The 72089-nt window shown below is 35.0% G+C and overlaps 3 protein-coding genes and 1 long non-coding RNA gene across 8 annotated transcripts in view; all 4 read right to left on the bottom strand.

Annotated features, from left to right (window-relative positions):
- LOC125669708 (chitotriosidase-1-like) overlaps window positions 1-9151 on the bottom strand; it is a 20472-nt gene extending 11321 nt beyond the window's left edge. Inside the window, exons 1-5 of one of the 2 annotated variants that reach the window (XM_056161954.1) lie at window positions 9111-9151; window positions 6376-6491; window positions 1220-1394; window positions 637-889; window positions 17-141 (exon numbers count right to left, since the gene is read on the bottom strand). In XM_056161954.1, the coding sequence (XP_056017929.1) occupies window positions 17-141; window positions 637-889; window positions 1220-1394; window positions 6376-6427 (605 nt within the window). In that variant the 5' untranslated portion in view covers window positions 6428-6491; window positions 9111-9151. Of the gene's footprint in view, window positions 1-16; window positions 142-636; window positions 890-1219; window positions 1395-6375; window positions 6661-9110 lie in introns of those variants that run through there. The other variant, XM_056161953.1, reaches the window with a different exon arrangement.
- Window positions 9152-14648: 5497 nt separating this feature from the next.
- On the bottom strand, window positions 14649-29839 carry LOC125672377 (chitotriosidase-1-like). Of its 4 annotated transcripts, XM_048908620.2 has the most exons (14): window positions 29288-29839; window positions 24886-24961; window positions 24548-24691; window positions 24389-24406; window positions 23703-23877; window positions 23290-23542; window positions 23021-23145; window positions 20291-20414; window positions 19691-19879; window positions 19350-19472; window positions 18531-19245; window positions 18373-18429; window positions 15256-15456; window positions 14649-14725 (listed from the first exon to the last, which is right to left on the bottom strand). In XM_048908620.2, the coding sequence occupies exons 1-13, from the start codon at window positions 29288-29290 to the stop codon at window positions 15269-15271; spliced, it is 2190 nt and encodes a 729-aa protein (XP_048764577.2). In that variant the 5' UTR covers window positions 29291-29839; the 3' UTR covers window positions 14649-14725; window positions 15256-15268. The 4 variants fall into 4 exon arrangements, with proteins under 4 accessions (XP_048764577.2, XP_048764580.2, XP_048764579.2 ...); XM_048908623.2 differs by lacking the exon at window positions 18373-18429 and having other exon boundaries at window positions 29288-29546; XM_048908622.2 differs by lacking the exon at window positions 24389-24406 and having other exon boundaries at window positions 29288-29546.
- Window positions 29840-40818: 10979 nt separating this feature from the next.
- Window positions 40819-44994, bottom strand: LOC125672413 (uncharacterized). The gene is made up of 2 exons (XR_008802221.1): window positions 43883-44994; window positions 40819-42975 (listed from the first exon to the last, which is right to left on the bottom strand). It is a non-coding gene; the product is annotated as an uncharacterized LOC125672413 (long non-coding RNA).
- A 7277-nt stretch (window positions 44995-52271) lies between these two features.
- Window positions 52272-59387, bottom strand: LOC125672388 (transmembrane protein 26-like). The gene is made up of 3 exons (XM_048908633.2): window positions 58697-59387; window positions 56277-56421; window positions 52272-54049 (listed from the first exon to the last, which is right to left on the bottom strand). Exons 1-3 carry the CDS (start codon window positions 58957-58959, stop codon window positions 53279-53281), a joined length of 1179 nt encoding a protein of 392 aa, XP_048764590.1. The 5' UTR covers window positions 58960-59387; the 3' UTR covers window positions 52272-53278.
- Between the last annotated feature and the right edge of the window lie 12702 nt (window positions 59388-72089).

Genomic DNA, 72089 nt, shown 5'->3' with positions numbered 1-72089 from the left:
AGTCGCGAGGTCTTACTTGGACATTTCCTGCACGTTATAAGCAGAGTCCGCCACGGCTTTCCCAATACCGACTGCTGCCGTCAATAAAAGTCGGCTTTTATTGCTTGTTTTTGCTTCTTCTTTAAACGCCTCTAAGAGTTCCTGGATCGAAAAAAATTATGCATTATATATTCGATGTTATGTATTAAATAAAGAATCGAACTTGTTTAAATTTTAATCAAGGTAATGATATTTGCCTAGTGGACTGTTAATATATTTGATGTTACATATTCCCAATAAAATACTTTTTCGTAAATTTTGACCAAGGTAACATATGATACTTGCTATATGTCAACTGTTGACGGCATTATACTACTACTACTATACTATATTATGTAGTCATCGTTTTGTTGGACCACAATACATGGGTATGACCTAGTGTTCATATCTTTGAACGGAAAAAAATCAGTAATAACTATATATTTCATTTAAATATATTATGACAAACATGTTGAATTTCACTTCAGTGTATGAATTATTAAATCAAATCTGCTTAGAATGGTAAATAATTTGAATATGTTTAATAGCGCCTGTACAGCGGTAAATGATATAATTAGAGTGAATAAACTAAATATTCTCTTTCCTTCATTTTCCTACCAGCAATAAAGTGGGGAAGTTTTGGTAATCCTCCCGGTGACCTCCACGATTGGCGGGATACTCCCAGTCCATATCAAGACCATCAAAATCGAACTTCCTCAGCCAAGCAATGGCAGAGTTTATGAAAGTACGTCTGCTGGCAGAGGAGAGGGCCATGTCTGAGTAAGGTTTACTTCCGGCTGTCCACCCACCCAAGGCTAGAAGAGTCTTCAGTTCCGGGTTCGTTTTCTTGAAAGCATTTACCTCTGCATACCTGTGAAAGGGTGAAAAGCAAGGATGTGAGAACAAAGCAGAAAGAATGTCCTCTTCATATATATATATATATATATATATATATATATATATCGGGTGTTGTTGGAACTTAGTGCTTTTATATATATATATAAAGGTCTCACATGAAAAAAAAAAAATGCTTGAGTTGTTATCGATTTACCAAGTAAGAAAAATCATATAAACGATTGCATGAAATTGAATAAATGGAAGAAAAAAAATTCAAATTAGAATTTAAAAGAAAACAAAAACTAAAAAACTTATGTGATAACTAGGGTTATTTGTAAGTTTGTCGTCAGAAAAGATATTCTACCTTACGTCGTCGTTCCACTCAAAATTGGTGATACTGTTATTCTCAAGTTTTCCAAAGGCATAAATGATATGCGTGCACAAGTGAGGGTCGATGTCACTAGGCTCAAATTTAGCATTGCCATTTCTATATTGTGCCCAATTAGTGTAATAACACACTCTTCTGTATTTCCCGTTAGCTGAAATATGAATATTAATTATGATTGATAAGAAAATATAAATGATTCTTCTAATAAACATTATGATTATGCCATTTTTGATACAAGATCCGATAAGGAGCTGCACTATGACGCATAAGAGGAGATTGAAAAAGTTATTTTCTGGTGATTTTACACTGACTATTCATGGTAGAAAAGTGTGAAACCACTAACAGGTTGGACATGAAAATCACAAAATGAGCAAAACATGTTCAAGAGTTCATTATGCACTTTTCTTTCAAAATATTGCGCTAATATATTCCTGTTTTAAAACAGAAAGGGTCATGGGGGACATAGGCCTACAGAGTAATATTCCGATTAAATCGCAGTTTCAACATAGAACTTATATTAATTAGTGAATATTGACAATCATTAAGTTGAAAACTTCGCTCACAAGTTTGCGAATTTTTCAAACCTGATTGTGAATGAAGCAAAAATAAAGGTGGCTTCATAGCGAATTGTTGTGCTGAATTAGGGAAACACTATCTTCTCATTTGTTATTTACTGATTTGACGGTCGCAAACTGAGTTTTACCGACGACGCAATAGCCGGAAAATGAATGTCTGCGAAATTCCGACTGTTAAATCAGCATTAAGTCGCAAATAACAAATGAGAATGTAGTTATTCCTATTCTATATTTTGCTAGCTGTTTACGTCTTATTCTGTGAATATTATCTTTTTGTTACATGAAATACGTTACGAAATGCTTACGTTTTAATGCTCGTTGAATCAATAGAGTCAACATCAATGCATTAACCAATCAAAATGCAAATTAGAATATGGTCTTTTAGTAATGTCAAAACATTTACAAAGAGTTTTACAAAGTTTTATAATAATTCTTTTGGAGCATCCTATATATGTTCTTTATGTTCTTAAAAGCAAACCATAATTTAAAAATTGTTGCGTATGTTTTCCGGTGGGTTTTTTTTTTTTTTTTTTTTTTTTTTTGGTTTTTTTTTTTATTATTATTTTTTTCGGAGCGGTGTTGTCTATTTTTCCCCTTCGCATTGCTTTTTTATTTTTTTTAACGACACAAGGTGTATACTTTTTGTTACTGTCGTAAATTATAAAATTAAAAACAGTGCCAGCAAGTATGAAATAATGGTACTTTATAGATAAACCATGATATCCGGATGTGTCATTTTGACTAGTCCTTAAAGGGAAAGGCAACTCTAACCACATAGTTGCTTTTATGAATAAAGTATCACTTACTGATATCGTAATTGACAGTCTTTAACTACAAAAATCCTTGCTTAACAATTAAATCAATATCAATCTATTATGTATTTTAAATTACCCGCCGCTAAGAGAGTGGCCATTGGAGTTTAATTTATGACGTCACACCGTCTATTCCGGTTTATTTCATCAGCAGCACTGTCAGGGTTTGACACTAAGGCACGTCCGACCGACCGAGTCTACTAAATGATAGGTCCGGTCGGGTAAAATGTCGATTTACTAGTCCGACTGGTCGTGTTAAATAATAAACAAGAAACTACCAATCTTGAACCGTGTGGTGGAATAATCTCTATTTTTAGTTCTAATAAATAAGTCGCAGTCGGCAGTGATATTTTACGACATCTACTCGATGTTCATTTTAAACAGTTTATTTGAATTGACTATAATAAAGTATTTATCAAGTTAATAAATTACGTCGTAAACGTTTGTCATTTACATGAAGTATTTATTTCTGGAAAGTTGGTCAGGGCTAGTGGATATAAAGTCAGGTCTAGTAAAAATCATTTGAAGTAGCCCGACTGGTCTAGTGCTGAAAAAAGTAAATGTCAAACCCTGAGCACTGTATATATGACAAGTCACGAACAGTCAAGTTTGGAACCGTATAGATTTGAGCCCGTTCTTTTGCAAGAAGAAATTGAGAAAAGAAGACGATCAGTCGAGTCGCAGACCAGGCAGACGGTACACGTTCTTCATACAAATGTCTGGAGTCTCAACTTGTCATTACACAAATGATGGATCCACAGTTTACGTAGTCTTTTCTTTTCAAATGACTTGGTTGAGTCGGGAATTTCGAAAAATAACCTTTTTTCACATCTCTCTTTCGCATTAGTGTAATTAACTGTTTGCCAGGAAGGCATCAACCTATTTATTCGTAAGATCTACCACATGCACATCTTTGATGATCTCACAGGTGCTTGCAGGGATTTTCCACCCTGTTGTACGGGGCCGAAATTCGGCCCCATTCCCAATGCAAAATAGTAGTATTTTTTCCCAATTTGTCTACGAAATTTCCCAATTCAAGTCAAATAAAAAATTGTCTTGTTTTGCAATATTGTCATGGGGAAAGTGGAATGATTCAATATAATTCAGCAGCACTACCATCATAGTTCATTTTATAAAACACTCCAGAAATATCGGCAACTGTTCGATAAATCCGAATTTCCTCCATTTTTTTCTTTGATTAATACGTGCTATATTGTTGCTTCACTTATTGTACCCACTTCCTTAACCTATCTGAGAGTTATTAGGTAAATATCATATATATTTAAAATGTATTTTCAGTGTACTTTGTGTGAAAATAATTGTTTTAATCTTTGAAGCAGCACACTTCGTTTGGAGAGTCTAATCACCAGAAATTGTGATATTGTATGCTGCATTGTATAAAGCAGCATTAGTTCAAATTTCGCTTACTTTTATCATTAATATTAACATATGTACATTTAGAGATATATTTACTTTACAAAATGATTTCATTGGATATGAAAATATAACTTCCCAAGCCTGGTGCTTTTCCTACTGATTGAACAAGTATATTGGCATAGATAGTATCACAGAGAGTTTCATGATGAACTAGATCATGATTTGAAAAATAATTCATATATGGTTAGGCTGTTTATGTCAAATTTCAAAGCAATACAATATGTAATTGAAACTCCATGATTAAATCTAAATTTAATTCAACTGTAATTGAAAAAAAAAATCCATCTAGTATTCAAAAGTATAAATACACAATATTATTAGCCATGAATTGCAAGTAAAATGGGGGAAATGCTGTCTATTTTCTCTTCCTGACATTTTTGAAGAACCATCTGAGAACTAGAAGCTACATGTAGGGTCACTTGGAAATTTGAAAGCTGGTGTTCCGTCAGTCCATGCATCATTGAAAAATAGGTTTAAGTGTCATTTAACCCTGATTGCAATGAAAAACAGAATGTTATGATAAGAAAAACTTCTATGAATGAAGAGAAAATGTTCATCTTTTTATTGGAAAAAAAAGCGTATTTTAAGAAATATGTTGTAAAACTGTGAATTTCTAAAATTCCCAATTTGGACAAAATGGCGTTAAAATTCCCAATTCTAAAGGCCCAGGCCCCATTCCCAAAATGATGTGGAAAATCCCTGGCTTGGGTTCAGCCCCCCCCCCCTCCCCCTTCCGAATAAGCTATGAGTTGATTTAATTAATTTTTTGTTGAAAATTTTTCTAATGCATGCCAACAACGTCTTGCATACCCATAAAGTCCAAAATAAGTCATGTAAGACGTTGTTGACATGCATTAGAACTATTTTCAAGAAAAAAATAATTAAATCAACTCATGTAGCTTATTCGGAGGGGGGGGGGGGGCTGAACCCAAGCACCTGTGGATGATCTTAGAATCTCATCTCATCTAAACCGGAACAGACGGTGTGATATCAAAATTATTGATTTTTGTGGTCTTGAATACAAAAGAATTACACATCATGGCAGCCTCTATAGATCGCGGGAATTTCAATTTTTGACGTTTTCAAATTAGTACTGAAGCATATCTAGGCCATATATCAACAAAATTGTATGACAAATCTTTATCATATTATTAATCCTATCATTTATCATGTAAAAATCTTTTGGGTTGCCTTTCCCTTTAAAGCCTACCCTTTAAAGCCTAAAACATTTCGATATTTTACAAGTTTTAGACAAAATTTTAAGAAACTAGTAAAACTAACAATATACAATGTATAACCCCATCTTGTTTTAAAGTTAAACACGGCTTTCTTCTTTGTACTGAATATTTATAAATGTTACCACATCGACGATACACGACTATAAAGGAAATCCGAGATTGTACCCAGGTAATTATATAGCACCCTTTCTTGCGTTTCGCGATACGTTAAGTGCATCACTTCGAACCAGAGATTTACACATAAATAGAAGCTCTCGAGTGAAAATATGTCAGTACTTTGCGGTTATGAACACATCCTGTCATTGTTTGCAATTTACTAGGTGACAGGTCCTTATTGTAAAAACATGATTACGGAGAAGATCGGACAAGATTAGCAGTGTATCGACTGAAGTGGGTTGTTTTTTGGGGAGGTGGGGGTTGTTTGTTTGTTTATTTTTAATTTTTTTTTTGTATCTGAAAACCGAACAAAACGCCTAATTTTTTTTTTTATTTTTTTTTTTTCCACTTTAGTCATACATATATTTTCATTATATTTGAGGAAACTAGCGTCATGATATTTAATAGTGCATCATAGCGATGTTTAAAGAATACGTCGTAGGAGGCCTTAAGTAGGGGAAGTGATTAATGTCAGTGTGAGGACGGGGGAGTTAAATGACTTTAAGACAGCCCCACCCTACTCTGATAGGGAAACATACCATATTTACTCCGGTAGACAATGTAAATATCGAAAATTTCAAATTGACATAACTCTAATGTGAGTCATCATGATCATTCATCAACCCATAAAGTAAGTGTAACATTTAAGATTATATATTTCTTTCATGTATGTTTGTTATATTTTCTTTTGAAATAGGAATAGTGTATAATATCACTCCAGTTATAAAAGTTTCACATATAATAGATGTACATGTGCATTTTAAAGACAGGACATTTCTAGATCATGTTTAGTTGACATTTTCTGCATCTGTTTCTCTTACAATTTTTTTTAGTAAACCTTTAATTTATTACGACACCTAGGTCTATATAATACATTATCCTTGTAGCATGGTTTGCCTGCTTATGTGACTTACCTGCTGAAAAGATGTAGGTCAGGTAAATCGCTGTAAATAAAAGACGCGACATTCCTTGAGCTGTGACGTTGACCAGTGGATTCACACCGAAGTTTTCAGATAGATTGTAACACACCCTGTAAAAACATGCCAATTCCACATTGTATATTTATTATGTTTTGTGCTTCCTGATAGTTTAAAATCCAATCAATCTATGCAAGAGAAACAAAATCACGTGGTTTCACATCCATATGCGCCTGGCTATGTCCAGATGTAAGTGGGTTGTTAGTCGTTACACTTACAATGTTTATGAATTTTATATCCCGTGCGGTGTTCTGTTTAAACAAGACGATCATTGTAATATCTCTATCATTTTAATAAGGATAAAAAGTAAACATTCAATAGTATATCAATTTCATAAAAATGTGTGTGAATCATGCAATATGAGAGAGAGAAATAGAGAGAGAGAGAGAGAGAGGGGGGGGGTAGATTTTTTTACTCAAAAGTACAATCTAGTGATCAATAACTACAGTCATGAAAGCAAAACTATCATATTATATACATATCAACTATTATAGCACCTATTTGTACGTGCCACTGTGCAGTACTACCAACAATATGACTTTTCTATACAATCCTATTATAAAAATCTCTTCTCATAATCAATGCAGGCCCGTGGCAACAGGGGGGGGGGGGGGGGAGGGGAGGGGGGGGGGGGTCCGTCCCCGATCCATTTTTGACAGCATATTTTTTCCCGTTACCTTTTAGTCCGATCCATTGGCTGACCAACCCCCTCCCCGTTATACAATGTAGTAGTAGATTATGGTAATGGAAAATCAAAGATCCGTGTACATACTAAACAAGATGTACTGTGAGCAATGCTCACTAAGAATACCCCCCGCTTATCCCAATCTCCCAAAGGGTGTTGTTAATAGGTATAAATTACCTCTTTCCTGAGTGTAAAAATATGGTATGAATTTGTAGAAGAAAATGGAAGATATAGTCCGAACACAAATCCATGGCATAAACCTATAATTTTGACCTTGAGATCAAAGGTCAAGGTCATAAAGAGGTCATGAATGTACATGACACATCGTCTCATGGTGATACACTCATGTGTCAAATATGGTATGCCTATGTCAAAGAACAAAGAAGTTATGGCCCGGACACAAATCCATTGTAAAAAACCTTTAATTTTGACCTTGAGGTCAAGGATCAAGGTCATATAGAGGTCATGAAGGTACTTGACACATCGTCTCATGGTGATACACTCATGTGTCAAATATGGTATGCCTATGTCAAAGAACAAAGAAGTTATGGCCCGGACACGAATCCATTGTAAAAACCTTTACTTTTGACCTTGAGGTCAAGGTCATATGGAGGTCATGAAGGTACATGAAACATCGTCTCATGGTGATACACTCATGTGTCAAATATGGTATGCCTATGTCAAAGAACAAAGAAGTTATGGCCCGGACACGAATCCATTGTAAAAACCTTTACTTTTGACCTTGAGGTCAAGGTCATATGGAGGTCATGAAGGTACATGACACATCGTCTCATGGTGATACACTCATGTGTCAAATATGGTATGCCTATGTCAAAGAACAAAGAAGTTATGGCCCGGACACAAATCCATTGTAAAAAACCTTGAATTTTGACCTTGAGGTCAAGGGTCAAGGTCATATAGAGGTCATGAAGGTACTTGACACATCGTCTCATGGTGATCTACCTGTGTGCCAAATATGGTATGCCTAAGTCAAAGAACAAAGAAGTTATGGCCCGGACACGAATCTGCACAGACAGACGGACGGACGGACAGACGGACGGACGGACAGACAGACAGACAGACAGAGTGATTCCTATATACCCCCCCCCCCCAGAACTTCGTTCGGGGGGGGGGGGGGTATAATAATCACACACACACACCCTCTTTTAGAATTTCAAGGTTTGAGCAGAACTATCCCTTTTGTGTGCATATCTTTATGGACTTCTTCATATTTGGTCTCTTTTCATTATTTTTATTTTGACTATACAATAATTTTAAACATACATTACAATATCAAAACCGCTAAGACTATCTGTATTTTATATTCTAAAGGGTAGCTAAGGAATACACGTATCAACAATTCGCGCAAGTTACGCCCCTTGTCCGTCATCTCCCCGATAAAAATCTTATTTCCCTACGTTGACCTTTGTAATTTTCCCATCTGTAGCTTTGACATGTTATTTTTCCATCAGTTGCAGTCAACTACAATAATTCCCCAGATTGGGGCAACCCATTAACTTATGAAAACTTGGTAACTGGCTAAAATTCAAAGTAATAACATCTTACATTTGTTAAGGTAAAGAAGGAAAACTTGGTTTTTCACCGATTGACCTTTGGCTGACCCCGCAAAGGGACGTAACTCGCGGCAAAGTGTTGATAGGTGTATTTGACAATGAAAGGTCATGAAATTCTTACCTTTCCAACCATTTTAAACATGATACTTCGATCGATTCGTATACACTGTACAACGTGGCATCCAAATTATTAGTCATTAATTTATGTGCGACAGAAACACAGTTATACCTAACACATACATGTACATAACAACAATATTTTTAGTTTTATGGAGTTGGGTCCCTTAATAAGTAAAATCATGGAATTTAGTCTTAATCTCATACAGTAAAATGAAACTCTAATAGGCGGATACCGTAAACGATAAACTGTATCCAGGTTATCAAAAGACAATGAATAAGATTTACCTACGTACCTTTGATTGGTGCTTATCTACAAATCTGTCATTGTTGGCTATCCTGCTGTAAGAAAATGAAATTAACAGTTGATCGTTTAAGTCAGACGTCATTGACGGCATATAGCGACGTAATTTATTGTGACGTCTGTATGACGTTCTCTTGAAGGAATGCTGTATTTTACGGTAAAATTAGCAACACTCGTGCTAAGTACCTTAGTGCACTTCACACTTTATGACGTCACAATGAAAAGTACGTCACGACATACAGGTTTAAAATAAAATTTTATATAATAAGAGTGATAATATTGACCTGTACGTATATTTTCCCTTGACAAATGTTTCTCAAATTATCATTTATTAATATTCTTTGATATTATATAATTCTGCAATTTTATGCATTAGTAATTTCGATACTATGCACTTGTGTATGGCACGCCAAATTCACAAAAATGAGCTAAACATAGTTTCACAGTTGATAAACTAGGTTTATCGACTGTAAAATATAGTTTACGAACTGTTTTCATCCGTAAAACTATATTTAACGGTTGTAAACTATAGTTTACAAATGCTAATCCAAGTTTATCTGTCTTTATATAAACGTTATCAACTGTGAAACTATGTTTAGCTCATTTTTGTGAATTTGGCGTGCCATACTTGTGAGCTTGATCGGTATGGATATTTCAAATAAAATACATATAGATCTAATTCCAATGTTATTTATTACAATTGTTTTGATTGGACAGAAATTATAGCTGAACAAGAGTTTACACATCAATAAATCCGAAAACGCGATGTATTCATACATGCCTGAAAACAAATAACATAGTGCGGGGAAACTATTCAAATTTTTGCAATTGTTAATAAAGTGAATGAATTCCATTTGCTGATATTTCGTGTGAAACCATCAGAGGAAACATTTTGCTTGGTGAAGTAAATTTATTATGGTACTGTTATAATCGATCTTTGTTATTGAATAGTATCCTCAAACTTGACAAGGTCCAACATTTTGAGTAAAACATTAACGATCGATCAATGCTTTGAAATTTAATGACATTTCCAAGTATTTTTCAAATAAACCTGACTACGGTTTATCTCTCTAATTACTCTAATTACTAATATATTCCAATGCTATATGGCGTCTTCTACTTGTGCCAAAGCGATTTTGAAAATTACATGAACTTTGAAATGTAGAAATATCGAGTCATGCAACTGATGCGATCACGTAACAAAAAAGCACAGGGGCTAAGCCCGTTTTGGGCCCGAACTCTGTGATACCATTATGGTATCACAGAGTTCGGGCCCAAAACGGGCTTAGTCCCTGTGCAAAAAAGGGGGGACTTCTCTAGCATTTTTTAAAAATAAGCCTATTTTTTATTTTGTCTAAGGTACACTTACATAACGGCATGGGTTTTATCGATATGAAAACAGATTTGTTAAACTACGGTCTTGTATGCAGCTAAGGTCGGGTCGATTTGTTATGTTAGTAATTCTGGGAACTGATGTACAGAGATTTAATCACTAAAACAAAGTGCACCGAATTTGAAATTCAAAAGATAATTCAAATGATCTTGTTGTCTTTCACATAGGAAATCGGTTTATTACTAAAAATTAGTATATAAGTCTAATACTACGTCTGATGAAAGTCCTACCTTTACGTTACTTGTGTATATACGAACTCCTGCTCCAGACGTGACGTAAATTGTGCACAAAACTGATGACGTAGTGTCTGCATAACAAGCAAAGGGACATAACTTGTCTATTTTGCTTCGCTTGACATAAACATTGCTTCTATTACGATGTTTTCGTTCGTGGTGAAATTTCCGCGGTCATCATATATAATAATGACCAGTCAATATAATGCACGCGGAGTTATCCGGAGGTTGTTATTGCAGTAAATTGCATTTTGGAGTCATTGTTGAATTCGAAAGACTACTAATCAGAACAGTAAATTGCATTTTGGACTCATTGTTGAATTCGAAAAACTGCTAATCAGAACACTTTAATACATAACTATATATCATGTATTTATTTTTGTGAATACTATAAATAAGCTGTCGCGAACACTTAGGGGATTGCCAGTCTGATCGACTTGGCTCAGGCACCGTCCCTTGGTACCCTATGTGTTTGTGACAACATTTTATAATATTGTTTTACTTTACTTCCCATATAGCACACTTATTGTACAGTACATTTCCAATCAGTATTGTGATGAGAATTCAATACCTATGTCAATGTGGAAACCCTTAACATGTGTATATGGTACACATATGTAAATTGTATCATGTAGTTATAATATTTAATTCTTAAAATTGTATATGCGCCCTGATTGGTATATTTGCACATATGCACTCATTATAAACATGACATGTTGACCTAGTACCAATGCACCGTCCCGTGGTATCTTTTGCATTACAGTGGAGTATTAATCATATGTACTTACACTACCTTTACTATTATTACATGTAGTGTTGTTATGTACATGTATATATTTTTTTATTTTATTTTTTCTGTGTGTATTTCTGACTGTTTTGCATTAAGATACACGGTGGTACTTACATGTAATACAAATAAGTATTATCATGTTCAAAATGTCTCATGTATGAACATTGCTCATACTAATAGTACATATTTTGCTCTTGTTTTGTTCTTTTCTTTTTATCATCATTTTTTAAATAAACATTGCACATTGAAATGTTAATAATCGTGTATGCTGTATGCCCGAGAGAGGGCCCTAATTTGGAAATAAATCATATTCTATTCTATTCTATATATAGAAATATATGTGTGCATATTTCAAATGAATGAATTCTGCGCTGACTAAATATTGTGTTACAACATATATTTGTTACAACGGCATCAAGTAACAACACCCCACCCCACCCCATCCAGTTGGTGTTTCTACAGTATGCTAGGCCTAGTACCTGTATATATAAATTTATTACATGGCCTATACATGTATAAACGCCGGAATAGGTCCAATAAATAAAGCAGTGGCGTAGCTTTCTATGAAGCACGGAAGCATGTGCTTCCACATTGTTGCGGTAAAAAAATGAAAAAATTTAAAGTCAAGTTAAAATGAATATTAGATTTTAAATAATATAAAAACAGAAATAAATGTTTGGTCGAAAATGCTGAATGATTTCATCTTTATCTGTTTCGGGCTCGGACTCCGGGTCTTTAAAAATGACGTGATATCTATAACATGATGTAATCCGAAACAAAAACAATATAGCCTATATATTCGTTCCAAAATACAGAGGGACATTGAGTCCTTACCCCATGTGCCTGTGTTTAAAATTAAAGATAATGTGTATTGTCTAAAATGCACCAGCTTTCGGGGGCTTCGCCCCCTGGGCCCCCACCAGGGCTTTGCCCTGGACCCCCAAACCTCTGCCCTTTCTGCTTTTATATTTATCTTCCCCAAGCTACGCCGCTGTAAAGTATAGCCAACTAACTTTGGGGGAACTGGGCAGCCCTATAACTTTTTTGACAAAATTCATTACTCGCTATTTTTACATGCAAAGTTATGTTTGAAATTTAGAATGGAAAGTTAAATATCTTTAACATGCAAAGTGGGTTGTATAAGCTGAAGTCGAGAGGCATAGCCTTCTGAAGGCTATGCCTCTCGACTTCTCTAAAGAGAATATCGCTACATATGTGGAGCGATAGTAGATGAGCGGATCATAGGATCTAATTTTAATTAGATTGATTTAGATAGGATATTCTATTTTGAATTCATCAACTTCTAGAATCTGATATTTTATTCTGAACATTTTTGGTTTATTAACAAAGAAATGATAAAACAAAGAGACCACAACGCTCACCTGGGTTAACTTGACCATGCTGTTTCTCATTAGAAAGATTGTTACCCTCTTTAATTGATCCCATGACAATTTGACCAAAATTATGACTCCAACCAAGTCCGATGGGGTTGTGATTTAACTTGAACTCACACAACATGGGGATGCTTTAATATCAATATGACTTACATGGTCGTGTTGTTTCGGAGAAGAATACTTAAAAGACTTTTTTTTCCCATATACAAGTATTATGTAAAATTTCATCCCCAATTTTAGCCCCACTCTAATCCCAAGGTCCATGAATAAAAATTGAATTCACACAACTTGGGAATGTTTGCATTGACATGATTTAAGGCGGCCCTTCTATTCGTGAAAAGATTTTTTTCTTCAAATTTTCGATATACATGTATATTAATTCTTATGTAAACTTTGAATCCCTATTTAAATTCAACCACAGTAGAAATGGTTTTGATAAAAAAAAAATGCGTCTACATTGGCTTGTTTGCATACTGAGATGACTAAATAATAAATCATTACCCCTTCTGAAGTCCCGTCCTACATGTACCACCCAGGTCATGATTTGAACAAACTTGAATCTGCTCTACCTGTGGATGCTTAGGCCCACATATTGAAAGGATAAATCATAGCAATGTTGTTCTCGAAGAAAATATTTTTCACGTGGGTTTTTTTTCAAATACAATCCCATATGCAACTTTGTTCCCATTTTATGGTCTCATCCTACCCCGGGCGGCCGGAGGGGGGGGGGGCATAATTTGAACAAACTTGAATGCATACTACATGGAGATGCTTGCATATTGATATGACTTAGACATAGCCCGGTTGTTCTTGAGGGGAAGATTTTCCTACATACACCAATGTAATTAAACCCCTATTGTGGACTCACCCAACCCTGGGTCTATACTTTGAACAAATCTGAATCTGCACTACTGGAAGATGCTTGCAAATTAAATACTTATCATGGTCTTCTTATTCTAGAGAAGATTTTAAAAAAATGTTTCCCTATTTCCCCTCTTGTGATCCCACCTACCCCATATTTGCTAGCCAAGGGTTTTCGGTCTACTCTGCTCCGTTTGTGGGGAGCAGAGTGGACCGAAAATCCTTGGCTAGTGAAGATGACCCATGGACCATGATTTGCACTAATTGATATAATGCTTTCAAATACATGTAAATTAAAGTTAGTATAATCTATTTGGATTTTTAAATGAACCCACTTAATTTTCACTATTTCTTAATTATCTCCCCTTTAAAGAGGGCGTGGCTTTTCCTTGAAACAAAATTGAATACTCTTCTCCCTAGGGTGCGTTATGGGAAGTTTGGTTGAAGATGACCTATTGGTTCTGGAGAAACAGTCGAAAGTGTTTAAAGTTTACAGACGCTCGACAAAATGTCATCCGAAAAGTTTACTCGAGTTTTCAGCTCAGTTGAGCTAGAAGACACTGTTATTCCCTCACTAGTGTTTCACAAACACATCCTGTGTGTTAATAAATATAAAATTTTAAACCGTGTCGTCTCTTCAAGAAATATATGCATAAAAGACTGCACTAAAGCAGGATTGTGTTTGGTTGTTATGCCATGTAGATGCTATACTTCTTTTCCAAACTAAATTATCTCAAATTCCTCCAAAATATGTAAAGCATCAGCTAGCTGACTTATATCAGGAGCACACGAACATGTACAAAGATAATGGTATTCATGCACAGAGTATTCCTGATTCCTTCCATAAAAAAAGAAAATCTCGAGTGTGTAACAAGTTTTATTCTCAAAGATAGTGTAAAACCAATATGGTGTCCCCTTCATACATGTACCTTCAATCTGAAATCAAAGTAAACTAACAATTTACTGAATAACTTGTTACGGTTGTACTTCCTGAGGCGTGTTCGGTTAGACGTGAATATAATTTCCTTCAGTAAGATTTACAAAGTTCCTCTTTCGATTGAAGGGATTCATTACAAAAGGAAAATATACGGGATTATAAAACTTTTGTAAATTGGAAATATACAGGGAAAATGATAAGGAAATTAAAAATTATAACATGCGTATCAAAATCTACGAAAACTCAAGAGAGAAAAATATTTGTCGTTTATGTTGGATTCCAATAAAAAAAAAATATATATACCAAATTAGGAAACGTATATATATTAATCAAATGTGGATCACGTGTAACGGATAGTTTTGCAAAAAAGAATTAACAACTTAAAAACTTTATCGAAATGAATTTGGCATCCATATCTTCTTCTAAAAAATACTACATTAAAAGGGGTAATCTTAGTAATTGCAGTGTAATTTTCTGAGTACTCTATATTACTCATGATTCGAGTGCTATCCTTCATGGGGAAACTTACTTCTTTCCCACGACTATTTCCTTGGTGGGCTTAAACATTTCACCTCTGTGATCCAGTCACATATTTGTTTCAGTGGATTGTAGTACAAGTCTTTTGGACACTTGTAATGAAATGTTCTTCGGTTTTGACACACATAGTATTTAGAACAATCATTCACATCTGTGTAATAGCCATTTGGTCGTCTGTGACAGCTGAAATAGCCTGTAAAGAATCATTTATTTCAAGTCATGTTAGATTAGTTGCAAAAACTGCGATCATCATCAGATTAAAGGAAAAAATAAAGAGCATTCGTCACGTTGACTTCGTACTAAATATTACTTATTAACAGAAAAGTATTTAAACGGGTCTCATGAACAAAAGTTTCCTTATTAAAGATATGTAAATCAACACTAACCTAAAACTACCTTCTTTCAACGCAGTCATATTCCATAAATTTTAAGTTCAAGTTTTATTTGGGAAGTAGTATAACAAGAGGCCCATGGGCCACATCGCTCACCTGAGTCACCTTGGCCCATATCTGAAGACTTTCCATATATATTTGCATGTAAAACCTTAGTCCCTATTATGGCCCAAACTACCCTTTGCAAACTTGAATCTACACTATGTCAGAAAGCTTTCATGTAAATGTCAACTTCTTTGGCCCAATGGTTCTTGAGAAGAAGATATTTAAAGCTTTTTCCTATATTTGTATGTAAAACTTTGATACACCCCCCCCCCACTTGTGGCCCCATCCTACCCCCCGGGGCCATGATTTTAACAAACTTGAATCTGCACTATGTCAGAAAGTTTTCTTGTAAATATCAGCTTTTCTGACTCAGTGGTTATAGAGAAAAAGATTTTTCCTATATATTTGTATGTAAAACTTTGATCCCCCTTGTGGCCCCATCTTATCCCCGGGGGCCATGATTTGAACAAACTTGAATCTGCACTATGTCAAAAAGTTTTCATGTAAAAATCAGCTTTTCTGGCTCAGTGGTTCTTGAGAAGAAGATTTTTAAAGATTTTTCCTATATATTTGTATGTAAAACTTTGATCCCCTATTGTGGCCCCATCCAACCCCCGGGGCCCATGATTTGAACAAACTTGAATCTGCATTATGTCAGGAAGCTTTCATGTAAATCTCAGCTTTTCTGGCCTAGTGGTTCTTGAGAAGATTTTTAAAGTTTTTCCCTATATATTTTGTGCAAAACTTTGATCCCCCCTTGGAAAACTTTGATCCCCCCTTGGGGCCCCATCCTATCCCCGGGGGCCATGATTTGAACAAATTTGAATCTGCACTATGTCAGAAAGTTTTCATGTAAAAATCAGCTTTCTGACTCAGTGGTTCTTGAGAAGAAGATTTTTAAAGATTTTTCCTATATATTTGTATGTAAAACTTTGATCCCCTATTGTGGCCCCATCCAACCCCAGGAGCCCATGATTTGAACAAACTTGAATCTGCATTATGTCAGGAAGGTTTCATGTAAATCTCAGCTTTTCTGGCTTAGTGGTTCTTGGGAAGAAGATTTTTAAAGTTTTTCCCTATATATTTGTATGTAAAATTTTGATCCCCCCTTGTGGCCCCATCCTACTACCGGGGGCCATGATTTGAACAAACCCGAATCTGCAATATGTCAGGAAGCCTTCAGGTAAATTTCAGCTCTTCTGGCCCAGTGGTTCTTGAGAAGAAGATTTTTAAATGACCCCACCCTATTTTTGCATTTTTGTGATTATCTCCCCTTTGAAAGCGACATGGCCCTTCATTTGAACAAACTTGAAAGCCCTTTACCCAAGGATGCTTTTGGCCATGTTTGGTTGAAATTGCCCCAGTGGTTCTGGAGAAGAAGTCGAAAATGTGAAAAGTTTAACAGACAGACGGACAGACAGACAGACGACGGACAAAAAGCGATCAGAAAAGCTCACTTGAACCTTCGGTTCAGGTGAGCTAAAAATTGGACGATCAATTTCAATATTATTGAATGTAGCAGACTCTGTATAAACGCTGATTTTTTTCTAAAACAAAACTTTCAAAGTTGAGGGCACAAAGCTAAGTTATAACTGTAAACAAATTTCATTGCTTTTGTCACATGAAATATTACTTAAATTGAGATTTCATAGTATAATAACAACGGTTTAATGTTAAACTGATAAAGAATTGATAAATAGTCCCAAACCATTCATCACCCCCCAGAAACTGAGTGACCGATGTGATATTAATAATAGGGTGCACAATATATGTTCCAAAACTTAAAGCAGCCAGTAAATGTTTTAATGCAGCTATGACAATGTTACTCCTATAACATTCCTCTGACTTTGATCAAAATATTTTGTTGTTAATCAGTGGAATTGGCAAGTGAGAGTTATGCCCCTCATAACAGTAAATCTCATGAAAAAGAAATAAACACCTAAAAAATCACACCTTCCCTTTCTCATACTACGGTTGACTATTTAACTACACATAAATCCTCTTATTCTTTCAATCACGTGCAAGTTTTAATTTGCATATTGATTTAACTATTAACTGATTGAACATCAAATTGCAAAATGTTTGCAACGAAACGTAACAATCTAAATATATATATATATATATATATATATATATATATATATATATATATGTCTAAGAATCATGAAACAAATTTTATAAATATTAATGTAATGAAATATATCGATTTATATCATTTGAGACGCAATTAGCAAAGTTTGTAAGGATAGAATTGCTGTGAATTTACCTGCCAAAAACAAATATACACTATCAAATCTAAAAGGAATGTATTGTTTTAGCAAGAAGCTTGCAGCTGTGCTGAGGTAGTGGTGTTGTATTTACAGCATGTGGATAAATTGAGCAATTGCTTGACCTTGGAATATTATGATTATCATATACATATAAACATCTGAAGCATTTATATCATCCTTGCAGCACTTATCGCTCATGCTATCAATTTTAAATCAATAATATTTCGACAGCATTTACTTTCATTTTATCCACTCAAATGCCGATAGAAAGCATGACATAATCTCCTTTGAAAAGTGTGCGTTTATGCGCGAGTTCGTGCAAATTTGTCTTCTGAGTATCAGAATACAGTGTTCGTTTCCAAATTCATGCTCTTCCAACCCGATATAATCATTCCAACTTACTATAATGCGGTGGATAAAATTTCCGTTCAGTTATATGTAACCAAAGAGGCGTTTGCTCTGCAAGATATAGACTATCATACACATCTTGTCTCAAGTGAACATCCCGCGATGAAATCAGATGACCAATACTAGCACTGAACTATGAAACAACCACTTACTTAAAAACCCCGTGCGCCTCATGATCAGATTGATCTGTTCCAGCCCTTGTGGCACTGGACTCTCAGTCGTTGTAGTTGTGGATGGAAAAAATGTTCTCCATCTTGGTGGTTTTCTGGTTGTCGTTGATGTTGTAATGGATAGCGGTGACCTTGTTGAGAACGTTACCTCCCTTACTGTGGTCCGACGAGCCTTAGGCGTTTCTTGTGTAGTGGAGTTTGGTGGAGGAATGCGAGTCACGAAGACAGTAACTTTCGTGTGCTTAATATCTGTACTATTTGTAGTATATTTCACTGTAGCTGTTTCCGGTGTTTGCCTGGGAATAACAATGGTGATACCGTTATTGGTGTGAGGTGAAGCTGATGATACGAAGATACTTGGGGGTGTCACATTTGGGGGTTGCACTTCTTTGGTTATAATCGGCGGTAATGTCGACGGTTCCTCTGTGGTTGTTCTTTCTGTTGTCGCTGGTATTGTTGTCGCTGTTGTTGTTGTTGTTGTTGTCGCTGGTGTTGTTGTTGATGTTGTTGTACTCGTAATTTCTCTGGTTGCCTCTGTAGTTGGAAACTTCGAGGAACGATCTGACAGTAATGTTTCAGAAATAACAGAAGTCAATGGATACGTTCGAGAAGACGTTGAACACATTTTGTTGAAGTCATCAAGTGACAGCGACCATACCATGCTTCCTCCATAACCTTCTTGAAGAACCCATTTTGCCTTTCAAAAAACTCAGAATAATAATAGTCGAAGGTAGAGAAAAAGCAAAACAAAATGCGTTCTCTGCTCATGGAAACAGAAATAGATATTATCCAATGACTTACTTTATTTTTAACGCTGTAGACGTCATCATACCCGACCCACGTATTCCCCGTGACGTAATAGGGCACGCTCTGCTCCTCGTCTCTATATATTTTACCGTTTCTTCTATCTTGCATTTGACAAACCTTAAAACATAATGGATTGTGAATGAAACAGAATTCAAGAAAGGAAAATGCCTAATTTCTTGCTTGTATCATCAGAGGCACAATTCTACCAGAATTTCCACATATCTGCTGTGCTAAATGTATAAAAGTCAATATGGTTTAACTTCAGACTGATAATATACTTTCAGATCTATATGGATATGTTATATGCTATAAAATTTATAACCAACTACATGTACCTCATAATAAGACAAAAATCCAGTCTCTCTTGTGTATTGACCTGGGCGTCCCGGGGCTACAGCTGCAGCGCCGATCTGACGGTCCTTCTGAGAATCGGCCAGTGAGAACGTCCGTCCATATGTGGCGATTCCTATGTTCAGTTTGTCTTTGGGGACGCCATTCTGTGCCCAATATTGGGCGGCCCAATTCTAGATAAATAGAAATAACTTAATTTTTTATGTTGAATATTTGGCAATGTGTTCAGGATTACATACTTTTACACCATCCATATTACAGCGTTTGCCTTGTTAAACAATATTCATATTTTAAATAAATTTTATTTTAGCAAAATAGGTGAAGATAACGAACAGTGATCAAGCTCAAAACTCCTATACGGTATACAAAATTAAGAGTTGGGTAAACACAGACCTCTAGTATACCAGAAGTGGGATCAGGTGCCAAGGATTATATAACACTTTGATGCTAATTCTCTCTAAAATAACCATATGCCGATACAATATCATTTGTTACCACTAAATAAATAAGTAACTGTCCTATCTCTAAAGGTAACAATTACATATAGGATTTTTCTCAGCAGGAAATGGTAAATTATGACTTACTGTGTTCATTGTCCGTTGGGTTTCAGTTTCTGACCGTCGGCTGTAAAGGGGACTGTTATGACCCACACTGCTCTCCCAGCCGCCATGGAAATCATACGTCATCAAGTTTATAAAGTCAAGATGTCTAAATATAAAAAAAAAAAAAAATACTTGTTCTTTTCTTTTAAAACTTACAATACTTAATGGTATGTTATATGTACAGTGTATATTAAACGTTGCAATATTTGTATATTTTTTCAGTTGTATAGTATATATTTTCTTTTGTATTCCACATTTTCCATTCGTGTAATTTTTCATTTGTATAGTTTATTTTCCATTTGTATACCATATTTTTCATTTGTATTGTGTAATTTTTCATTTGTATCTAAAATTAATATTTCCTTTGTGTTGTATAATTTTCATTTGCACTGTATAATTTTTTCATTTGTATTTCCCATTTTCCATTTATCTGCATAATTTTTTTTATTTGTATTGTAAATATTTCGTTTGTATGTGTAATTTTCATTTGTATTGCATAATTTTTCTTCATTTGTATTGTATACAAGGGTACTATTAATCTTGGTTTGTTACAAAGGATTTCATTGGTTTAAATTATCAATCTATAGGACATATCTTTTTCATAATTACTATACATGTACCTACATTGTATATGAAGATTCTACTGAAATTTCCCTCGTTAATGGCCCTGTCACACTACATCACGACCTCACTACGTTCTATAATTTTTTTAGATCGTGGTGAGATCGTAGTGCGAACGGCATGAATTTGTAATTTTGTCTGTCTTCACGATGTTACGGCGTCCTCACTACGCTCTTATCACGACTCCACTACGATTAAACTACGGCCTTGTTACGATCCAACACGTTCTCACTACGTTCATCAAGTTCTTACTACGCTCCCACTACGTCCATCACGTTCTAACTACGCTCTCACCACGACTCCCACGACTGCAACACGAGTTTCCTACGCTTCTGCCACGATTGTACCACGATCTTACTACGATTCTACCACGATCTTACTATGGTTCTACCACGTTTCCGCGCCGATGTCGCCACGCTTTGCAGCAGCTGAATCAGATCCAGATTCAGTATAAATACCAGGGCCGTAAATTACATGGAGGCGGAGGAGGCAGCTGCCTCCTTCAACTTCTGAGCCAAAAAAAATTAAAATTTAAAGTTCATTAGAATTTATGTTGTTTCCAATAACTAAGAACATGATACCTCCCTTAAAAAGCATTCCAAATCTTTCTTTTAGAATGAATTAGTCAAGTAACATCTTAGAAGGCCCTAGAATCAAGGATTTTACACGAAACGTGTTCAGTGTACACAAAATGTGCTCAGCGTCTGGGGGCCTGGGCGGCCCTCAGACCCCCGCCTAATTTCCTGCCTCCTCCAAATTGAAGGTTAATTTACGGCCCTGAATACAGCTCAGAACCTTCAGGACTGTTGATCCTCCATCCTCAATTCATTCATCAGTTGATCATAATGGCCAAACTGAAGTCTTTTTCAACAGAAAGCCAAGGTCGTACCCAGCAAGATCTACGCTGCCTTACGATTCTCCTCCTTCGCCTAAGTAACAATATAGCAGCTTGGTCGTTAAGTGCCATATACTGAATATGCATCAACATCTCCATCAATATTTCTTGGTCTGGCCTTTCCATGATTCCAAAGAAGCAATGGTCATATGCAACTTTTGTTCAGTTTTTATACCAGTGTGTGGGGGAGAACAGAACGTGATTCGGCCGTGGCTTGCGCGCAGTGAAATCGTAGTGAGGACGTATTAAGGACGGGATGATCTTGGTAGAAACTTACTACAGTCTTCAACAACATAGTATGGACGTGCCGTGATCGTAGCGGAAGCGTGAAGAAAACGTAGTGCAAACGGGATGATCGTAATGAGAACGTAGTGAAAACGGGATGGTCGTATAGAGAGTGTAGTGGAATCGCAGTGCAGTCGGTTTCTTCTGCATCACAATCCCATTACGATGCTACTACGACCATGCCGATCTAAATACGACCTTAGTACGTCCTTACTATGCTTCCACTACGATCAAATTTGACCACGACCGCACTACGTTTGTTTTGAGCATGTTCAAAGTTGCTCCACGACCATAAAGACCTTACTACGTTCTTACTACGACCTTACTACGACGTACCCGATCGCACTACGATCATCAATTTTTACATGGTCGTAGTGCGAACGTGGCCTAGTGTGATGGGGGTATTATCAACCTTCGTGTTTAATTAGTTCGGCAAAAAATAAGGGACCGGTTTATCTTGCGGTTGGGCTTTCGGAACACCTTAATCGTTTTCAACACGACACAGGCTAAAACTTGACCAATGAAATTGTTCATGACAAAACAATCTCTCGGATACGATGCAAATGAAAACATTTACGATACAAATGAAAACTTTTACATACAAAATGGAAAATATACCAAAAAAATCAAAAAGATTAAATATTGCAACGTTTGACATGCCATACATACTAGTAGGAAATAATTTATAATTCTTTAGTGTAAATATATACAGAGATATATATATGTACTTTAAAACTCATTAATAATTTCAAGCATTGACCTTTCTAGTATTTTGATGTTAATACATGTAGCTCATTTAGATCGCTTGTTCCAGTGTTGAATGATTTGATAAGATAACTGCTGTACCATATCAACTTTTTTTTTATCATATTGTGTACTGTAAAATATTCGTTGACATCACGAATACATACTTAGCTAATGTGGTTATGTCGTAAGCCTGGTCCACGAGATCTTTGCTGGTGGGTACAGCGGCTGACAACAGGAGGCGGGGTTTTCCTGACCGAAGAGCCTCACGATCAAAAGCCTCCCGTAGCAACTTCAAAAGACAAAGGAAACTTGTAGGTACATATATACCAATGACGAAATTAACATTAGAAATAAAGTTTATATTCTTGTTAAATTTTGTCTTGTGTTGGATATCTATAATGTATTTATGTGCAAAGTGTACATTTTTTTTTACCTGAACCAACTTTGCGAAATTCTCTTTATCCTCGGGCCTTCCTCCTCGTCTCGTAGGGTACTCCCAATCTAAGTCTAAGCCATCGAATTTATATTTTCGGAGAAAATCAATGGCTGAATTCATAAAAAGCAATCTATTCTCAATAGTTCCAGCCATAGGGGAAAATGCTCGGCTGCCGGCGTTCCACCCTCCCACTGCTAATAACGTTTTAAGTTCTCTGTTCCTATTTTTCAGATCATTGAATCTTTCATACCTTTATAGTAAAAGGACAATTACTGAAAAGTTACATGTAAACATGCAAATAAACCGAGACAAGCTTAAGATTGCAACTAGAAAGTTAGATGTTACACTTCCTATATTTACTTCACATTAAATTCTAATCTTTATAAATGTGAGTTACTATTTCCCCTTACATTTGTGGATCGTTCCATTCACTTGTCTCAAGCTGCGAACCTTCCAATTTGGCGAAGGCGTATATCAAGTGGGTGCATAACTCGGGCTTAATGTCCTCGGGTGTGAATCTGGCGGGGGCCTCTCGATACTGAGCCCAGTTTGTGTAGTAACACACCCTTCGATGTTTCTTTGTTGCTGGAATTTAATTTTGAATACAGTCAGAGATAGTTTTCACGAAGTACAGTTATATGTGGCATCTTTAGTACCGTACATCCATTTCCCATCGTTTATCAGATATAACTTTTTTCTGGATGATATATGTATGAATGTCATGCAAAATATGTGTATTTCAAAATGATCAAATGCATATCATTTAGTAGTATTCGAGCAAAAAGAATCTCGGGGGGGGGGGGGGATGCTTCCTCCTATAATCGCAACACTTCCATAAAAGCAAGAAAATGGAGAGGATTAGTGTTCCTACTAAATGCAAATCAAAAATTGGACATGTACAAGTTGACGAAAATGGCGGTCAACTTTTGAAATAATGAGGGGTGGTGGTGGTGGTGGTTAATGATGACAAACTGTGAGTTGTGGTCAACATATTACAAAAGGTTATACATAGACTTCTACATTCTCCACTGAAACCGTGATCAACACTATGCATGCAAATTGCAGTACAAGCAAAACGTGGTAAGAAATGGTTTACCTTCCACTGAACTTCCATCTAGTAATACCAACAAATTATGTTCATTGTACATCGTTTATCAAAAACTTAACTTGGACATTGACATTATATGTTGTCTGTAAAAGTCGTCGCAATAAACAAAAATGGTGATTTTGGCTGTATTTGAACAGTCGATCATACCACAAAGAGAAGGAGATTCGTCTGATCCTCCAAGGCAGTTCAGGTCCTTGTCGCACGTCCATTCCTCTGGGATACATGTCCCGTTACCGCAGTGGAATTCATTTGATCTACATAACGTTTCTCGTCCAGCATTAAAGCTAAAAACTAGAGCACAATTTCAAAGTCTTAATGATCAGTAAATTGCAGGTTTAACATATACATGTATTTAAGTTCCCACAGGATTGCCTGTTTGAGAAGAAGAAACTTTTGATAATATTTTCAGTTTAACAGTTATTAACATTTGTTAGCATGAAAACTATGTAATTTTAAAAAAAAAAGTTAATTGAAATAATCCTCACCTGCAGGTTGCCCCAAAGCGAGAAATAGTTCACAGGCAATCACAAAAAATATGTTGAAGGATCTAAAAAGAAGTTCCTGCAATATTAAAAAAATAAAAATGACATTAAACGAAAGTGGGTAGCTGTTTCATATATCACATAGATTATATTGCATGTAAATATTCTCCATGGCTTTAACGTCCGGAATTAGCCAAATGACAGCCAATGGAGACAGAAAGATGGAATAATACAGAAAAAAGAGCGTATTAATTTTATTAAACACAATACATGTGGTACATTTTTTAACAATGAAAGACTGTTTATTTATATCCAATCATAAGATTATGCCTTGGGTCAAGCTGGTTAATGAAAAGGGGGAATAAGTCCAAACTTTGTTGCAAAATTTAGTTTCTTAATATGAATAACATATTTATCAGGCATTGGTTCCGAGGTATACAGAGGGTAATTTGTGGTAGATTGGGGGGGGGGGGGATAATTGATGATATAATTGTAACAGGTCTGATAAACCTAGTATAATATTGTTCCTGGTTATTTAGAGAGAAAGATCGTTCCTAATTTACTATCTAGCGTACTTGTATTGAACAATGACATAAGAAATGTAGATGAATATATTCCAAATTGTCTATCACACAAGGTATCTTTTTTTCCTTCAGTAACAGGGGAAATTTCAGGGTTTGATGTCAGATGTTGTAAAGTGTATTCTGTCACGTACTACCGAGCGTTATGATATTCTACCTATCGGCCGTGGCACGAGCGGGGTTCAAACTCACAACCTCTCAGTTACAAAGCGAACATTTTAACACCGCAACCAGAATATTATTAAGATGGATATTGTATGACTGAATAAAACCTAAAGAAGACAGTTAAACAATGTTCGATAACTCCACTCGCATAAACGTACTTTTGTTCATTTAATTTCCTTCTATTGTGTTCCTGTAAATTTTTACCATCATTTTATAATGTTTACGCGATTTAGAATAATTTTAATCATAATTAGTGCTATTTGAATGTTGTTTTATAATAATAAAAAACATTTCTAAGAAAAGCATGTTCTGCGTATATATTTTTTTAAAATCGAGGTAGACTACTGAAAAATGAGTTAATATTACAAGGGTTTCAGCAGTCTTGTTTAAAGACAATACTTCGCAAAATCTATTGATGATCTAATTTGCAAATACAAACTCTCATTGGGTCCAATGCTGTCTTGTCTGTTCTATACCAATTGTTAGGCCGTCCTTTATACATTGATTTTGACTACGGATTACTCCGTTAACCTGATCCAGATATAGGGTTTACGGTGGGTGTGAGTAGTCAACAGAGGATGGTTACTCCTCCTTGGCACCTGATCCCACCTCTAGTATTTCCTGCGGTACATGTTTGCTACACTCTCAAATTGTATGTTATTCATGGGATTGATCACTCTTCATTATCTTCACTTCTTCACTTATACGCATAATCTTCGACAAAGGAAAATTTACAAATCCAAGGCTCTCTTCTTTTTTTGGAAAAGTTCTTTACACAACTGTGGCTTGAAAAATCGTGTAACTTTAACGCCATGTAGATTAAAACTACTGTAAATCAAAGATTAAGAGATTAAAAAAATATATATATCCAGAATGATGATTTAGCATTCATATTTCCCCTTACATTTAAACTTATAGTAATTTTTCTTCTTTTATCAATTTTCTTGTCTTATGACAGTTGTTCAATATAGTCTTCTTTATCTAACAGTCTGATAGCATTATAATCGTAATCTTTTACTAGCTATAGTGTATTTGTAAAAATGAATCGCACACAGGAACGAAAATCGTTTCATCAGCCAAATGTGAATTTCGTGGTTTCAACGTCATGATGGCTGTTTAACCCTAACACCTTCTAATTTAGTTTGCGGATCACCTGTCACTGAGTTACACACCTCGTACATCTTACCTCGGGTCACCAGGTACGTATCTACTATCACCAGGTATTGTCGTCAGTCTCAGCTCTAATGTTTTCTTGTTGTCACACTAGAATACTTCTTACATTACCGGTTTGTATTGTTCTGGGGTTTTTGCAACTTTTATTATTTTTTTTTATTTTGGTTGTTTTTCAAGGCTGCGAATAAATTGTGCGAATTTTGTGTACGAGATCAACATTGCAATGTAGAAAATGAGCATCTTTTCTCCTTGATATATTATCTACTAGAAAACAGTCTGGGTTTGAACACGTTTATTGTCATTAATAAAAAAAAAAATTGGGAGTAGACACAAGTTCCATGACTTGGGATGTCATATTTCTACTTTTGTATAACGGGGGAAGTAGTTTTATATTACAGGCACCGTGGAAGGCCAATGATTAACAGAATTTTACAACAGAGTTTAAGTAATGCTTTCAGATGAATTAGTATAATAAACAATGAAATGTTGATAGAATGATTATGTAATCAATATGAGCAGAAAATACATCTCCTGAAATAGAATAAAGACGTGTTTGACTTTTTAAACATTTCTAGCCAACAATTCTGACATTAAGGCAAGGATTTGCTATTCTTCGTCTAGTGTTCATGAAAATTTACTTGTGTATAGTTTTATAGAACTAAATTTGAATAACCACTTTCTAGAAAATCTGTTAAAGCTATTTAAGATCGTGTTCTGATTACAATCAATGTTTGCTACATTATTTGAGATATCTGTAAAACTATTTTCATCTGCAGAAAGTTTACAGAATGTTAAAAGGTTACCTGTTTCAGCGTTTACATACTAAGTATATCAAGAAAAGGAGAGAATCTAGCAGAGAACCTTGGCGGACTCGGGTATACTTGATACATGATTGATTGATTAATATTGTTTAACGTCCCTCTCGAGAATCTTTCATTCACATGGAGACGTCACCATTGCCGGTGAAGGGCTTCAAAATTTAGGCCTGTGCTCGGCGCTTACGGCCTTTGAGCAGGGAGGGGTCTTTATCGTGCCACACCTGCTGTGGCACGGGACCTCGGTTTTTGCGGTCCCATCCGAAGGACCGCCCTTTTTAGTCGTCTCTTACGACAAGCAAGGGGTACTGAGGACCTATTCTAACCCGGATCCACACGAGATTTTGATACACGACCCGGCCTGGAGGTTATAAAACTTTTACCGTACTCAGACTCAAACTCAGTCATTTTTGTTTTGAGTACAACTGAGCAAGCTTCGAAACATAATCGAAATTTTATGAGCATGTACTCCATTTGAGTGTGAGAATGATTTTATGACATTTGTAAAGCCTTCGCTTTTGATTATGAATGCGATTTAGAACACAGAGTTGTTCGAGTTTGAGTAAGAAAACGTGCTCAAAAAGTTTTATAACCTCCAGGCCAGGACTATCTAAATAAAACTACAATGTATCTGTGAAATATTCACAGAAATAGTAAATACATGTAAAATACTGTAGTACTAACTTTGGAAAAAATTGATTGCATGAAATATATTATCTTTCGTTCTGTCTTTGAATTTTCTCTGTTTTTATTTCACGTCATTAATGTCAGTATATTTAATGATTTGTACGCTACAAAGCTGCATACATATACTTAAAAGTGTAAATGTGATATTCACGTGGGTTTTTGTTATGACTTTATCATTAAAATATCTTTAATATTAAAAAAAAAAACCCAGACGCGTTGATAGAATTCTATTGCAATGTTTCTGGTGACATTTATTACTACTGCAAAAATATGCAAGAAGTTTGAATTTGTTTTCTTAATGAATGCATTCTAGATGGGTACATGTATACATCACTGCAATGACTGGGTTGAAATAGCAACACGATTATTAAACAAATTTTGTACATTATTATCTTCGACAAAAGTAGTAAGGGCATCAGTTTGAAGAATTTGAGTACAGAAATTATTCAAATACCATGAATACGTATCAGCAGTTATCAAACTATTTGGAATAGATAAAGATTCACATCGGATATTTGAGAGTTATCACATAGCGGGGTTAAAAGATCGACACGGAAGGTAATGTTATGAATATTCAGATCTCTTTTGAAGTTTTCATTAACATTTATCGGTATAACAGAAACCCTGACGTATGTGTATTTTCTCTTTTTTCCCTTTAAATTAACACGGAAAGCGCAGCGATCTAGAAGAATGAATACCTGTTTTGACTTCGTTATTATAAATGAACCGGACTCGCAAATAGACATTTCAAAACATTGCATTTATTTAACAAAAGCAGTGAGAATATATCAGATGTATATCGCAAGTTAGCATTTCATTTCTAGATATCCGAGATCAACAGAGATTTCGCGCGCGGATTTAATTACAAGTATCCCATACCATTATATGAAATATTTGTCAATTTATTTTTACTAATCTACCTTCATCACAAAGAAAAAAATAATAATTAGTAAACTATAAACTAAAGTTGTGTGAAATACTCACCATTTTCTTCTGTCGCAATCAAATTATAAATCCAAACAAAAACGAATGATTTGACGAAACACTTAATTTCAACAATAAATCCTCGCTATTTTTCCGAGAACATCCTCAGATCATTTAATTATAGGCTAACTATTTTGTTATTGCAGGAAAACCATAATGAACGCATAAAGAGAGTCCTTTGGTGATATGGATAGCCCACACTACTCCGAAGAAGTCTAGCCCGAGGCCCCTCTAACCTGTGTCACGTCGTAAGTGACAAATAAGTAAAACAATTACCGACTATCAATAAAATTGTGCAAGCCTCACCAGATAATGCATGTTACGAGAGGGTGGTAAAAAATTCGTTTCCAAGATATTTCATCTTGCATAATCACACGTCAAAAATTGATATCTTTTCGAATAGCAATTAGAAATTATTGCGGAAATGGAGTAAAATTTGTCCGTGTTTTACATAGGAAAATATTTCGTATGGCGATAGATTGACGGGGGATTCTCTTATGAAGACATTTTTGGAATGGGCCGAGGTATTCTATCGCTAAAAGATAATAAATCAGCTTTTGACAATAATCATCTCGAGTGAAAAGTTCTTATTGATTTATAGAGATGATCTATTGTTTGGATTACGTGTATATATCAAAGCCCGCAGGGTCAGGAGGCAACTCATGTGATATTTTGCAATATAATTAACAATGAACAAATTGTATACAAATTGCATTTTTTAGATATATAAAGTTGAAAAGAGCATGGCCGACTTTTGATGCATCGCCATGTGATCAAAAGACATAGCAAAAGTAATACTTATTCAAATTAATAAGTATTGATTAAATTAGTATACTGTCTATGTAAAAGACACATTCGGGATTTAAAATTCATTATACATAAGTGTTGTGTTTTTTTTCTTTCTAACCTTCGTTATAGCAATTTCCGATTCTCTTCCAAAGGTGAATACAAGACAAATACGTTCATTCTTTATTCTGCTTCATTGCATTTCTGTCGTCCCAGAAAACGCCCATTACGTGAATTTACACCTTTAATATTCTACAGCTATGAAACAAGGCTCCCTGATTTTTTTAAGCTGATAATATGATGTCAGAGTTTGGGAAAATTACTTTATTATCTATTATCCAACTACTAGTATATGTGTAGTTGCTGAAATGTTTTAAACAATTTTTGAATGAATGAAGGTGAGAAATCAAATACAAGATACATATACCAAACATTGCAATGGTTGAATTGGTTAATAGTGTCCATTTTTGCTTGAATGAAATATGAAGTAGTATCCGTAGATTACTTCTAAATACCAGTAGAATAGATAGAACTGCGTGATCCTGAATCCAATACGAAATGGACAATTTAAAACTGATGATTGACATAACTAAAGCGTTCGGAGAGCGCAATTGAGGTCATAGGATACCAGGAATTTCGGACGCATCAAATGATGTAGCATTTTGCTGTCTTTACGTGGGATTTTCTATTAGTGATCAAACAACAATATAAATCGGTCATGAATACATGAAATGCACCGATAAAAAGACATTTTCGAAGGATTTCAATTATTTGGAAATGTTTTCCCATTGAATTTTTCATTCAAAGATTGTGAATAATGCAAACAATTGTTTCATAGGAAAATTTGTGGTAAATTTGGTTTTCAGAAATATCAAAATTTACAAAATTCTATAACAATTTTCTTGTTATCCTGCATCTTTAAACCTTCGCTGTGGTTCTACGATATCAATTTGTCTCATGCGCAGATCGCACTCCTCTGAAAGGAATCAGAGCTGTTCATTTGTCATTTTTAGCTCACCTGAGCTAAAAGCTCAAGTGAGTTTTTCTGATCACCCGTATTCCGGCGTCCGTCCGTCTGTAAACTTTAAAAATCTTCTTCTCAAAAACCACTGGGCCAATTTCAACCAAAGTTGGCACAAAGCATCCTTAGGTAAAGGGAATTCTAAATTGTTAAAATAAAGGGCCAGGCCACCTTCCAAGGGGAGATAATCAAGAAAAGGTAAAAATAGGGTAGGGTCATTAAAAAATCTTCTTCTCAAGAACCACTGGGCTAGAAAAGATGAAATTTATAGATAAGCTTTATTAGGTAGTGTAGATTCTAAATTGTTAAATCATGGCCCCCGGGGGGTCGGATGGGGCCACAATAGGAGATCAAAGTTTTACATACAAATATATAGGAAAAATCTTCTTCTCAAGAACCACTGAGCCAGAAAAGCTGAGATTTATATGAAAGCTTCTTGATATAGTGCAGATTCTAAATTGTTAAAAGCATGGCCCCCGGGGGTCAGATGGGGCCACAATAGGGGATCAAAGTTTTACATACAAATATATAGGAAAAATCTTTAAAAATCTTCTTCTCAAGAACCACTAAGCCAGAAAAGCTGATATTTACCTGAAAGCTTTCTGACATAGTGCAGATTCAAGTTTGTTCAAATCCTGGCCCCTGGGGGTTGGATGGGGCTACAAGGGGGGATCAAAGTTTTACATACAAATATATAGGGACATTCTTTAAAAATCTTCTTCTCAAGAACCACTGAGCCAGAAAAGCTGATATTCACATGAACAGCTTCCTAACATAGAGCAGAGTTAAGTTTGTTCAAATCATGGCCCCCTGTTGTAGGATGGGGCCACAATAGGGGATCAAAGTTTTACATACAAATATATAGGAATTTTTTTTTAAAATCTTCTTCTCAAGAACCACTGAGCCAGAAAAGCTGATATTTACATGAAAGCTTTCTGATATAGTGCAGATTCAAGTTTGTTCAAATCATGGCCCCTGGGGGTAGGATGGGGCCACAAGGGGGGATCAAAGTTTTACATACAAATATATAGGAAAAATCTTCAAATATCTTCTGGTGAACCATTGGGCCAAAGAAGTTCACATTTACATGAAAGCTTTCTGACATAGTGTAGATTCAAGTTTGCAAAAACTATGGCCTCCAGGGGTAGGTTGGGGCCATAATAAGGACTACAGTTTTACATGCAAATATATATAGAAAGTCTTCTGATATGGACCAAGTTGACTCAGGTGAGCGATGTGGCCCATGGGCCTCTTGTTATGCAATCTTGTAGAGAGGGAATTTACGTAAGTAGATAGACAGACCACAGCATGAATGAACGTAAGTCTCATAGGAGCAGTAGAGAGACAAACCGCAGTATTACCCCCTGGAGGAGGTAAGACATATAGACTTCTCTTGTCCGTCGGCTGTAGGTTTATGTTCACATTTCATTTTCAGGGTGTAGCCACTGAACCCATGTCGTTCTATCAGTCCAAACAATATTTATACGTATTTTCATCGTTATTGTAATCATATTCATCTTTGTTGTCATTTCTATTTACATAGAATATTGATCATCGGAATACTAAACCACATATCATCAATTGTTAGTTTTACAAAGATTGGATGCTCTACCGTGCAGGTTTTACTGTGTAGTTGACACAGACAGCTGCGCACTTCGATCACCTTTATCAATTTGCTGCAATAAAGTGATCAAAAACTTCGCCCTCAATCAACATTTGCATGTTTAACGCGTCAATGTAAATCAATTTTATAAGAATATGACAAATAAAATTGAATTAACAAAACCTCATGTAATTTTACTTTCAAATCATTTACAAATGATTTATAAAGCACGATCAAGAACGAAATAAAAGAAACGGTTTCTTTTTCTTGAATCCCTATTTCAACGTACATATATCTTTAGCGAAATCTGTCCGAAATTTACTTTCATGGGAAGATTTAGGCTAATTTTAAATGAAAACGTCTTGCTTCGAAATCCAAGTTTCTATGTCCATTGCATTCTAGGCGGTCAGAAATTCGAGACGAACCGGGAAAGCCAAAAAACGAGATAACTTCGAACTTCCCCCAGAGATTAGAGTGAACACCACACATGACATTGGGAGACCAGTGCAGGAATTCACTTCCAACCCGTGATCTACTGTGCACAATCCAAGAGCTCAAATGCGAAAGCTTTGCATTTTTCATTTATAGAGGGCGAAGCCCTCTCACGGCCCAAAGGGCCGTGAGAGCGGAGCTCTCCCTATAGGTAACACGTATATACATGTTTAAAAGGAAAATATAGGAAAATAATGAAAAATTAAACCATACCTATGGAACTTGAAAAATTTGGTACCAATGGCGTCGATTCGAATATTAGCGCGTGGACATGTATTCCTCCATTTTGAATCTCGTCTACCCTAGTTCACGTCGTTCTGAGATGTTACATAAAATCCGTAAAAACATGTAAACCTTATTTTCTTAATCATATATAATCACTCCACGATTAATGCCATGTTTTTTGTTGTGGTTCAAACGCTATGTTTGTAAATTTGCGAAATAACGATGCTGAATATGACGTCACAATGTATTGTTTACATCCATTGCGTTATATTTCCCGCGTTCAATATATAGGCCGATCAAATGTCCAAAAGGATGCTTTGATACAGCTCTGTCATCCTGCTAACTTCGGGTTATTTTTGTCCTGTGTTGGATATAGATACTAATGCCAAAACTTTTTTGCTTCGCCCTCAAACACGGTCACGCCGTAAAACATATTTGCAAGCGAAGCTCGCGTCGTGAAGCGACGCGACGAGCTCGCTCCAATGATTACGCAATTGAGTCACGTGGTTTGCTCTTCATCAGCTGAAAAATGATGGGGACTACCCATAATGCCTCTGGAAAAATGTCGCCGTCACTGCGGTATACTTCATTGACAATCCCGTAATTAAAATAATTAGATTGTTTAGAAAGTACAATTAACGTTTTTAAATTCCAGACAAGCTTTCTCATAGCTTCAAACATTTTGTTTTTGCTTGGTTTGAGAGAAGAAAAAACATTGCAGCTAATATGACGTCACAATTTGTAACTGTTTACACCAAGCGCGTTGTATTTCCCGCGTTAAATGAAGAGGCGGATAAAAGTCGTGTTGCAAGATGTTAATGGGCTTCGCTCGTCTCAACGGTCACACCGTACAACATATTATTTCATGGCAACTCATAAGAGAGTATTTTTCTCTCATATTTATAGAGTTTTCCGTTTTCCTTGTGCCTAGCGACACCAGTTTGAAGAAATTCCAATTAATTAATTTTTCACTGTACATTAAAAATAACATCAGAATCGAATTCTACGACCCTCATTTTGGCAACTAAGTTGCCGTCAAAAAATCGGCCGACGAGTGTATAAGTGAATTATCAGGGTGATGCGTGACGTAACTCGACAGTCCATCAGCGCGAAACATTTTGACAGACCTAATCAGAATATGAATACACAACTGCACGGTTTTTTCTTTTCTTAGAGGAGCATTGCTATTGATATTAATTGAGCAGTTATTTAATGACGATTGTGTGAAGAGAGATTCCAACTTGTGGTTTTTGTTGGTGGATATGGGCATGGCTAGGCTTTCGTTTGCCACGCGTGCAAGGACTCGAGTCTCATGGACATTGAAGGCACTTATTTCACCTGAGACATGGAAAGTAGACGTTTACAGAGTGAATGTGGAGGTAGGCCTAGAACTAGTAGACCGTGTGGGCTGGGTTTCTGTGAACTGGCATAATGCACAGGATGACATAGGTGTATGAGGAATTTGTGACTGTTGTTGACTGTGCGGTAATTGTTCAAGGAATGTGTATTTTTGTGTCCGGTCACATACACCTGGAGATTATAAGGGACATTACAATCTGTCATTTTTTTGTACAAGAGCTTTGCAGACGCTAGTGTTCGTCAATGGAGGCGAGGTAAGTTGCAAGCTAGTTGTGTATTGATTATGACGTCACGGGATATGTAAGATAAACGTCACGTGATATGAAAGATAGAAATATCTTACATACCTTTCTTTCATAGAATATCTGTATCTTACATACGTAGATATTAGAGAAATATATTTCTTCATTAATTGGCAATGCAGGATACTTTATAAGCATTTATACCATGATCAAAAAGTTTATTTGGTTACAAGTAGTTCATTTGTAATGATGCAAGCTAGGAAGATTTCTATTATATAGATAGGTTGGCTATAAGCAGCTGTTCATTCATGAATCTGTACAAGAATTAGTGTGAGAACACTATCAAAATTACTTCGATAATATTTCACTCATAGTGAGACATCACCAGCTGTGTTGGGTGAAGTACCACAAATTTAGACCTACATGTATGCTTACAACTCAGGGCCGTAGCATTGAGGGTTCTTTCTCGTGCCAACACCTGCCGTGCCATGGCACTTCCGCATTTACGGTCATATCCGAAAGACCCGTGGTTCTCACTTCAAGATTACGAGCATTTGACGAAGGAGCAATCCTTACCTATGCTGTCTTAGGTTTGATGTGGCCATGGCACGAGCGGAGCTCGAACCCACCCATCCCCCAACTTACGAAGCGAACGATCTACCACTGAGCTATGTGACTGCATGGTAGTGGAAGAAGGAAATGCATAATGATATGTGTGTGTCAAACATCAAGTACATGTTTGTTTGAGTATAGTATGGTACCAACTGAGTGGTGCCGTGGTAAGGAGGAATGTCCAGCTTGACGGTGTCGTTGTTTTATGTACAGTGGGTCGATATCGTGTACATATGTACCTAATCATGTGACTTTTGGAAGTTCAACAGTTTTTCGAATTCTGTGTCAACTATCTGTTCAGTGTCTTTTCGGCATGACACCTTTATCAAGAAGTATGATGGCATGTGCCAAGTCACTCGCCTCAGTAGTAGGTACCGGTAAAACATTTTGAATGAAACCGTACCCAAACTGGTCTCGGTTGCCGGTTCTGAAGAAATTTTTTATAGAATTCTTTTTTATGATCCGATCTAAAGCTTTCAATTCCTGGCTCAATGTTCATGATGTGAGGATTTCGAGCTTTGGGTTGAATTGAATCATTTAAACTTTATTTTGGTGCCTTTTTAAACAGTTTTGTTTTCTTGTCAAAAGTTCACCCACACCCACCCGGGGGGAAATTCTTCACGCATGCACAAAATGTACCCTTGTGTTAGAACTGCTTGTTGCATAAAAATATGCTGACATGTAGTAAATTATTCGCTGACAGTAACTCCACATAATTTAGGGAATATTGAACTCCCAAAAAATCACGATCTGTGCAAATTCACCCCATTAAAAACAATACACTCTGTTGTTTTCCTTTTACATAACAATATATTCTAGAATTCCGGATTTTTACATAACAATATATTCTAGAATTCCGGATTTTTACATAACAATATATTCTAGAATTCCGGATCCCTTAATTATTTTTTTTTTTCAAAAATTTTCCGCTGAAAACTGTACCGTGTCATCGACATCGTGGTCTAATTCTTTCACATGATATAAGTTGATCTGAAACATATTAAGTACTGCATACAAAAAGTTACGATTATTCAATCAGATTTAGATTTACACTTGATAGAATCCTTCTACCTATTGAAAATGTGTACGTCACTCTCAGCAGATCAGTTGTTATGTGTGTCTGTATCAGACATTAGAAGGTGTCGCGAATAATAAGTGGTCTTTCAAAAGTTTTAAATGTTCCAAATATGTCAAACCAATGTGCTGTCGATATTAAATCAATGTTCGATTTTCTTAACAATACTAATGGATGACCCGATAGTCATGACAAGGAAGATGTAAAAATTTTAAGTTTTTCCATCGACAACCATGCATGTTGCGACTGAACTTTTGTATGGTTATGAGATTTGGGGTTTTGAAAATCTTGATATCAATGAGCGAATCCACTTAAAAGTTTTAGAATACATTTTTAATTTATAAAGCGGTACCCCAAGTTATGTGGTCTATGAAGAAATCGGTCATTTCCCATTATATGTTACATATACATTGTATACAAGAATGATATATCACTGGGCAAATTACTTTAAAGTCCAGAGAGTAAAGTTGTTAGTATTCTTAATATGTTGTACGGTGTGACCGTTGAGACGAGCGAAGCTCATTAACATCTTGCAACACGACTTTTATCCGCCTCTTCATTTAACGCGGGAAATATAACGCGCTTGATGTAAACAGTTACAAATTGTGACGTAATATTAGCTGCAATGTTTTTCCCCCTCTCAAACCAAGCAAAAACAAAATGTTTGAAGCTATGAGAAAGCTTATCTGGAATTTAAAAACGTTCATGGTACTTTCTAAACAATCTGATTATTTTAATTACGGGTTTGTCAATGAAGTATACCGCAGTGACGGCGACATTTTTCCAGAAGCATTATGGGTAATACTCATCTTTTTTCAGCTGAAGAAGAGCAAATCACGTGACTCATATGCGTAATCATTGGAGCGAGCTCGTCGCGTCGCTTCGCGACGCGAGCTTCGCTCGCTAAAAAGTATCTATATGATCAGTTTTGTAAAAAGAACTTTGTGAATTCTTGGCTGTCGTTTATTTAAAATATTTTTTATCTTTGTGGGTATTCCAACGTATGTAACCAACAATGTCTTAGAGATCAGTATATATACAGAAATGGCAAAGTGATAGCAATGAGTCGTCTAAGGGTCAGATATACGGTATTTTCAAAAGTGAATTTGGATTTGAAAAATATTTAAGTGTACTACCTAAAAAAGCTAGAACAATATTTATTATATCCAGAACTGCAAATCACCGTCTCCCAGTCGAGACTGAAAGATGGCGTGGTGCTCCAAAACATGAAAGTAGTTGCCATATCTGTAACAAGGGTCAAATAGCTAATGAATATCATTATATTCTAGAGTGTCAGGTTTGTTTTTTTCAAAAAACGGCGAAAAAAACATCTGTATAGAAATTATTGTTATGAACCAAACCTTTACATTTTCTGAATTATTGTTAACTGCTGACTCCAATGTACATATCAAATTGTGCAGTTTCATGCAAGGTGAAGATAACGAACAGTGATCAATCCCATAACTCCCACAAGCAATACAAAATAGATAGTTGGGCAAACACGGACCCTGGACACACCAGGGGTGGGATCAGGTGCATAGGAGGAGTAAGCATCCCCCGTTGACCGGTCACACCCGCCGTGAGCCCTATATACTGATCAGGTAAACGGAGTTATCCGCAGTCAAAATCAGTGTGCCAAGAACGGCTTAACAATCGGTATGAAACACGTCAGACAGCATTTGACCCAATGCGAGGTTGTACTGACGAACTAGATCGTTATAACGACCATAGAACATGCGAAATGCTGACTTCAATCGAGACTGTTGAAACCCCTGTACCATCAACTTGTTTGTCAGTAGCTTACCTCGATTTAAAAACTGACTATACGCAGAACAAGCTCTTGCATATCGAATCAGTTGAGATATATAAACACCATATGCAGGTGATAATGGAATATTGCTACATAAATATGGGAAGTTGACGATGGAGAAGCTGAAATCATCCCGTTTGTCATACAGTTGAGTTGTCAGTTTGCCGTTAATGTCTACTTTCAATAAAATATCTAAGTATGAAGCAGAAGTGGATGACTCTGTGGTGTCCTTTATTTCGAGCTCACAGGGATATATCAAATCGACATATGAATGAAAGCTATTATTGTTAATAGACAAAACGTCATCGATATATCTAAATGTCGAATTGAAGGCCACAGCGAAAGATTTTTTCTTCTCGCGTAGAAGTTTTTGAATAAATTCTGCTTCATATGAATATAGAAACAGGTCAGCTAACAAGGAAGCACAATTCGTGCCCATGGGAATTCCAACAGACTGTTGGAAGACCTGATCACCAAAGACCACGAAGATATTGTCAATGAGGAACTCTAGCATATTTTTTTAATTTCAACTTTGATTAGCACCACTTCTGGCATATGTAGTCGCACAGTAAGTTTGAAGTTTCTCCTTCACAGCTGTTAATATTTTCGTGAGGATCAAAGATAGGGGCTTGGTAGAGCACTTACTGGATCCAGCAATGTATCTTTGTTTGTAAGGGTTTTTATGTAGTTTAGGAATCCAGTATAGGTACGGTAACTCATATTCATTCGACCCATTGACTGGGATATTAAATGTTTCTAAAACTGAAGCATGGTTTTGAAGAATTTCATCTTTTGAGCTGGAGTATAAGTATGATTACTAAAATATATGACCAAGTCGGTCCTCCGTAATTAATTTCAATCATCTAAAATCACTCTGCTCTTTTTACGTGTACCGCGTTTATAGTCTCTATTTGTTTATATTGTATAAAGAGCCTCATGTACCATACGGTGGTGCGAGAGAATAAACTGAACTTGAACTTCAAACACTATAACATCTTGGGAATCTTCGTACCTAGAACAGGACTAGAACCATTGGGGGACGAGAACAGCTAAATTGATGAGAGCAATAATTGAATTGAAGCGTGCATTAATTCACTTGATGAGAGTAATAATTGATTTAACGTGGTTCCACACTCCTGTGACGTCATAAGATTTTGCAAAGTCAATAATTTAATGACTGGAACATAAATTTTGTTGGAGTCTTTATCAATAGTAATTGTAAAAAAAATTGTTAGCCATAAAATATTTAAAAAGTCTTAGTTATGTTTGAATAGTCAATTATGTGTTTCAAAATATTGAATCCAAGGACAATAACTCTGTTTTCATTAAATTATTTATCAAGTCCATTATGCAATAGATTTCCTATATTTTTCACAAACATATTACCAAGGTGATAAGGAATTATTATCTGTGTCTTTTCATGAAATTACATAAAATTTTAATCCATGAGTGGTTTTGAATAGCTCAGCTGTATGGTGACAGACTTAGGTTTTTTATGGGGGTATACATACTCTGGAAGCTATAGATTTGAAATTATTAAGGAAAGGTATGGATTTTTTCCCATAAATAACTATAACAGATGTACATCTACTAATATAAACAGAAAAAAATGATATGTAAACCATGCTATAAGGAAATTGTGTCTATATTTGTTTGTTTTTTAACATTTTGGAGAATAAGGTTAATTCAATAATTTTGCACTTATTATACTAAAACTTGATGAACATATTGAAAATGACATGTGTTTTAGTTATTGACATGTTTCCTGATAAATAAATGCAATTTAAATTATTTTTTTGGTTTTTATTTTAAAATAACAACAGATCACTGTTTCCAATGAATTTCATAAAAATCTACATAGGGGTACACTACTTCAGTAGTGTCTGTAATGAAAATAAATATGGAAATCCTTAATCAATTTGCCTTTTCTCATTACTCTGAATGTTAATCTATTGATTCCAAACAAAAAAATGTTACCTAAACCCCAAAAATCCAGGACTAAGGACCCACCTTAATGGCACATTAATTCAATTAAAGAGAGCAATAAGTGAATTGATATCTTCAAATATTTGAAGATACATGTATCTTCAATTATTTGAGTTTATGTTAATTTGGCGCTCCATACAAATTGAATCTTATATTTGGAGAATTGTAATGTATGGTATGGCAATGTAACATCAAAAGGGGAAGGGTTTCCACTAAAAAGTGATGGTATTAAACAATTTCTATGTGAATTTTAAAATAATTTCTGAAAAGTGGGGGTTGGAAGTTGTTTCCCATAGGCCCGTCACAGTAAGGTTCAGATTTCAGTTTGTTCAATTCTTTATTGTCCTTGAGTTATACAAGTCATCGGAATACATCTAGTACATGTACAAGAGTATACACAATATAAGATAAACAACAGGTGAGTGGACAGGAGAAGATAGGAGGAAAAGAAATTACAAATATAAAATAATATACATGTAATCACATTATGAGATGCACATCTTATTAGAAAAATACTATAATTATACATTGAGTTACAATGATTTTTTCACTTGGGAACTACATGTACTAGTATTCTTGAATGAGACATCTTGTACCCTATAAATAAATATTGACACAACTTTATTTTAGTCATTTTTTATTGAAATGAGTCCCTTTTACAGATAAAGATGAGAGAAGAGGTATAATCATGGAAACGTCTTATCCAAGTACATTAATGCCAAATATATCCCGAGTTGTTACAGACAGACACGATGTTCATCTCAGTCATGTTGTTTTCTTCTATTCCAAAAAGAAATAACTCGATCTTACGGAATCTCAAAAAAAAAAAAAAAAAAACCAAAAAAAAAAAACAAACCACTTTCATGTTCAGCATTGTTGTTTGAATAAAATGTAAATTTTGAAATAGACATTCATCATAAATACACACAAATTTTAAGACTCGCACTGATTTTCTTGAATACATGGGGAATCATTGGATAGTAATGCATCAATTATTTTATACAAAACCTAAAAACATGTTTACATATCTGATGCCCACCCCATCCCCCATCTTTAATAATTTCTCAGGCACCCAATTTTCTCTTTACCTTTTCATGAAATTCAATTTTTGGTAAAAATCATTATCTTAATGAATAATGAACTATCATTGAACATTATTTACTTTTATAGTGAGCGATTTAAAAGCATACAAAAAGTAATATTCAGTTGGTATTCCTATATAAAATGTTTATGTTGAAAGAAAGAAAAGGTAACTAATGCTACAGCTGGAAAAAAATGCCTGCTTCATTAAATGTTGCAGTTTTTGGCCTGAGAATGTAAAGATTATTTTTTGGAGGCCTGAGCCATGTTGCATTGAACAGCAACATACTTTGCAACACTTCACAGAAAAATAAAAAAAAATGAAATGTTTTTTTAAATAAATGATTTTCTCACACAATTTCTTGTAGTTTAAATGTCTGTAGAAGTGAATGATATACAATGAAACATAACTGGAAGCATTCAAGACACCACTGACATGGCTTGCAAGGTACTCTGTGCCTGAAATACACACACTGTATTTTAATTGTAGGCTGTCTATGATTAAAATTTCATCAACCTTCATATATATTTACAAAAAAAAACAAAAAACCCCAAACTTATGTAGTTTTTGCCTTTTCACAGTTACTATGTTAACCTCAGTTTTAGTATTATTTTATGCCCTTTTCTATGTATCTATTGTTCTTTGTAGTTTATTTTTCATGAAAAGCACTTTAGGGTAATTATCTTACTTAGATAAAGCACTATATAAATGTACAATGATAACGATTCAATGGTCAATGATACCATTCGTACATATCATTAATTCATCATACATATCTCAACACACATTACATATCACAGTTCATCTAGATATCATTTCAATATAAATATACTGTTTGTTTCCCATCATTTGAATACAAATCACAATCACACCACACACACTCTTTTGTATTTTTCTTAAATGCAACCATCATTTCACAATCCCACCACATTGTTTTGTATTTTTTTTAAAATGTAAATATAATGTTTGTTCCCCATCATTTCACAATCATACACTATCTTCTGTATTTCTCTTCAATTTTTTCCACCAAGTTGGGCACATTTTGTATTTCAAAGTCCAAAAGCATCTATCCCATGGCTTTCCCCTACAAGAAAGTCATATGTACTCTATTTAGTTTTCTGTTTGAACTTGAACTGGATATCAAATTATATAAAATCCCAATATAATTTCATGTCAGATTGTTTCACAAAATTTCAATTATGTTTACAGTATATAAAATCGATCAGAATAAAAATAAAGAATTCTTGTGGCTTAATTACAATCTACAGATGAAAGTTTTTTAACATGTATACTAGATTTTCCCTTTACATGAGGGTCACTCCTTAGAGGCTATCCCCCTCCTCCTACACCATTCTGCAGAACACAATTTATTCCCCACACACCAGGAACATCATACCTATAATTCCAATTTTTTAAAATGTTGATTTCATTTGTCTACAACAAAATAATTCTAAATACAATAAAAACTCTAAATCCAATTATGTAAAAAAAAAAAAAAAAAAAAAAAAAAAAAAAAAAAAAAAACCACAGCAACTAACATCTAAAGTTTATCTCTTCATTGGATCAGTATTTTATTATGAATAACATAATAAGGATTAGGCAGCAGGCAAAGCCTATATAAGCCTTAAGGTACAAGGTAAAGTCCACATAATTATACACACAAGAAATTACAACATATACTGTAGATATGAAGTAAAAGGATAATAAGTCATTCCAAATATAATGATTATATAAGTATTATGATTTCTTGATATGAATAATAGGCTAACAAAATAGGAATGTGGGGTGGTTAATGGGATCTAAATGACATACAAAAGAGAAAAAATGAAATCAAATAAAAATAGTGAAAGAAAAACGAATAAGTACAACAGGGGGGGGGGGGGGGGGGGAGGGGGGATGGTGAAAAGAAAAAAATTGATACTCAATGGAACAGATGGAACTTAATATTTACTTAAAACATGCCTCTCTCTTTTTCTCTCTTTCTCTCTATCTCTCTCCATGCACATAATGATAATTATATATGACTTGTTGTATTCATGTACTTTATTATGTGCACAAAAACCAATAAAAAGAAAAGAAAGATTGAGAGTACCGACTCAACATGATAAGAATAGACATACATAACAAACACTTACATGCACATGTAGGAGTTATATTTTGGGCACATATGGAATACATAAATGCACAAAAAATGAAACAGCTCCAAATTGTGCGTTTATAGATGTTATTATAAAATCGCGTTGTGAAATAGCAGAGGAAAAGTGGGTTGAATACAAATTCAATTTGCCATTTTTTTCACTTACCAAACGAAATTATGATTTCGTTGTCCACGTTGAATGCATCCATCGAATTCCTCTTCTCAGAAGAAACTTTGTTTAAACTCTCAATGACTACATAAACAGTATTGAAACTCGCAGCACTCGGACATCACGATCACGCTACATCAACAAGTTTGTTTACGTAGCAAAGCTATGCATGGTGGTGAATTTCGTGAGGTAAAAAGTGCCATTCTGCACGGACGAAACATTTAGTCCACTATTATTACATTGACGTATTCCTAATCTAAAATATGGCCAAATTTCTATATCTTTTGTTGAGACGACCCTCTCAATCATCAGTCACAGCAACAACTTGTACTTTCGGAACCCCTTTTTGTTTTTCAACTACTCTATGGCGATGTACGGAATTCCGAAAAATAATTTCACGTGAAAATACACGATTTTTACTGATCACGTGGTTGCTATCGGTCTCTACCTTAAATGCATTTTTAAAATCTTTTGCTTTCTATAATATATTTCTGAACATATTACTAAAGTATTAATTAAATTCAATTATATAAAAAAAAAAAAACAAAAAAAAAAAAACCCACAGACGCTATATTTTTTAACACTTATAAAAATAACTAAGTATAACTCCACGTTACATTCTTTAATGTGTTAAAATTGCTCAAACATAATTGTATGAAATTGACCATCATTAAATTCCAGGGTAACAAACAAGTTACACTAATGCACTCATTTAGGTCTGTAATTAAACAATCAAGCTGTGGACTATAGACCAGTGTTTACACAGGGGAGTCCTCCTTTGATCTCCGTAGGCTAATCACCCAATTTTGACCTCAAGAGTTTGATTGATGAGAGTCCATGAGTAACTCCAAATAAAGACAGTACCTATATAAGAGGGGTGTTTTTTAAAGTTGCATCAAAACTGAACCTTGCTTCACACATTGATATTGTCCTCATCTCTCCTCTGGAACCAAAATGGAAAATATTGATATTGCCCACAGTCTGCTGAGACAACTTAGATACCATGAAAGAGCCAGGCAAGAGATTGTTCTGTTAGGTATGCTTTTATTGAACATGCTATTGTATTAAATGATACAAGGTATAATTAACCTTATATAAGAAACATGGGATTCTTTACACCCAACCCCAATTCCTATCATTTTCTAATATTAAATACAGTTTAACTCGACATGTATATCATTTCATCAAAAACTATTCAGAGGATTACTTGTACTTGAACATCATCTGTACATTTGTCTTAAAAAATTATTTCACAACTGAGGAACAAAAATAATTATTACAGTTGCTTAATTGTAGCCATATCTTAATTTGAGGGGTAATTGGGATTTGAGAACATGGTATATATCTATTATTTGTTATTTTAAGAATAGAACTCAACCCCCTTCCCCCAATCAATTGTGAATATAGATAAAGAAATTGCTCCAAAACTGTATTAAATTAATTGCTTAGTATGATGTAATAGGGTTTTCATAAATAAAGGATATATGATCTGCAAGTTATACTGATACAATGCAATACTGAATTTACAAAGAGATCCAAACTAGCAGGGATTTTTATTGGGGGGTAAATCTCTATCAGACAACAATATAATGTAAAATTGTTAGATGTCTTGTACCGATGTTTAGTTCAGTCAATCCCTATCAACAATATACATGATGATGTGTAATGTACTTTCATAACACTCTAATGTAAGACACTGGATATTTTAATGTGATTAATGCAATTTCTGTTTTTGTTTTTCAGATAAGTTGATTCAGAGACATCAACGTCAGATTGAAAGGTCTCTCCAGCTAGGCCGAAAAGAACAAGCTCTTCACTACATGGGATGCAAGACCGTGGTCCACACCGTGATGTACTTCTACAAGCAATACTACGTCCGCAGCTGGCTACAAGCTCAGGTTCATTCCTGGGAAATCTTGCGCGCCGTGGATACCGACTGCGATCCCCCTAACTTCGTGTCAGCCACGCTAAACTTCCACAACGAGAGGATACAACCCTATAAGTATCATCAGGCACAAGTTGCTGCCCAGTGTAGTTTCTCAAGGGCAAGTTAGAGTGATCTGTGTTTGCAGTACTTGTTTGATATTTGACAGATTTAGAACTGGACTCTGAATGCTGTGAGAACTTTGCGTGAATCAAAAGTGGGATACGTTGTATATTTTTTGTGTGTAACACTTTAATTCTGACATTTGGATTTAATTCTACTGAGTTTTATTAATCTAATCTGAACAGTTAGGAGAATTGTATGTGCATAAATTGTGCTATACTATTACTGTTAAAATGTTATTGTGCAAGTGCTTATGAGACTAATAATAAATTGTAAACCAATATATTTTTTACTCATTTCTCATGAGCATAAAATAGAGATACAAATGTAACACATTGATGTTCTGAATGTTGTCTAACATTGGCAACGTATATAAAATATGTAGGTATACAAAGCCAATAATAAAATTATTTGATTCATATATATAAAAAATACCTTTGTACTTTCTTGTGAGTAGGGAAGTGTTCCTTCTCAAAGAGATGAGAAAAATAGCTTTCGACAGTCTCTGGAGTTAAGGCTTGTATGAGACAGGGCAAACTATCAGGATGTCTGGCATTGGTAACCACACCAAAAAACTATTAGAGAAAATTAAACTTGGGGGAAAAAAATTATATGTACCAAGGACTTTCTTGATTAAAAATAGCTAAATACTTGAAACCACATCAAGTCCATGTTGACGCAAAACCACATCAAGTCCATGTTGACGAAGTTCCTGAATACAAGGGTCATATATTTCCTCGTCAGAGGAAATTATATTAGTATATAGTACCCAAAGTTACCATGGCTACTTAATTCCATCATGTAAACTTAAAAAGACCCTTCATTTCGGATACCATCAATCACTCTAAGCTTGCAAACACGAGATACTACATCTAGCCTATATCACAGTGTAGAAAGAGTATTAGCAAGTCTGTAAATATATTCATGGTATCACAGAGTTCGGGGCCGGTGTCAAGTGTCAAGCGGCGTATGTGTAAATCTCTATGACACAAAATAATAATAATGTTTCTCAAATGATCATTTATAAATTATTTTCTTTGATATCATAAAGGTCTACAATTTTTATATATACATAATCACAAGTATTACATATGTAGTATGCGCTACGGTTAATTTCCATCAAAATTATGTTGTGACCATGTAATCTCTGCGAATCTTGCTGGGGAAAGTAGGATTTATTTTGATGCTGTTATAATCGATCATTGTTTGTGAATAGTATCCTCAATGACAAGGTTATTCGACATTAACGAAGCTAGAAATTTGTATGACATTCACAAGCATTTTTAAAAATAAACCTGACAATGCTCTCTAGTTACATGTATACACTTTATATTTCAATGCTATATAACATCTACTTGCGCTGATAGAGCGATTTATCGCATGAACTTTAAAATGTAGAGAATAAAAAAGGGTTCTTCTCTAGTATATCTTAAAATAGTCTTAATTTTGTCTGGGGAATATCTGCATAACGTCGACATAAAACAGATTTATTACTGTCATTTTTACTAACTTTACGGTACCCCCCCCCCCCCTTCTAGATCCACCACTGACCGGGCTTTATATTGTCGCGAAGGTTACAGTTGTATGTTCAACTATGTAAACAATGGAGCAAGAAGAGGGAATTTATTTCAAAGATGTAGTATATATGTATAAAACAGGTTCGGGCTAGCATATCTGAATACATTTTCAAAAAATCGATGTTGAAAACAATGAAAACTGATCTGGTTCACTGTCAATACGTAGGATTACTGTCTTGCTCTTCTCGCCAATGTAGGAACCAGTTTAGCGGGAAATACAACGAGCGTGTTGTGACGTAGCCTGGTAGTTGTGACGTGACTGTTTACATTTCTTTAGACAATATTTTAAAAAGAAAAAGAAAGGGGGAAGAATATGATTGTCATCCTTTCCTTTCAAATAAGAAAGGTTTGTAATACTTCAAAGATTTTTTTTTATTATTATTTTACGAATCGGACCATCCGCCATTTTGTACGAGGGACTTCTGGGATTGGCGTCAAAAAAAAATTCTTGTTAGAGGTTGAGATTTAGCTCGGATTATTTCCCGCGCTCTAGTCATTGGAGCTCGCAGTACGAGCTGGCTCGCTGCGCTCGCTATTACGTCACAATTTGTAACTGTTTACACCAAGCGCGTTATATTTCCCGCGTTAAATGAAGAGGCGGATAAAAGTCGTGTTGCAAGATGTTAATGGGCTTCGCTTGTCTCAACGGTCACACCGTACAACATATTAAATGCAAAAGTACTATACTATGATTTATACTTTTCATCTACGAATACTTTAGAATGGGACTAGCAGGAGAACCTGTCGCGGTAGCCTAGTGGTTAGGGCGCTCGTTTCGCTATCTGGAGGTTCCCCGGTTCGAATTTTGATTCTGATGCCGCATCAAACCTAAGATATTTAACATAGATTGCAGCTGTTCCTTGGCATAAGAAACGAAAGTCAGATCCATGTCGCGATAGGCGTTGGCACGACAAATATATACGTACATGTATTGTTTTGATGGATTCTCAAGGTCCTTTAGTATGAAAACAGTGTGACCTTGAACTAACCTTCTCACAAAAGCAAGAACCGCGCAACACGGAAAATGTTGACAAAATTGTATATGTTCTATAGTTACCAAATAGTATATCTCACAGCGTCCAATGGAGATGAAAAGAACCCAGCCTTAAATTACTTAAACAACAGATAAAGCCTGCTAGCATCTCCTAAACAAACTTAAACGTAACGACCATTGTAACGTTTTCATTTTTTTAAAAGGCCATTTCATTTTTATTAAGTTCACATTAGAATAAAACAAAATCAACAAGTATTTGTCTTATGATAATGTACCTGTATTCCATGCCTATCTATCGAAGTTGATATAGAAACAGGAAATGATTCAATGTTATCCTATGCTCAGCTGAATTTGACGTGTTGTTCATGTATTATTTTCGAAAGTCGTTAAATTTACATTTCTCAATTGATTGCAATCAAACTTATTCAGGCCCGATTTCATTGCGTTGTATCAGTATATATACATGTACATTACTTCAGGTACTCTTAAAATCTGCAGCTGTAGTCGTTCTTTTGTTTTCTTTGACATTTGTTCAATGTACAACCCCAATAAAAGGAGTTCTGGGTTTTTTATTTGTATCAAGTGTCAGCACACACGTTCATATTTCCCCACAATCAATCTCTGTGTTGTGCTATGTAGAAAGGAATATGCTGTTCTCAAACTAACAGAAAATCATTAGCTTAGTATATATTTACATACAATTGCATATCTTTTTTTTTATTCCCCTTCATCAGTAAAGCACATCCGGTTTGAAAATTAGTACAAATGTTCTAATCTGAGATACATAAGTAATTTAAAATATTTAGTAGGAATAAAACCGATAAATGTATAAGTATCAAAGTTTTATTGATACGCAGTAATTTTCAATACGTACCTACTGACAGGTGAAAACCTTCACCTGGATAGTTTTAAAACGTGAAAAGAGAGAGTAAATATAGAACTCATCACCATGACAACATGGATAATATTTATGATCGTGAATTTACCTACAACAAATTTAAAAAAAACCCACAAATTACGTGTAATATTCGATCTTTAACATATAATATATATGAGGAATTACACAGTCTTATTTAGTATCCTAATCGACCCTGTAGGAAATTTCTTTGTCAACATTTACGGTACTTACTTGCGCAAAGTCGAATGTAAAGAAAAATCGAGTCATTACCTTTTGTATATATCATATGTTGATGTAGACTTTCTTAAGTATATTTTACTTTTATATATAGCTGCCTTATTGCCTTTTAAAATGCAGTTTCCGTGCATCTAAATTATGTCACTAAATGATGAATAGCTGCCAAAGTGATGTTTGCTGAATATTTCTAAAACAGCTTTATATTGCACAAACATTACCATTGACACATCTATACATCTGCAACCTTGTATAGTGACTATGACTTAATTCTTTATATATATATATATATATATATATATATATATATATATATATATATATATAAACAATGACCAAATCATTTTGTACATAAGTAAATACATGTAGTGCAATACGAAGCTACTTTTCATATCAGTCACAATAAAGGATCAAAAGGGTCCTGGTATATATACTCAAAAGGTCACCGAATGGACAGGTACTTGTTCTTATACTTATCTCTTCTTCTTTTTTTAAATCAGAGCGATGGTAAAAACATCATACATATAATAATGTTTCACTGGCACAAAAAAAAAAAAAAACGAAGAAAAAAAAAACTTGACATACATCAAAGATAATTTTGATATTTCCGCATTTATTGAAAATATAAAATATTTATAGAATATATATAAAATATTTAAATTTTCATCATGTTTGGAGTATATACAATATTTATGCTGAACATATGTAATTTTCAATAATGAACAAAGTACATGTGTGCCTTCCAAAACATACTGAAACTTATCTCCAACAAAATTTTACAAATATACAAACTCACTGTCCTTATTCCATCTGGCTTTTACAATCGAAAGTTTATCATTCATACATGTGACTCTAAACTAAAAAGTGCATCATATCAATGAAGTACATCGATTTGTAAGTTTACTTTCTGAGGCTACAAAAACTTATCATCAATTTCATATTGTTGTTAATAACTTATTTAAAACACATCATGTCTTGCAGTTAAACAATACACAATAGATAATCATATGTAGCAAGTTTTGTAACCGTAGTTTATATACGATATATTAGGCCTTCCATGTACTTTCAACGACTCCAATTTTAGACAATTAAGAGCCTAAAAATGAATGAAAGCTTCGATTTGTTATGAAGGAAAATGTTGGAAATAAGAAAAAAAAACTGTTTGCACACAAAATATTTGTTTATAATATTGAGGCTCCACCTGATAAACAAAACTAAAGCACATATATTGTCACCTATAAAGCGGGGGGGGGGATGAATAGAAAGCATATAATATTGGTTAGAATAGTCTGATGTATAGATGCTGTGCCTTCTTATGCTTCAAAGGTTGATGATTATATAATGAATCAAAATACAGTTGCAGTTATGATTTTTTTTTATTTGGACTAATGCTTTTTAAAATGCTATGAAATTAGTGAATTTTACAGGCTTAGTATTCCTTTGAATAGTGAATGTTGAGAGAATCTTATTTCATGGGAACGAAATTAATTTCGAAGGAATGAGTTTATTTCGTGGAAACGAATTCAATTTCGTGGGAAAGAAATTCATAAAAATCACCTGTTCAAACCAGCCACCGTACAACTGACATGTCGCCAGCCACCGTACAACTGACATGTCGCTCACCACTGTACAACTGACATGTCGCTCACCACTGTACAATTGACATGTCGCTCGTACAACTGACATGCCGCTCACCACTGTACAACCGCCATGTCGCCAGCCACCGTACAACTGACATGTTACCAGCCAAAGTACAACTGACATGTCGCTCACCGTACAACTGACATGTCGCTCACCACTGTACAACTGACATGTCGCTCACAGTACAACTAACATGTCACTCACCGTACAACTGACATGTCGCTCACCGTACAACTGGCATGTCGCTCACCACTGTACAACTGACATGTCACTCACCGTACAACTGACATGTCACTCACCGTACAACTGACATGTCGCTCACCGTACAACTGGCATGTCGCTCACCACTGTACAACTGACATCTCGCTCATCACTGTACAACGGAAATGTCGCTCACTGTACAACTGACATGTCGCTCACCACTGTACAACTGACATGTTGCTCATCACCGTACAACTGACATGTCGCTCACCGTACAACTGACATGTCGCTCACCACTGTACAAATGACATCTCGCTCACCACTGTACAACTGATAATTCGCTCACCGTACAACTGACATGTCGCTCATCACCGTACAACTGACATGTCGCTCACCACTGTACAACTGACATGTCGCTCACCACTGTACAACTGACATGTCGCTCACCGTACAACTGACATGTCGCTCATCACCGTACAACTGACATGTCGCCAGCCACCGTACAACCGAAAGACCCATGACTCTCATTTCTACATGCCGAACGTTTAACAAAGGAGCAATCACCACCTATTTTACGTCTTAGGTTTGACGCAGCCAAGGCACTAGCCTAACTTAATGTTCTTTCGTCGAAGCTAGACAATGTAGTCTGCACTTAGACTGACCTCTCTTGTCGCTGATCCACTGTGTCCTCAATGGTGGTCTTCTGGTCAATTGTTTAAAATTCTGGAACCCCATAAGTTTTGACCAATCTGATATGTCTACGCAAGACATTTAGGAAATAAAACGCAAAATTTCATCGAATACACTCTTTATTTTAGATACATTGATTTCTCACTTTTTGTGATACAAGATATATGGAATCGGAAATGTGCATATTGTCTCATATCACCAAAACTGATATAGTCAGGTTGCAGAAAATAAAGCTTAATACTGTATTGAAGATACTATTTTGAAATAAATTTTGAATTGGAAAAAAAAGAACTGATGTTGTTTGGTATTACTTGTACAACAGGAAATGTTGTTTTAATTCATGTAGTATGGAGGATTAGCAAATACCAGTATACTATGAGTAAATACTTTTTTTAAAATCATGAATATTACACAAGCACGTAGAACTAGTGGGAGGAGCACACCCCCTCCCCCCGGGCCCAATTATTTGACAACCTTCAATTTCTGTTATTTTTACATTCAACTGTGCTGTGAAGGACGAACTCCAACCCCAGTGATGCAGGATTTTGAAATTTGAGCAAAAGCTCTATATGGTATTATTTAAAAATTCAATTTTGCTTGTCAAGTGTAAAGTAAATTTCTTCTCCGACTGCCCCCCCCCCCCCCCCCCCCCCCCCCCCTCGCGTTTAGAAATTGAAGGAAAAAACCACCAATGCTACGTGCCTGTTACACAACCAAATACATATACCAGCATCTAAAAAGAACTATTCATAAAGCTAAAACCTGTTTTTAAATTGCTTACAGCAACATATTCTTTTCATTATATGTATATGACAACAAGTAAAGATATTTTGAATGCAGGTCTGTAGGAATAAGGAGTTCCTGCATTACTCTTACCTTCGATTCGCATAAACAATTTGTAGACAGGGTCGATTTTGCTCCCTAACGTACCTAGCTCTTTATCCAAGGGTATCCTTTAAATTACAGTGTACATTGTATTTCAGATGGGAATAAATTACTTTCAATTACTGTCAAAGCAGCTGCATGTACAATGTACTAGCATGTGGAAAGAAGAATCAATGACCGTGGCTCTTAATAATACAATGTCTCGCAGTTGTACAATCAGCTGATTTCACATCATTTTTACGTCATCTATAAAGTCAATTCTAGATTCATCATCAAGTTTGGTTGTCTTAGTTGATGACGTATTTGGTCGCGTAGACAGATTGGATTCTTTTTTTAAGATAGTTTCTCTCCCACCATTCTGTATGTCGGCCACACGGTTACTTTTTCTGAAGTCGTTGTCAACTTTCCCATTCTCTTCACCGTCACGATAAATTTTGTGACAAACAACAACGATACGATAGAACAACAGAGCAATCATAAGCAAGTTTTTACAAACAAAAAACAGTATACCGAAAGTAATCAATTGATACCTTACTAAAGCATATGCCCTCACGGCCAAAAATGGTCCGTCCATGAGCAAGATTGAAATCATTAAACTCCATATTTCTAATTCGAAAATCTTTCCACATGAACACAGTCCACATCCTTGTCGCTTTTTAAACGTCTCATTTTCATCATCCTCAGTAACAGCTTGTAAGCGGCTGTTGTCTCGAGTAGCAGTCAAGACTAGTGTAAACTGAAACAGACTTAACGTCCAAACGGAAAATATAACATATGTAAGAACTGTGTCAGAGCGAATCACCGGTTCGTCGAAAATTACGAAGAGTTCCATGACGTCAGATGCCGATCCGATATATACAAACAGAAGTTGTGAGAGTTGGTCACGTGTTAAATGCCCCCTGGGAAGCAGCCATCTTCCTATAATGAAGAGAAACAGCATAGACTGTTCTAGAACCTCTCTCCATGTGTCTGGGTCCAGCTTGATAGGGATGGTAACCTGAAAAAAAAGTCTCTTTATGAAGAAGATGAAGATAACGAAGAGTGACCAATCTCATAAATTATATGAAATACATAGAAAACAGAGCTTTACACCGACTTCTGAAAACAGCAAAGGTGGGATTAAGTGTCTAGAAGGAGGGAGCTTATTTGTCGATAGCCTGCATTGATTTAGAAATATACCATACACAGAGCATGTTCTTGAGTATCAAATCAGTTGGGAATCATAAACTCCGTATCCAGTGGATAATGGAAAATTGAAGTATTGATACATATGAAAAGTTGACAATGGAGAAGCTCAAGCCATCCAGTTTTTTGTAAAGTTGACTTATTCGTTTGCCACGTTTATGTTCAGTAAAAGTCGCTAATAACGGAGCACAATTTGTGCTCTTAGGAATTGTCTATGAGGAATTCTAGCATATTTTGCTATAAACTGAAGAGTACTTGTGCGTATTGGAATGATTTTTAACAAAAGTTTCTTTTTTGGATGATTGATCACAAGATATAAATACTTCTTAGTTTCATTCTTACTGAAGAAGCAGCTGTCTATAATGCTAACATGCACAGTCTTTAATTTATCGTGATGAATGATTGTACACACTGTATTAAAATAGTCGTACGTTTTTTATGTTGTTGATTTTGGAAAAGTATTGTGATTTTAAATGTACTAAAACGTTTTGGAAATTTTTGAGAATCCACATTTGATTTCAGTTAATGTTTTCTTGAGGAATAAAGTTAGCCTTTAGTAGAACATTTCATGTATTCTGCAATGAAAGGTAAAGATAACGAACAGTGATCAATCTCATAAATCCTATAAGCAATACAAAATAAAGAGTTTGGCAAACACGGACCCCTGGATATACCAGAGTTGGGATCAGGTGCCTAGGAGGAGTAAGCATCCTCTGTCGACCGGTCACACCCGCCGTGAGCCCTATATCTAGATCAGGTAAACGGAGTTATCCGTAGTCAAAATCAGTGTACCAAGAACGGCCTAACAATCGGTATGAAACATGTCAGAGAACATAGCATACACCCTCTCATCACGTTTTCCACAAACAGAAATGATAGGCATAAGTGTTATCGATTTTTAATGCTCTTACGACAAGCAAGGGGTACTGAGGACCTATTCTAACCCGGATCCCCACGGGATTGGAGCTGGAAGAAGTACTGAATAGCATACACACTCCGTCGCATGGTGGGCACTTGGGAATAAACTAAGCGCAAGTGTAAAAAAAAAAAAAAGGGGGGGGGGGCACATATAACATTATTTTTAAGAATGTTTGGAGTTGACACAATCTATGTTGTACTTGGTTGTGTTAACTCTGAAGAGGTTCTTTGGGGTAGATCATTTTATTCTGAGGGGTTTGGGTGGATCTGGCAGAATTTGGAAATTCATTATTGTGGTATGATATTCAAATTCAAAATCCCCTAAAAGTGTCTTATGATTCCATCATTTTATACTTCATTTCTCCCTTTCCTGGGGGAGGACCCCATACCCTCCTCAACTTATTATTTTAGACAGTAATTAAATACATATAAATCCCTCCTCCCGATTACCCATCCTAATTTTTGATTTGCTTCTAATGTACAAGTAGCCTTAGAGTCTACTAATAATCATACAACACAATGCGTGAAAATCAAAGGGTAGTCTTATAATCCACATTCTCCTACCATTTTTTTTTTTAATTTTGCTTGATAAAGTTGGTGACTAAGCCGCTGTTTAATATGAATTATCAATCTGGCCTTGGCGTACCTGGGAATAAATTATTTGACCTAAACCATGCTGAAAAGAAATAATTTGACCCGTCAAATTCCCCCCAGGATCAAAGAAACATTGTGCATATTTGGGGTCATTTTTCAATGTTGAAATATGACCTCATCACTTATCTGAGGTATGGACTGTACAGAAAACATTTTGTACATTTAGGGTCATTTTTCAATGTTGAAATTTGACCCCACCAGCAATGATCTCTAAAGATAATTTTTTAACAGGGGTTAATTTTCAACGTTGAAAATTGATCAAACATTCAATTCATTCAAACATTCAAAACGACCCCTGGGGTCATTTTTCAAAGGGGTCACTATTATGTAAAACACCGGCGTGAAACGTTGCAGTTCATACTCTCATGTATTTTCAAAAATGAAATTTACTACATGCAGTTAAACAAATCCATGTACTAGTATCGACTTTTGTTAAACTAAATGAACATTAAATCAATCATCATTACCCCCTGGATTGCAGATAGCTCCTCAACTTCTTCGGTGATATTAGCGTTGTTGACAAGTTCGTCATATTTGTTTATACGATCAATCTCCAGCAGCCATATAGCAGGAACAGTACAGCAGAGAAAGAACAGGAAGCACGGACAAAACCTGAAATACAACAGCCAATGTGATGAAACAGGAAACGCGGACATAACCTGAAATACAACAGCCAATGTGATGAAACAGGAAGCACGGACATAACCTGAAATACAACATACAATGTGATGAAACAGGAAACGCGGACATAACCTGAAATACAACATACAATGTGATGAAACAGGAAACGCGGACAAAACCTGAAATACAACATACAATGTGAAGGAACAGGAAACGCGGACATAACCTGAAATACAACATACAATGTGAAGGAACAGGAAACATGGACAAAACCTGAAATACAACATACAATGTGAAGGAACAGGAAACACGGACAAAACCTGAAATACAACATACAATGTGATGAAACAGGAAGCACGGACATAACCTGAAATACAACATACAATGTGATGAAACAGGAAACGCGGACATAACCTGAAATACAACATACAATGTGAAGGAACAGGAAACATGGACAAAACCTGAAATACAACATACAATGTGAAGGAACAGAAAACACGGACAAAACCTGAAATACAACAAGTAATGTGATGAAACAGGAAACACGGATATAACCTGAAATACAACATACAATGTGAAGGAACAGGAAACGCAGACATAACCTGAAATACAACATACAATGTGAAGGAACAGGAAACACGGATATAACCTGAAATACGACACACAATGTGACAGGAACAAGAAACGCGGACATAACCTGAATACGACACACAATGTGAAGGAATTGGAAACTTAACAGGCAATGGGTAAAACCTGAAATACAGCAGGCAATGTGAAGGAACATATATCTGTTTCAGACAAAACTTGAAATACAACAAGCAATGTGAAAAATTAAGAAACACGGATAAAACCTGAAATCATTTATTACTTATTGTCTTGATGAAATTACGGCGATTTTGAATGGCTGAATAATTCGTTTGATTTCCGCATCAAAGAAAACCTGATTTTGACTTCATGTTGTGTATTGATACGCAGTATGAATTTGAAAACAAAACCAATAAAAAACGTTACTTAAAGTTTTTTGATAAGAGAAAATATTTGTTTCAGTATTCAAAAACTAAATTAAATGATAAGAAATGAATCTTATAATTATTTTCTTGATGGCGGTATCCTAGGGAAAATTGGATTGGAAACTATTTTATCAATGAAATTTTTCGTCATCAAGAAAAGGATTACAAGATTCATTTCTTAAATATTATAATCTGGAAATATTGGATTTGAAGTTCGCGAAATAAAGTTTGTGGCGGTAAAGAAACAAAAAGAATATATTGTAATGACGTTACCATATACATTGTACTAATTAATTTACTGTAGTCTTTATCATGTGTATGTCCAAAGATGTTAATATAAATAATATATAACCATATTCCTGGCTCTCTTACTTAAGATGTTAATACAGTGTATAAATAATATATAACCATAGCCTTGGCTCTCTTACTTAAGAAATTAGTGTACGAGTCGAAAGTGAATTTAGTTATATATAAGCATTGAATTTGAGTGCAAGACTTTCGATGTCGCTAAATATATCAAATTTGCACCTGAGCTACTTACTTATAAGCGTATGGATCAGAGAATTTTCAATATATAATAACAGGGGATTTCATTTCAATATCAATACCAAATTTATGAGCGGCTTATTTTCAAAGCAGAGCTTTAAAAAATAATTGCTGATCAAATTATTAAAGAAAAGGGGAAAAATCATAGAAATGAAATTTTCAAACGCGGATTGGGACACTTTTCTCCTTTTCAAACTCTTCTTGTTTAAAATCAGTTGAGCATGTCATTAATTACAATTCAAGGGGGATAGGGGTTATCTATTGTATTTGTGTAAATATGAGTAATATTTGTGTTACATTTTACCAAATTGCGAGAAAAATATAATGCTGGGTGATATAGGGCCTAATTTGCTAAAATAGTCTATACAATTAAATTTGCCCTCTCATAAACAATGTCCTGCGATGTAGCAAAACATGTATAATCTTGAACAAAATAAATGAATATTACACCTGCAATTTCTACATCTATTGGCTTCTTGCCATCCCGGATTTTATTGTTTGGATAATGTATTTGCCTGCGAACTCCCCGAAACCCCTTTAAACGCACCATGAATTGAGGAGGGTGTAAATATGTCGCATTATCTAAAGTAAAGCATCAATATTTTAATTGACAGCGTCAACATGTATTGGATGAAAGAAAATTCTCAAAATCGGAGCATTTCTCAATGAACACACGCTCCGATATCAGAATATAAAAAAATACCACTTACCATTTTCGTTCCTGTCCCTTAAGCCTGATAACGGTATAGAGTCCGTCAATGACCAGAAGGACATTAGTGAGGGCCAGGAACCAGTAATAGTTGTTAGCCAAGACGTCTGCTGTTCGCCAAATCGTCACGAAGCTATGAGTTATCAATATCAAGCGGACTAGGATTGCCTTAACTACGTTTTTCACAGAAAGTTTCCTCTTCGAAATTTCAGAATCCGTTTCAAATTCCACAATTCCTGCATCCCTCTTCTCTTTGGCTGTCATTTTTAAAATTCTAATATTCCTTTGCGTATTAAATACAAACTGTTTCCTTGTTTCAATTTTTCATAGATGTCAAAATCATGTTTAAAATGCTTGTTCTTTGAAAAGGCCCACACAGAGTACGATTTGTCCTTTTCCCACCACGTCGCACGGCATTAACAGGTGGTCCACACCATGAACAACACTTTGTCTTTGTACAAATAGATTCTGTTATATATATTTATATGTATATATCATGGGCTGACCCAACACGTGATCTCCATGAGTTTTGAAAGCTTGTCTATGCAGGGTTGTTGCATATCTTAAATGAGGGGAGAAAAAATGTCCTTTTCGTGATTGGTGAAATTTTATGTGTTTCGCACTTCATGACACGTTTTACTTTTAGATTTGAACATGTTGGTGGTTTTTAAACAAATTGACACGGATGGTTGGTGAAATTGATCTATAAAATCCTTTTTTAGCTTCATATTTGTATCAACACTTCTTTGTCACGGTGTTTGATTCGGTACCTTTTTATTTTATTTCTCAATCAAAATGAAAAATATACATCTAAGCAACATATGACGGAAAGAATGATAAACAAATACTAATTTGTATATGCCATTAGAAAAAATTTATATTGGTTTAAAGCATGTTATAAAATCCATTTATTATCGATATAACCGTCCAAAAAGCTTTCGTAAGCAGGTTTTTTCAACATAGTTTAATCCGTTTCTTTATCTCCCTCATGCATAGCTCTTATCCTTGGACGAATTTGGCTCCACTTGTTTGGCACGCTGTTTTTGGCTATATTTAGATCTAAAACTTCATAGTTATTTCGGATTTCAAACATTTCGGTTGAGCATCACTGAAGAGACATTATTTGTCGAAATGCGCATCTGGTGCATCAAAATTGGTACCGTATAAGTTTTACATAAAGATGTTCTTGGATGAATCTTCCAGATCTCATGTCATCATCGGGTAAACGGATATAATCCATAGTCAAAATCAGTGTATAGAGAATAGCCATAAAACATGTCAGACAGCATGTTACCCAATGACAAGTTGTATTGCATGGTAAACTAGATCGTTACGGCCATGGAATTTGCAAAATGCCGACTTTAAACGAGACTGTTGAAACCCCTCTAACATCAACTTATATGTCAGTATCCTGCCTTGATTTAAAAACATGCTTAGACAAAACTTATATAAAGACTACATATGTATCTGTTTTATATACATAAAGACAACCTTATAAAGGCTGTATTTACTTACAGAAAACCTGTAGAAAGTCTGCATGTACCTGGAAAAAACCTGCATCCACCTGTTCCACACATACATAAAGAAAACCTGTATTAAGACTGTAGGCATCCATTTTATATATCTATAGAAAATTCATATAAAGACTGTATGCCCCTCTTTCACATACATAAAGAAAACATGCATAACAATTACATGCACCTGTTTCACATACATAGAAAAAAATGCATAAAGCTGTAAGCATCTATTTCACATACATGGAGAAAATATGTATAAACAATTTATGCACCTGAAAAAACTTATATAAAAATTTCACTTACTTCGAGAAAACTTCTATAAAGAATGTATGCATCTGTTTTACATACATAAAGAAAACTTGTATAAAGGCTGTATGCACCTGCTTCACATGCATAGAGAAAATCTTGTATAAGAACTGTATGCACCTGTTTCACTCAGAGAAAAGATGTATGAAGAATGCGTGTACCCGCGTCTACATCTAAGTATGGACATGTTTCATTACATTGTAAAGAATTCTTCAAATGATCAACTTTTTAAAGATATCAATCAATAAGCCCTTCATTTTGTACAATGTCGACGTCGTCCAATTAAAAACAAAATTATGTCTGAGAATACATCTCAAAGTTTCTTGTTTTACCATCTACAAGTATGTACATTAGTACTTGTACTAAAACAATATATGGTTCTTACAAAACTTCTCCATTTGCAGCTGACAAGGGTTTTTACAAGAAAATTAACCCGATTTTACAATGTGTACTCTCATAAACCATACAGAAAAAAACACCCACGAAATGGAAATCTGTCAAAAAGCAATTCTAAAACTAAAATCTAAATAAAAAGCAAACTGCAAGATCAAAGTACAGGAAACTGTCTCAATGAACGATGTCCTTTTGAAATGTTACCAACACATGAATGATAAAAACTTTGCCTAAGAATTTTGTTTTTTAAATGCTTTGATTGTGTACTGTCTTTCTAGATTTATGATATAAGATACGAAAGATCAGGTTTTGACACAAACAACCTGAGTAAGAGTGTTCATGCAATCAAATCAGACGGATGTTTCAGGATATTAGTTTTGAAATAACCAGGAAGATATTACAGAAAAGGGTTCCAGCAGAAACTGAATTGTATTCATTCATATCCATCTCATTTCCTGATAACGCAATTCAATAAATATGAATGAATATATGTTGCTTCACTTTCATTTTTTCCTTTCTTTCCTGTCTTACATTTATATACCGTATCACAGTCGCCCACGTCGTGCATTGGTTGGATGAAAGTTATATCTTCATCTTTAGGTAGCAGGTTTAGACCCTACTAAAAGGCTTCAGGACCACACGACCCGTCAGAAAACCGAAATCACCTTACAGAACACCCCCCCCCCCCCTTCCCACTGTGCTTCTCAGCAGATGACCCGTACAAGTCTTACATTTTTAGATGAGTGCATGTCCCTATAAATTAACAATCTAGAAGTGGTGTAAGCCAAGTCAGGAATAAAATTATACCAAAGTCTTATCAGAAGTCTGATTTTTAAACAGAAACCCTCGAAAGCTTTTTTAGTTCAGTCTTATTACACAAAAAGCATGAAATCATATATATCAACTGTTTCTTGATATTTTGAAATAATTCTTTACCAGTTGTTGCAAAGCTATGATTATCTAAACACAAAATTTAGAACAGTAATTCTCATTACAAATAAGTATATTATGTAATCTAAAATAAAAATAAAATATTGCTTTTAAAGTGTCATTCCGTACAAACTTTGATTGTTACATTAATTTCATTGCTGTCATTTATGAGATTAATGACATTTTTGTTCGAGTAAGAAACGTCTTATGAGATCATTTCATATATACAGGGAAAAACCCCTTTGTATCGATACTGAACTAAGCTTTCTAATATATATATATATGGATTATTTCACGGATTCACACATAGAGGAATGTGTGATATCAACTCTTTCTATTTGGATTATATATTAATATATATATATATATATATATATATATATATATATATATATATATATATATATAACTCTAAACATTTTGTAGAAATATTTCGACCGTGTTACCGGTGTTCTTCAGTCGTATATATATATATATATATATATATATATATATATAGTATGTGATCTGTCAAACCGATTAAAGTTTTCGATAAATTTATATGACATCTATTGCGCGTATGAATTGGGTGTTACTATAAAAGGTAAGTATTTGGCGCTGTTGTTTTTCCTGTGTTCTGCAGTTACTCGACGCAAGCCATAGGGAAGTTTTTCTATACCTCGTATCTACTAGTATTTTTATTATCATTCTAACTTCAAGGCGTGTGCAATTGAATGCATCCAAATATCCAAAATTTTACAAAGTTTTCAATGCCGCTTTGCTTTGCATTGCTAGAAAATCAAAACATTGATGATTGCAAAATTAGTAATGCTTTTAGCATTTTATATATGTAGGGCGTCGATGACATTACATGCATAGCGCATATATCAGCTTGTCTGAAATATGCACATTTATCACAGTGACTGCGAGTTTAGCTCAAATGAAGGAGTTGTGGTCAGGTTATTCCCATAATTCAGTTCCGCACTATGTACGACTTCTAAACTACCAGCAATGGTCATCTCTGTATGCACTACTCCAATAATGGACATTGCACTGGGTTTTGGTCAGCTCATTATATTCCTCTACAATTCCAGTATTTATATCAAAAAGTAGAATCGAAGGCTTGGCACACCACAAGCACCTGAAGTATGGACACTACTAATCCCCCCCCCCCTTCTTTCTGAATTTTTTTGTGGCGATAATTTCTCCAAAATGTGTGGATTTCCTGTCTTTCTCATCCCAGTTTGGATTTGTGTAACCGTTTCACACTTTTTGTAAGCTTTAGAGATTGGTCTTCTACCGATGCCTGTGTTATACGCTATACTGACCATACTTTGTACAGTGTCAACTATCCGGGACTATTTATTTTCTGACTGTTTATTTCATTACTGTCAGTACTTCTATACTACGAAGTTTCAATACATTCTAATTCACCTAGCATGAAAAAAAAGAAAGAAAATGAAATGGAATATGTCAGTTGAGACTTGTAAACACGAGTAATTCGTTCAATGTGTGTGACCTACCTAATAAACAAGATTATTCTAGCACTTAATCACCTGTATTGTTCAGATTATTGATTTTGTTTCAGCCAGCTGGGGGTTGAAATAAATCTCAATTTACTTTATATGCAAATAATATATTTGAACTCTGAGCAAAGCTAATGTTTAGTTCTTCAAGGTGAAGGTGTAGTGGTTGTAGGAACTGCAAAGTCTAAGGACTTTCTGCTTCCATATGGAGTACCCCAAGGGTCGGTTCTGGGACCAAGACTTTATGCAATGTTTGCAAAACCGATTGGTGAAATCTGCCGCAGACATCATATCATGTATCATTGCTATGCTGACGATACCCAGGCATACTTAGTTTTTAGACCTACAGATACATGGAATGTTATCTCATCGCGGCTACAGGAATGCTTAGCAGATATAAAATCTTGGATGAACGTCAACCTGCTGAAATTAAACGAAGAAAAAACTGAATTTATAGTGTTTACTTCGAAACATTCAAACGTTTCACCATCTTTTCAACTGTCTTTTGGAAATACCATTGTTTCCAACTCGGACTGTGTTCGAACCTTGGTGTTTTCTTCGACAGTGTACTTTCTTTTAAAAATCGTATTAGTTCCATCTCTCGTTCTTGTTATTATCATCTACGGAATATTGCACGGATTCGCTCTTTCATCAATGATGACGCCTGCAAGACACTTGTATGTTCTCTTGTGTTATCACGCTTAGACTATGGAAATGCACTATTTAAAGGGCTACCCCAAACAACAGACAATCCAAAACTCAGCAGCTCGACTTGTTGCCCGGGTCAGGAAGCATGATATTTATGCCATAAATATGAAATGAATAAAATTCAATTATTTTTCGATTAATCAATCGAAAAGGTGGATCCGATTATGACTGCATGACCATATATCACCGGTGCTTGTGTCCTTGCACTGGCTTCCAGTTGATTCCCGTGTTGAATACAAGATTTTACTACACACATACAAGGCACTAAACAGATTGGCACCAGCCTATATCAGCGACCTCATCACTGTGTACGAACCAAAACGATCTCTGTGTTCATGCAATTCACGATTGCTAGAAAAACCCCGCGTTCGTACAAAGACCTATGGAGATCGAAGGTTTGATGTAACAGCTGCCACACTATGGAACAGTTTACCGATAGACATCCGTTCGTGTGGCACTGTCAAAAGTTTTAAGACAAACCTCAAAACATATCTTTTTAGAAAATCTTATAACCATATTTTGTAATATATTCTTTTTTAAAGTAAAGGCTGGTTTGTTGCATGAACTCGTAATGTTTAAATTGTTTTATTTTATTTGGATGTTATATTTTATGCCCTGATTAATCTTATCATGTTTTACATTTTACATTGTTAAAGCGCTTAGAGTAATTACAAATTATATAATGCGCTATATAAATGCCGCACATTATTATTATTATTAAGTCGTGTAAGATATTTCGAGTGAACTGTTTCGCATTTAAAATTAATACCTTTACAAATTGGTGGAAAACAAACAAACAAGTGAAACAAACTTCAGACTGTATTCACGATGCATCGTAGATACTGTAGCAATCATATCGAAACAGGAGTTGTATATATAAGATTAGGTTATTTTCAACTATAGATAATTCTTGAATACCTAATGATGTTTTTGCTCTAATAAGTTACTAAAATTAAAACATGTATATTTTGATCTGGTCTAACTCTAGTGTAATGAAAACGTTTGTGATATCTTCACCGTGTAAAACCATGTAAAATGCACATTCTACAATTTCTCGAATTTTCATTTTTATTTTCGGCTTCTTTGTGCATGTAAGTGAATATATTTATCTTAGGAAAATACTGGTAAAATTTAGAGGTACAAACCACCAACTTCCTGTTGAGACCGGAAGATGGTCAAATATTCCACTTAAAGAAAGAGTTTGTACATTTTGAAACTCAGGAAAATATATAGCAGACGAGTTCCATTTTATTCTATAATGCAAATCATTAGCTAGTACCAGGAAAAAAGTTTTTACATCCAAGATTTTGTAATAAGCCGAATATACTTAAGTTTAGTAAGATTATGTCAAACAAAAGTTTTAAATCATTGAAAAATCTTTGTTCTTCATAACTAAAATTTACGATGCAGTCTGTCCTCCATAACTTATATCTCTTACTTTTTCTTTTCCTTTGTTTGTAGCTATAGTATGTACATCTCTTGGATTTTCTTTTTTATTATTCATATTTTTTTTATATTCACGATTCATTAAGACGACTTACCATATTATACCTCATGCACCACTGATTGAGGGTGTGAGTGAAAAATAAATGAACTTGAACTTGAGTCTTACGAAATGTCTTTCCATTAAAATGAGTGAGTGTTTACTTTTAAAATGATTTCAAACGGACGAAATACGGACCATAATAATAAATTAAACAGAAACTTGGTGATTGGATAACAACGTCACTCAAAATATAATAAATGTTTTGTGAATACTTTGTTATGGAAATACAAGTTAGAGTGGACAACTGAGAAGAGTATAGACTCATTAGGTGGAGTCCACCAGGCACCACTACATGTGTTGTCCCTGTCATGAGGTCAAACAGCAAATTCAGTACCCAGGCAACAACCCTCTTAAAAAATTATTCAAATGAAAAGTAAATATGTGTTTTTATAAGTAAAATAAATACAATTTCAGTATGAAATGTAATTCATTCCGAAGTCCAAAACAATGTGTGTGTGGTGGCGGGGGGTGGGGGTGGGGGATATATACATGGTATACATGTAAAAGAAATTCTACAAATCCTCTTTTTTTGAAAAAGGAATTTCATATTGGTACTTATTACAACCAAACTAAACCAAAAATTATAAATCAACCCATACATCCATATTTTTGTTTGTTTTGTTTTGTTTTTTTAGCTCACCTGAACCGAAGGTTCAAGTGAGCTATTCTGATCACATTTTGTCCGGCGTCCGTCTGTCTGTCTGTCCGTCTGTCTGTAAACTTTTCACATTTTCGACTTCTTCTCCAAAACCACTGGGCCAATTTCAACCTAACTTGGCCAAAAGCATCCTTGGGTGAAGGGCTTTCAAGTTTGTTCAAATGAAGGGCCATGTCCCTATCAAAGGGGAGATAATCACAAAAATGCAAAAATAGGGTGGGGTCATTTAAAAATCTTCTTCTCAAGAACCACTGGGCCAGAAGAGCTGAAATTTACCTGAAAGCTTCCTGACATATTGCAGATTCAAGTTTGTTCAAATCCTGGCCCCCGGTGGTAGGATGGGGCCACAAGGGGGGATCAAAGTTTTACATACAAATATATAGGGAAAAACTTTAAAAATCTTCTCAAAAACCACTAAGCCAGAAAAGCTGAGATTTACATGAAAGCTTCCTGACATAATGCAGATTCAAGTTTGTTCAAATCATGGGCCCCGGGGGTTGGATGGGGCCACAATAGGGGATCAAATTTTTACATACAAATATACAGGAAAAATCTTTAAAAATCTTCTTCTCAAGAACCGCAAAGCCAGAAAAGCTGATTTTTACATGAAAACTTTCTGACATAATGCAGATTCAAGTTTGTTCAAATCATGGCCCCCGGGGATAAGATGGGGCCCCAAGGGGTGGATCAAAGTTTTACACACAAATATATAGGGAAAAACTTTTAAAATCTTCTTCTCAAGAATAGCAAAGCTGTGATTAATCATATTTATATGGAAGCATCTTCAGGTAGTGTAAATTCAAGTTTGTTCAAGTCATGCCTCCAGGGGGTAGGGAGGGGCCACAATAGGGGTTCAAAGTTTGACATTGAAATATTTAAAAAAATATATGTTCAAAAATCTTCATCTCAAGAAGAGCATAGTAATGATTAGTCATTTTAATGTAAAAGCATTATCAGGTAGTGCAGATTAAAATTTGTGGAATTCATGGTCCCCTGGCGAAGGTTGGGGCCACATAGAAGATCGATTTTTTTTTTTTTTGATTTTTTTTTTTTTTTTACATGGGAATATATAAGGAGGAGTGTTTAAGAAATTTTACATGGGAATATATAGGAAAAAATGTAGATAAATTTTCAATTTTTTCTGCTCTTATTAATTTTGCATCCAAATAAATCTAGTGATATAATTTCATTTTTGTCTTCATTTATAAATTAAGAAGAAGAAAACTCGCCGTCGATTCCTTTTGAACAACTTGGTGAATATCATTAATCTTGATACCAAAAATCTTTGACTGAAGGGCATTCACTTGTTATAATTACACACTTAATGCACATATTTACAACGTGTATGACCCCCTATTTATTTTCTGGTCACATCTGCCATGTTGGGTTTAAAACATAAACACTCTTTTCTCAGGTGAACGATGTGGCCCAAGGGCCTCTTGTGTTATTGTTGTTTTGGTTGTATCCGGTGTCCTTAAAACTCACCTCAATAAATGTGGAAAATATCTCCTTTTGGAGTGTGATGAAAATGTGTGAACAGATTACATTTTGTTTGTTTATACTGAAAATATAACCGTTTATTCTGCATGGTGAATGTATTTTTTTATCATCAAAGACAAATACGAAAACCTCTCAATGGTTAGGTAGTTTCACAGTCTTATACTCGATGATATTTTTTTCCCAATTAATGAAATCAAACGAAGCTACATAGAAAACGATTGTTCAATGTACAAGTTTCTTGTTAGAGTTTTTTCTGATGATTCTTTCAGTGTAGAACGAAGTGTTACAGCTACTGTAACTTTTAAAAATTACGTTTCGATGGGAGGAATCCATGATATTATTTTTTCTTTGCATAATATTTGCGACACAGTTAAAGGGACTGGTTCACGATTTTTGATAAAAATATTTTTCATTTTTTATGTTAAACATTAAAATTATAACTCATTTAATGTTGACAGCCAAACTTTTGACCTTCTGAATGCAAGAATGAAAGCAATATATTAGCCTTAAATCTGTGTTATGTAAACAAAGACTCGAGTCTTTATATGTAAACAAACAAACAAGTGAAATATTGATTTTGTAATATAATGCATCTTAATTTTGCATAGTCACAAATTTTAACTTTTAGATGACACATTTTACCCCAAAAATTGATTGAAATGTGAAAGATATAATAAACTTAGATCGATATCCATTTCTTTTGAAAATTTTGTAAACAATAGCATACCGCAATCTTTGTATACAAAACAAATAATAAACTCTCTATAATGAGCTTCTGTGATAATGTATAACCTTAATTTTCTGGTGAAATCTTTCAAACACATTAGACAGTAGATTTTGATCATTAAAAGTGAAAAACAAAATTTTGGAGAAAATCGTGAATCAGTCCCTTTAATGCCCCCGTATCAAATTGCTGAAATTACTTTAAATGTTCTATAATTCTGTATTTTATTATCATAGCTTGAAGTGATTTAATTTTAAATTTTTCTCTTATGTTTTTTTTATTTTAACGGAAGGATTTAAAAAAAAAAAAAATGTTCCAGGATCACGTTGTACATGTCATAGATTACATGCGTCACTGTATATCACCGATACCAACATCACCCACACTACAGATCAATGACAATCTGATAAAATCAAAATCAAAAACATCATGTTTCAAAATTTCTAAATATTTAAGTGTGCATGACAATGTCGTGGATATTTGTTATTTCACTGATTTTACTACGTTTCCATGAACACTACTTATATGTACATAACGATCAGGGACCAACAGTAATCAACAAATCAGCGGCCCTATCTGTTGTATTGTACTCTTTGAAATGCATTAAATAAATAAGTATATATGATATGATGAATTCAAAATGTTTTCTAAAAATTTCCGTGGGAATCACGGTTAGAAAATAGGTCCTCGGTATCCCTTGCTTGTCGTAAGGGGCGACTAAATGGCGTGGTCCTTCGGATGAGACCGCAGAAACCGAGGCCCTGTGTCACAGCAGGTGTGGCACGATAAAAACCCCTCCCTGCTCAAAGGCCGTAAGCGCCAAGCACAGGCCTAAATTTTGCAGCCCTTCACCGGCAATGGCGATGTCTCCATATGAGTGATAAAATCTCGAGTGGGACGTTAAACAGTCGCCTATATACATTCAATCAATCTGAAACAGTGTACATAAAAGCATGTAACATATCTATATCGCATATCGATATCAAGTGAAACAATTCTTTAGAACTAAATAAACACAGAAATGTCAGAATTGATACTCATCATCAACAAAAATTAACAGCTTAAAAACTTAATATAACATATTATACCAAGTCTCTGTGAGAATCGTGAATATTTAAAAAATTAATATAACAAATTATACCAAGTCTCTGTGAGAATCGTGAATACTTTTGTCTAAAGATTTTATCAATAACACCAGTTATATAAACCTTTAAAAAATTGAAAAAACTTCATATCAATACCATCTTCCGTTTGTGCGATTCTGTGCATTTCTTGATAGTTTATTTGAGCACTAGAGAATAAGTAGGGAATTCAATATATGTATATATTCGGGTGTTATTAAAACTTTCAAAGATAGAATCATTTTTTTTTTAAATAATTGATAACATTATCAAGTGATTGTGCTTTTCCTCTGTAAATGTTGAGAACACCCCCCCCCCCTTTTTTTCATCTCTGTCTCACTGAAATCGATAACAAATTATAACTAATCGATGGAACACATGCTGCTAAAACCCATCCCTTAAAATGTCGTAAAAGTTGTTTATGAATTCATACTTGCTCAAACTTGAATTATTGGGTGAAAATAGCAATGGATACTGTCGCTTCCGTATATGTGTATGTTTATGAAGATGACTATCATCAAAGAAATGTAAAAGAATAAATACCTGAATATCACGAACTTCAGAGACACAATTAATGTGGTTTTATACCGTGGCGTGTCAATTTATGTTGTCCTTCAAAAGATGCGTTCGGGTGTAAAGTACATGAATGGTTGGGTTTTACAGGATGGTGTGTGTATATAAAACTAATGCCCCCCCCCCCCCCCCCCAATAAAAAAGAAAGACGTAATGCAATGATTAAGGTACTGCCCTGCATTGCATTAAAAGTTGTATTTGGTAACACACAAAGCATGTATTTCACTTCTATCTATCCGCTTTTTCGTCATTCTGCAGTGCATTTCATTTTAGAACACATTAAAAAAAATGTTCAGTTCTTGTGACTGTGAAATTAGCGTTACTTCATTACTCCCATTGATAATGATTATTTGTATTGCTGCTTCTTGCGTCAAATTCGTTTCTTACATATATATAACAGCGGCATAAAGGTAAGATTAGAATTGATATGTACAAGGACATGAAATAAAGATTTAACATGACTCGGAACCGACATCAGCTCTCATACATGTAGATCTCACCCTTCTCAATTCAGACAATACAAGGACTCGCAGGGCCGTAAATTAACCTTCAATTTGGAGGAGGCAGGAAATTAGGCGGGGGTCTGGGGGCCGCCCAGGCCCCCAGACGCTGAGCACATTTTGTGCACACTGAACACGTTTCGTGCAAAATCCTTGATTCTAGGGCCTTCTAAGATGTTACTTGACTAACTCATTCTAAAAGAAAGATTTGGAATGCTTTTTCGAGGTGACGTAAGTCAGCCTCGTATGTCAGACCCCAGCTTCAATGGCGCCCTGTTTTAATCACTACCATTTGCGAAATCACTTTGATTTTTAATATAAGAAATTTGTTGTCACATATGCTAATGCAACGTAAAAGCTGTCACAATTCACTTTGAGATTGATATAGGATCCATATGTTTACCCTCTACGATAAGCGAGTTAAATAAGAATTTATGAAATCGCAATTTTTATCCCTTCGATATGAAACAAAGTCCACACATCAAAAGGAATCGCGAATTAGTGTTTAGGTTTGTAAACAAGATCAAAATTATTTGTCGTTTGCCAACATTTTATTCCACGATCTTAGAAAAACAGAATTGGACTGTAGGAAACGATTTGCATTGCTTCTGTATTCATTCGCATTGTCACATATAGACGGGAAAACATGGTCTATTTTTCTCTAGGAATTCTGGGTAAACAGCTGTCTCCTCCTTATGTCTGAAAATTATGTTAATTAGCCGATTTATCGCCTATCAAAAATAGTTCACATTGATACTATGTTCCATTTTTATTAAACTGTTATATATAAATTCTGTTTTATGTCAGATTGAAGAAGTCTTCCTTGTATGTGATCTGTTGTATTTATCAAGCAGAAATTGTGTGTAATTAGAATTTTAATATTAAACTCTGCACTATTTCTCTGTATCCATACGCGCCACGCTATCCTGTTTATCAACAAGGAGAAAACGTCTTGCCTGAGAGAACTGATATATTCTTGCCAACGCATTAACTCAAGATAATTATCTGAAACCAATGTGTTAATTTCGTACAATTTTACCAAAATATTTCTTTTGGACGCATTTTTTGAGATTTTAATACTAAATCTGGTGTAAACATGTAATCTTCGATCGAAAGGGCCGAGCGCCATTTCCCGCGCTCTTTCATGGTCAGTCAGATAGCTGTAAAACATTGATTAAGAAATATAAATGAACATGTTTTTGTGAATATATTTGTTATTCAAGAAAAGAACTCCATTGGAAATAATATATTGGAAATCAAGTTTACATTTCTTTGTCACGAAATATGATTTATCTCAAGAGTTGAATGAATTATCTCAAGAGTTGACACTTGTTTTCAAGAGTTGATATTTCAAGAGTGGAAATTTTCTTGGACTGGTTTAACTTTGACTCAAGAATTGAATGAGTTATTTCA

Source organism: Ostrea edulis, chromosome 4 (genome assembly GCF_947568905.1).
Source record: "Ostrea edulis chromosome 4, xbOstEdul1.1, whole genome shotgun sequence".
NCBI classification, from domain to species: domain Eukaryota; kingdom Metazoa; phylum Mollusca; class Bivalvia; order Ostreida; family Ostreidae; genus Ostrea; species Ostrea edulis.
The sequence above is the reverse complement of the archived record's forward strand: the minus strand, read 5'-3'. Positions and strand labels throughout refer to the sequence as shown.

Coding starts and splice junctions, on each gene's coding strand:
- LOC125672388 (XM_048908633.2), bottom strand. CDS start 58,959: ATGACAGCCAAAGAGAAGAGGGATGCAGGAATTGTGGAATTTGAAACG. Junction 56,422..58,696: donor AAGGGACAGGAACGAAAATG/GTAAGTGGTATT, acceptor GTTGTATTTCAG/GTTTTGTCCGTGCTTCCTGT. Junction 54,050..56,276: donor AGCTATCTGCAATCCAGGGG/GTAATGATGATT, acceptor CTTTTTTTTCAG/GTTACCATCCCTATCAAGCT.
- LOC125672377 (XM_048908620.2), bottom strand. Junction 23,146..23,289: donor ATTTCGCAAAGTTGGTTCAG/GTAAAAAAAAAT, acceptor TGTCTTTTGAAG/TTGCTACGGGAGGCTTTTGA. Junction 19,880..20,290: donor CCCAACGGACAATGAACACA/GTAAGTCATAAT, acceptor CTATTTATCTAG/AATTGGGCCGCCCAATATTG.